Below are 72,089 nucleotides of genomic sequence, written 5' to 3'. Positions count from 1 at the left end.
TGTGTATTTTCCACTACCGGGATAACCGCACACACCCAACCGACTAATAAGAGTAATGTTTGGCCATAATTCTTTTTTTATGACATCGATGTTGAAAAGGAAGGGTTATTCGATTCTATTGTACATAAAAGACGAGCCCGATGGGAAACAAAATGACATCAATGAGCTCGCTGGAAAATACAACGATACATTGCCAAAAGCTGATATATAGCGAACAAAAATGGGGGGGGGGGTGTCACTTCAGAATGTAAGTGTATTATATAATAGGCTGACACTTATTTCCGTAAGAGCAAAAGGTAAAAAAATGTGGGGTCAATGGTGAGAGACTCACCGTTTGGACCTACACTGTTAGAACACGGGTTAAAAATTTTAAGCAACACGGATTGTGAACCACACAATCTTAAACTTTTTAACGCACGTTATCAGAAACTTATTGGTTAAAGTTTTAACCAACAATTGCGTGAAATTGTGATTAATTGTGTGGTTTACTATATACTTTACTTGTAATCCGTGTTGGTTAAAATTACAATCACGTCTTTAGTTCGAATTTGAAAAGCACGTCTTTAGTTTGAATTTGAAAAGCACGTCTTTAGCAGTAGACTTCGGTTGTATATATAAATGCGCTTTTATAAATGCGCACGTGACCAGATGGCCAGCGCCATATTTGCATTACATCACTGTCAATCACTGAAATGGCGATCATTGAAGGAGTGGCTACAGTTGTGACCTTGTTTCGTGGCTAGCACTGGCAAGGAACATTGGCTGGAGGTTCGATGCTATAAATTTGCAAGGATAAATCATGGATATCAAAGGATCATGATTATTGCACAGCACTCCCCATGTACAAACATAACTAATGTTTATTTATTTATTTTTATTTATTTATTTATTTATTTATTTATTTATTTATTTATTTATTTATTTATTTATTTATTTATTTATTTATTTATGCGACGAAAAACGAAAACCCTGTTCTATTTTGAACAAATTGGGAAACAAATTTTTCCTGTACAAATGAATGCCGACCCCAAATTTCGGAAATTTCAGGACAATTTTTTTTTGTATTTTCTCAAATTGAAATTTATTTACAGATTTTTGTGATTTTTTGGGTTATTAAAAATTTTAAAAAATACCAACCGACCGACCGACCCTACTTGAAAGGTCCGTTCGCCCGTAGAACAGGGTTTCTCTCTTTCTCGCCTTACTTATAATTTTATAAATATTATTTGTCCCCCTCCCCTTCCCCCAAAACCACCCCTCCCCCTTTTACACTCATAAATTAATTGTTTTTTGCTAACTTTCCCTTCCGTGTAAAGTAAAACTTTATAAGCCGGTTGAATCAAACTGAACAAAATTGACGTATACAATTACAATATAATACCATGACAATAATGTGTATGACGGATCTAACTTACTAGCTGAATAAACCTCAAACCATGCATCACATACGTGATTGTACGTCAAATTGTCATATAACGTATGAGCGTGATGTATAGACGAATCCAAATACACGCATCCCTACACCTGACTAGCAGCCTTTAGTTGGGTCCCCGTCGGCTACAATGCATCCAAAATGTGAAATGATTCGACCTTGGCGGAAATCTTAAACTGCATTCCATCACCCGTTTTACACCTTCCGCGAAAATACAGGTAGACAAAAGATTGATTTAAGTTTACAGCACAATACAGTTCCAACAGTTGTGCAAATAAAACCGCCTCACACCTAGATAAGGTCGAGGAGGGTTGATATAATAATACAATAGAGATAATTCCGCAGGTAATCCCGTCGCATGTATTCATAGATGTACAAATGGATGAACAAAAGGACTATGTATGAATAGATGCGACAGGATTACCTCTATTGTATATATCATTGTATTAACCCTCCTCGTCTTTGCATCTTCTCCAGTGTTAGGCGGCTTTTATTTGCACAATCGGACGCTCAATACCCCAGGTTGGTGCTAGCGGGAAACCAAAGATGGCCGACCAAATCCTGACCATGACTTGGCTCCTTGGATTCGTCTATAGTATACGAGTCTTCCAGCCGGGATGATTAGATCATGTACAGTCATCTACGTGTTTATACTCTAAATTGTACGTCAAAGGGTGACAAAGGGTGTACAGATTACCGATTTAGCATGGGGGACACAAAAGGTGCTTAAAAACACATTTTGAATTTGTTTTTTGTCCATTTGCGAGCGAATGAGTAAGTTAGAGTTGAGGAGGTCGGGCGGGGACATCTAGCCTATTAGTTTGAGAGGGTCATTATGCCGAAAAGGGCTTAAGTTATAGTTTCCTCAATTTACGTTATAATTAGAGTTAAAATTAGGGTCAGAGTTATGTTCATTGGCGGCACTACGGGGGGAATACTTATCTTGACTCCCAAATAAATAAATCCATGACCCCTTCCTTCCGAAGAAAATGACAGCCCCTAAGTTCCCTACGTGCAAACATTATCAAATAACATCATCGGCAGCTACCCAGTTCTGACCTTAATGCCAGTAAGAATCACATTTCGTCATCAATATGGCCAATTGCCACGCCCATTTAGCACGGAAATAATGAAATATAACTTTTTAAATCAGCTATATCTAGCTTTTTCGTCATAATTTTTTTTTTCCGTAATGGAAAATCCAAATAAAGAGTTTATGTTTCAGGTCAAATTATTTTGCCCTTTGCAATCAATGCCACTATTTTGCAAAGCCAATTTTCCTTGTAACCTGTCATTTTCGCCTATACTTTTGCGTGTGGAATTTGTGCACATCCGGGTACCTTACATCGTTGAACACGGTATGGCGACTTGTAGATGTCACGTGCGCATTTATATATGCCCATTTATATATATACCCGAAGTCCACTGTTTAGTCCGAATCTTAAAAGCACGTTTTTAGTCCGAATTTGAAAAGCACGTCTGTAGTCCGAAATTGAAAAGCACGTTTTTAGTCCGAACTTGAAAACAAAAAATAGAGATGTTGTCTTCACATATAAACATGGACCTAGCCGTTGCAATTCAGTGACCTTTAGTTTGACCCAATCTGTGAACACTCAATAAACGTATGCGGGATTGGCTTTTTAGCCCGTTAGCGTTGGGGGAACTTGCACGAGTAGGCTATTAATTAACGTATTAGCGCTAATAGCGATAGTAGCGCAATAATATCAACACAATATAAATTGTGTAATGTTAGTAAACGCTAATTAGCAACAGGCCCTTTATCACCGGTATTAGCGCTGGTAACGCCAATGAGCAATAAGTGCTATCGGTATAGCGTTAATCGCCAATTAGCGCTGATAAACGCTATATATCACCTTCAATACACTACTGATTTCAACAACATTTTCAATTTTCAATAACCAAACGTTAGTGTATTTGATTTTGAATACTTCATGTCAGCTATAGCTACGTTTTTCATTGCCGCACTCATAAGTTAATGTGAAGGATTCGTGCCAAAGTCAAAAGCTAATCTGTATCGAAACAGTTCATAACAATTGAAAACATTAATGTATATCGCGATGTTACCGTCACCATGGGTACGTGTAAAATGATTGGAAAATATTCCCTTTTATCTTCTCCTCTCATGTATTCGACTCTCGTAAATTTGAACAAAAGATTATATCTTTACTAATAAACACAGCCAAAATTAAAAGTCTCCACTAGTTCCATCCCCATTTAATCATCAGAGTCTGATGAGTTTATGGCAAAATAATTCATATGATAATTTGCTATACACTTTCCTTCGAAGGCTGATACCAAATTTGATATCAAAAGTTTAATCATCGTGAGCATAGGAAACGTTGTTTGGAAATTCGTGCAATATTCAACATGACATAGGGAATTGTATCACGTAGCGGAGCTAGCGTGAGTGCCAAGAATTACGTCGCCTGAATAGGCCGGCAGGTTAAAGGTTTACCTATGCATATCAAAATGCAAATCAAATACCCCGCTCTTTCAATTGTGCACAGGCAAGTGTACAATGATTCCTGTACGGGTTGCTTCAGGCCACATAATAAGCTGATACCATGCATTGGCTTTTGCGTGGTCAATTCGTAATTTGTCATTTTTAAAATTGCACGAATTTCCAAACAACGGCCTCTATCATGCTCACGATGATTAAACTTTTGACATCAAATTTGGTATCAACCTTCGAAGGAAAGTGTATAGAAAATTATTATATAAATTATTTTACCATAAACTCATCAGACTCTGATTAAATGGGGATAATAACAAGTGGAGACTTTTTAATTTGGCTGTGTTTATCATCTTTAACAGAATTCTTGATTCTAAAATTGAATGAAATAATGCTTGAGTGGCTATTCATTATTTCTATGTTCGAATACAGTATGTCTATCTAACCTAACTCTCTATTAATCTTCTCTCTCCCTCCCTCTTCCTCCTCCCCTCTCTCCCTCTATATCCCCCTCCCTCCCCCCTCTCTCTCTCTTACTTGACATCCAGGTTCCCGAGGAGCTGAAATGTTTGTGGGTTGAAGTTAGGCCATACCGATTACCAAGGGGGTGACACTAAATTCACGGTTGTTCTATTAGCAACGCAAAACCTATGAAAAATTCAGCTGGTTTACTAGCTAGAAAGTGAGGCCAGTTATCGATCCGTTATGAATAATTCATGTTCGACCCCTTGGATCATGTTAATTGATATTGGCAAATAACAACGTTGTTAGTTTTGTGAACTTTGCCTGTTCAATGAGAGTATAGTGCGCCCCCAATACATCTGGGCACAAACCAGGCGAAAACGATCCAGTTTAATGAAATGGCGGACGGGTATTCCCATCAGGCACCAGTGATATGTTTTTTCAAAGAAAGTCTACTAATTTGATATGAAATGACATTTTGCAATAGCAAAGTCAAAATTAGGACTTGCTGTCAATAATATGAAGGAAATATGTGACAGAGGCAAGGTGTGAAATACAAGTCAGTATTTAAGTTATAATAACCTTTGATACCCGACCTGACCTTCCATCATGGCGCCTTATTCGTCTTATGTATCTTCTATTATGCTCTCAAGTAAAATAAAATACCAATCTGCACGAAGCAGACAGGATGTTACTTGGCTCCCAGCATGAATTATTGATTTTATACGGAGGTAAAGAAATACACAGTTGCCTGCAAGCCGTGCACTATACTCCAAATACTTACGATAAATCTGCACCCATAGTGGGTAGGAGAACATGAAAACTAATATGAGATACTGTATTAGGATCACATATTAAGTATCATGTGAGAGTATACTCTTGTACTCCAGAAGACAGGATCACATATTAAATATTTGACACCATAGAATATAAAAACTAGTAATTTGATAAGTTAAATAAGATTTTTAACGGAATAAATCTAAATGATATGATTATTAGATTATGCAGTTTATTCCGTTAAATATTTACCCCATAATTTCCCTCATTCTTCAGGCCCTGCCCTCTATCGGGTGCTAATTTAAAGTTTAAGCTTGATTGCTATTGTTTCTTTGTAAGCCTGCGGCGCAACCTTGAACAATATTGTCTCTTTGTAAGCCTGCGGCGCAACCTTGAACAATATTGTCCTTGAGATAATTTTTTGTTATAACCAACTGGTACACGAAATATACTAGCTTATTACCTATACAGAAAGGTGATTCTCAGCTTTCACTCAGTAAATTGACATGCCCGGCATATGCAGCCATTCTCCGTCTGGATAACATGACTGTCGCCCTCAATACGTCTGGGCACAAATTTAAATAACAATACGCTATTTACATATCAATGCGGCCTCATGCTAATTAAAGCTGCCCCATCCAGGAGTTCATCTATGCGATTACCAAGAGGAGTATCTGCTATAACTTTCTGTTGTGTTTACATAGTAACTGGTTATAATAAGAACCCCCTTTTTTCAATTTCGCGGACATTTGTGCGATAAAACACCCCTATTTTTCCAATTTCACAGACAATTTTGTCCGCGGACAAGCCCTAAAAATGACCCCTTTTTCCCGCGATTTTGGTAACGATCGTGCGGTCAGTATTGCAAGTTGAGTGACCCCACTGGGGCTATAACCCGTGGTAATGATCTTAATCAGATAATTACATTTCCTACTCGATGCCAGGCAACCCTGGATCTCATTCTAACTAATATCCAAACCCATTATATACCACCATCTGCTCTCTTATCAATTGGTAAAATTGATCATGCGTGTGTTCTATGGAAGCTTAAAAACACCACTGCTGAGAACACAGTTAAATCCAGGATTACCCGGCCTTTTCGTGATGATAATATCAAAGCATTTGGTAGATGGATTCAGGATCAGAATTGGATTGTGGTCCACGGATGCAATGGTACTCAAAATAAAACGGATGCTATATATTCTGTGTTAAACAAAGGTATGGAACTTTACTTTCCTACTAAACTACTCAAAATCCATCAGATTGATAAACCGTGGATCACTTCACGTATAAAGAAACTCATATCAAAACGCCAAGCAGCATTTGAAGCTCATGAAACCTCAAAATGGCGCCAGTTGCGTAATGAGGTGAAAAGAGAAATTGAGAAGGCTAACGTGAATTATAATGCGGACAGAGTGAGAAACTTGCAAAAGACTGAACCACGTAAATGGTATTAACAAATCAAGTGTAAGCTTAATTCCAGCAATTCTGATCTTGACATGCACATCCCAGGAGTGGGTAGGGTTAACTACAAGGCAATGGCTAATGCCATTAATTCCAAGTTTGTGAGCGTATCCTCCCATGTTAATCCCTTGGATCATTCTGAGCTTCCAACCTTTTTGCCCGCTGTGAAACCTCCCCCGGTTTTTTTTATCCATGGGATGTGTATAGAGAGCTTAAGATAGTTAAAACTTCAAAATCAAGTGGCCCGGATGGAATTCCTCCCAAAATCATAAAGGAATTTGCTTATGAACTGAGTGGCCCTTAAACAGATGTGTTGAATTGTTCGAGGGAATTGTGCCACACCAGTGGAAATCTGGTATTGTTGTCCCCATTCCAAAGCAACACCTGCCCAGCATTGATAAAGTGAGGCCTATATCACTTACTGATATTTTTGCTAAGGTTGCTGAAGGGTTTGTGACAAAATGGATTGTGTATGATATTGAACCATACATAGATATTAATCAATTTGGGGTCAGTGGTATATCAACATCTCATTACCTAATCAATCTTGTGCACACACTTTTCCAAGGCTCAGGCAAACGCAACAATGTAGGAACGGTAGTCCTCACGGACTTCTCCAAGGCATTTGACCTGGTAAATCACAATATAGCTGTTGAAAAGTTGATTGCTTTGGAGGTCGGGGGAGGGGGGCTATCGTTCCTTGGGTTTGTAGTTTCCTCAATAATCGCACTCAGTGTGTGAAATATAACCAAACCACGTCTGATTATGCCCCCTTGTGTGCTAGTGTCCCTCAGGGTACCAAATTTGGTCCCATCACTTTCCAGGCTGTCATCAACGACGCTGCTCAAGTTTGCAGTTCTCACTACTGGAAATATGTAGACGATCTTACATTCGTTGAGAACCGTGCGTGTAGTGAGAAATGCAACCTTCAGTCTGATCTTGATGACTTCCTGGACTGGTCTGTAAGTAACCACCTAAAACTCAACCCTGACAAATGTCAAGCCATTCAAATCTGTTTCATGAGAGAAATTCACCTTCTCATCCCATTCTGAAGATTTCATTGCTTTCTTTTGCTTCATCTGCCAAAGTCCTAGGCATCTTCATATAGCAAGATCTTAAATGGGATGCCCAGGTGGATCACATGTGCAAGTGTGCTAACAAACGCCTCTTCGTGCTCCGTTCTCCGAAACGTTTTGGTTTCAACGTTTCTGAGCTGACCACAGTTTACATTGGTTACATACGTCCCCTTTTGGAATACTCTGATGCCATTTAGCATTCATCGCTGACTGTTAAGCAATCCAGTACACTTTCAAGAGCGTGTCCAAAAAAGGGCCTGCAGAATCATTTTGGGGTCTAATTATATTTCTTGTCCATGGAAGTCAGCTGAGAAATGCAGCCCATTTGCGTGCGCGCACAAGCAGATTTGCCGAAAGCCCCATTCCCTACTACATTATTTATTTATTTATTTTATTATTAGAACAAACGCTTTTATATCAGCGGCACACGTCTACCTGATGGTGCGTTCACAAAATTACAAAGTAAAACAAGAAAACATAATCTGTTGAATAAACAACAGTTGCTTGCGTGCTGGTGGCTTCCCTTTGTGCCCTTTTGCATCTCTCTGCTGTCCTCCATGCCAAATTGCCTGTTTTAATATTTTTGCTTTATATGTGTATTTTACTTCTTTCTTGTATAATGCAATTCGGCCGTTTGGCCACGATGTTGTGCAGGTTAATAAAATCATATCATATCAAATCATACCAAGAGTTCGAAACCGCGCTAATTATGCTAACGCGAATGTATTGGCACCATACTGTTTTCGAGAGACCGCAATTAGCGTTAATTAGCGCTTACTCGCTACAATTAATCACTTATTTGCACTATTAGCACAATAAATATGTGTGTTTTTTTTTGTAGCTGCGTTAATCTATTAAAGAATTAAGAACAATATAAGTACGAGGATGTTTGTAGCGAGAAAAAAGTCAGTAAATTACATGAATGCAGCGTTTTCGGCCTGACAACGTTTCGAGCTAAAATAGCGCATTTTATTTTTGGACTGACGACGTTTCGGGCTGATGCGGGCACTCCAATTTTACACACAGTGATTGCATTCTGTCCTATCGCGGCGTTCGCCATTCCCACACTTTCACGAAAACCGCACAATGTCATAAGGAGACAGACCAACCGGGAAACACAACATGGACCAAATTATTTACTTTATGAGGGGAATGGAGCATTTGTATTTGTGTTGCATCTACTAAAATTTGCGGCAGTTAACTGCTCATGACTAGAATTATAGACCCTAATTAATTGATACCGGGAGCCATCTAAATCATGCTTCATGGAACGAAAATATAAGTGAAGCCATTAACTAATACATTTGGACAGTATTATGGTGTTCATTTGGACAATATAATATAATTATGGCGTTCATTAAATTCTACAAGCTGACATTTTAATGTTGCAAACATGTTAAAATATCACATTGTGTGACTGACTACATACATACCAGCTGGTTAAATACTATACCGTGGTTACATGTAGAACCTGACAATTATGTTGACAAAATGTCGGGAAATGAGTTATATCGTTCGTGCCAAGTAACCAAAAATGATCAATTTTAGTGGTGACATTGAAACTCATAGATTGATTTAATCTTAAGAGTGCTGTTCTGAGTGGTGAGATGAAATTTGAAAGATGAATTTATACTCGATGATCGCTTTGCAGAAAAGCGACTTGCGCGCATACAAGACTACAAAAACGGCGCAATTTTTGCACACTGAGCATGCGTGCGATTTGATTTTCTGCAAAAGCGATTATTTAGATTTACATAATGGGTAATTTTACTTTATTAAGTGTTTCAGATATGTCTCTTGAAGCTCACTAATCTCTTGTCACAAATTATTTCACGGAAACTGAATTTCTCTAATATTGAGCTAGTTTAGTAAATTAAAGTACGACCTTGAATATTACTTGCATAACTCTTCGCGCGGCATAATTGTACGACTTTGACTATGTTGATGTAATTGATAGTCACTCTTCAAAATATCAATAGTTTGTACAACAAATAGGCCTATGTTATATACTGTATCGATCGATTCACAAATTTCACGTTAAACTATAACAGAAGTTCCCAATATCGGAATTCAGCGTATTTATATAGTCTGTACAGAAAATTACATGAGCGTAATCATGGTAACAGATGTAGATGATTATCACACTCAATTCATTGGCTAATTTTAATAATCAGACTAGTCGATATGTTATAAAGAACAATTAAAAGAACACATATTACCCAGGGTATTAAACTGTGAAGAAGTGAGTCGCGGTAGATAGCTGGTGGGGCATATTTACAGGACAGGCAAGTGTAGCAAACAATTGGGCTTTAATTTTCATGATCGGAACCGACTGTAACAGCTGCTACTTAATAACCACATTGATATATTTGTTTTTACTTATTAGCTTAGGCTTAATACCGAAAATTACATTATTGTACCAAATGCAGCTGATTATCATAATTATTTCCTTTTCTGGCTTTAATAATTAATCGATATGTAACAAAGCAATTAGTAGAACATATTGCAGGAGTATTAAACTGTGAAATGGAATCAATGAAATCATGAAATAAACACATAATTACACATTGATGTTAAATTTGGTTACTAAAACAACATGACCGATGCAAACGTGTCTTTTACAAAATATAATCAATTTTCGCTTTAGTATTAAAAGATATGAGAAGGGAAAGATAATAAGAAAAATGGAAAAGAAAAAGGAAATATAGGAGAAAATGATTAAATACAAACGTTTGTAGTGTGAAATAAAGAATGAAGATTACGCTACACTGGTTCATTTTTTGCATTCATTGACACAAATAGACATTGGCATCCTATACTGTGTATACGATGATTAATAGCTCACTTGATATATTCATTAACGATGTATATGACAGGAGCACACGTGAGTTTACTCAAGAGTACACCGGACACTAGCCAGTAGGTGAGGAAATAGTTGAGGACTTTGACCCACATCACTCACGCCACATCACTCACGCTTCATCACTCATTATTCTTGTTTCAACTCTCTAATTGGCTAGGAATTCTCGAATCTAGCGCAATATTTGGTAAAGAATTTTATTGATTTATGTAACTTCTTATATTCAAGAATTTGAAACAAGGCCAATCACTTTCCTTTTCCTTTCAGCAAATCATAGCATTTCTGACCACACCTTTTTTCTTTGACGGGCGAACCGACGTTGCGACTGAAACCTTCAGTCTTCAGCTGGGTTGTGATGCAAATGACCTTGAGTACCTAAAACAAACCCTCCCGGTATTGATGACAATCAGCGAGGAATGGAAGTTTCCGGTACTCAAGGTCATTTGCATCACAACCCAGCTGAAGACTGAAGGTTTCAGTCGCAACGTCGGTTCATCTGTCAAATATACTATAAGGTATGTCTGGTTGAACAGATTTAAATTAAATCTTAATCACTATAATTAGACTCTAGATATATAGACACATCATAAAATCATGAAAATACACGTTTCCGCTACCAACAATTAACCGGACTATTTTAAAAGTATTACTTAACTTTATGGTGATTTGGAGTTCGAGATTTGTATGTCTAATTGGGAACATTTTACATGTTTTAGATCTTCACAAATTTTTGTTTTGAATAATAATTAATATATCAACAGATGACTGTTAAAATAAATCACGGATTGAAGATTGACTTTTAAATGCATTTTATTTTTGGATAGTCTTCTTTTGGCTCTTACCCAACATGCCCAAGGAAGTTACACGAGTAGAGATGATTTAAAGGTGGTTTTAAAAATCGTGAAATCCACCCTGGCACGGGCATGTTCACTTCATAAATTGTGCTTTATCGTGATATGTTTAATGTAAACTGAAAGGTAGTTATGTGTTAACATTATGATTTATTCACATCATGATGGTAATTGATTATCTCAAAATGTACTCGAACATGAGCATGTTCATAACGCAAACGAAGTTAGCCTAATCGGTCATTTTCAAAATATTAATATAGAACCATCTATCGATAGTCCGTGCTTTATAGCAATCTTGCAACTTTACTCTAAGAACGTTTCGAATCATTAATAAATTGGAAATCGCTGCATTTCACGACGCATGAATCAAATTATATTTATTCTCACAGGGCGCATTTCATGAACGATTACGGTTTTATAAGACTAATGTAAGTGTCATTATTCACGCCCCCTAAATTATTGCATGGGAGACTTCCCCCTAAAAATCCTAATAAAAAAAAAAACCCAGTAAACCGTGCATCAATAATTGTCTGTATTATGTTTAATGTCTTGATTGATGTTTAAATATTGTACTGTATAGTTTTTAAATATTAACAAACAAGCAAACACACATAACTTGTATAATTATATAATGCCTATGTATTTTGAACTTTACTTTTGTTGGATCTTGCAGCCTTGCATGCTGGGCTAGTTTGATGTTTTTATTTTTTGCCAAGTGCCAAAGTTTTTTTTTAAATTTACAAATTCTATAACCAACGCTTATGCATTACTCAATCTTAAAGAAGAAGTAAGCAACCCATATTGCCTCATTTGTTATTGGTCCGGTTATTGTTTTTTTTTTACGAAGACGTTGTAATTTGCCGCTACCACGCCAAGACGCGATTTGTAACCAAGATATCAGAAATGTAATAATCCAAGTTGCATTCAATACGTCTTTGTGATATTTTCGACGTTTATATCACCAAGTTGAGAAGTAAATCAAATTTGTTAAAATTATTCGCTAAAAAGCGTTTTGAGTCACGGTCATTAGTGTCGATTCACAGGTCCATTAAAATATAGAGTAGGTCAAAATGTACAAGAAACTTCGTCGATACAGAAGTCTTTTAAACACGATGTATGAAATATGTTTATTTGATATAACAAATTTATATTTTTTGCATTGATTTTCCTCGCGTAACAGTGTGAATAAGTGTGTATAAAATATTCCATTTCGATACTTTAAGGGACACAGCTGTTACCATGGTTATGATGGAATTTCATCTACAAGCATTATGTCTCTAAATGAGTGGTTTTTGACGAAGGAGACGAAAGGCAGACACCGTGCACAAAAACATACAATAGATTGGTCTTACAATAACACATGTTTGTACAGCCGCTTGTATGTATCAGTAATATAGTTGCTTAAACTACAAATAATGTTTTTGTGGATGGTGTGTACCTTTCGTCTCTTTCTTCTTCAGAAATTTGCCACTGTTAACTTTTTCAATTCAAACATCCAGCTCAATACTTTGATATACATTTCTTGTCAAATAAATAAATAATTACACCAAAAAAATGGCGTCAAATGGACATTTGTGGTAGAAAATGATAAAAATCCCGAAAAAACACGTTTTAACTCAAATTCCGCCTCAATATGGTATGATGGAATATTTTTGTGCGCATTATTAAAATATTCATATGCCCTCTATTATTTAGAGCAAAAAATTAAGGTTGTAGTCAATTTTCTTTTGAAGTTTTAGCTACTTTAATATTTGACATTTTTTGGTCGAAATTGAAAAAAAAGTCACAAAAAACACATTTTTCAACCAAAATATCTCAGTCCACGTCACTTTCAGAATTGTCAACTGGTTTAAACAGATAGGTGAGACTCTAACAATTAATTCTAATCCGACTGGCACCTTTTGTCCTAAACTGATGCACGGGACCATATGTAGCCAAAAGTGGACTCTCTACTAATTAAAATAAAGTTAGAAAAAAAATATTGACATATCGCGTATGCAGACATTGACGAAACAAGTGCATGAAACAAAAGAAAACCCAAGACAAAATTGAAAAAGCAAAACAAATAAATATGTATAATAATTTGGTTGTTAAAACAACCAGAATGGGGAAAAATAGTGAGAAAAAATTGCCGTAATCACATTCGGTTTGTAAAATATACATCTTTCCACTTCAAACACAAGCGGATAATTTGTGTGTCTATAGACGAATCCAAATACACGCATTCCTACACCTGACTAGCAGCCTTTAGTTGGGTCCCCGTCGGCTACAATGCATCCAAAATGTGAAATGATTCGGCCTTGGCGGAAATTTTAAACTGCATTCCTTCACCCGTTTTACACCTTCCGCGAAAACACAGTAGACAAAAGAATGTTTAAATTTTACAACACAATACGCTGGCGAAGTTACGTAATAATCGGATTAACTACCATAGCAATAGGTGAAAACAATTTTTGAATATACCGCGCTGCACTGATACTTTCACGCGGTACCTCTGCATTGTTCCATATCGTGCTGATCATTTGCACCTGTAAGATTAGTATCTTTGAAAAGACCAGTATTGTGTTCAATCTATGATTGCAGACATACACAGGTGACTAGTTCAATCAACTTGTAGTGCAGCGCGATATGTTCAAAATTGTTTTCACCTATTGCTATGGTAGTTAATCCGATTTATTACGTAACTTCGCCAGCGTATACAGTTCCAACAGTTGTGCAAATAAAAGCCGCCTTACACCTAGTTCCAGTAACTGTAACTCGTCATACCTAGAGTTACAGTGCACTCTATAGCTATCTTTTCCACAAATAAGAAACATCACAATGTGTGGGCTCATTTTGGGCTCTAAGGATGTAGCTGAGGAACTCTCTCAAGGACAGTTTGGGCATGCACCGATGATTTTAATCCCATTGTACCAGGGTTTGGGCGTGCCTGGATGATTTTAATCCCACTGTACTAGTCTATACATGTACTCACAAAGTTGAGGTAATTGATCTACATTGATCTCATCTTTTGGGTGGGTTCAAAATTCCCTGAGTTGGAAAAACCTGCAATCTTCATGGGAGTAATTTATACTTAGTGCAAAAGTGGTCAAAATATTGCTCTGCAAAATGTCTTGATTTTCATGATTTGGATTTATAATATTGAGCAGCATTCTACTTGTGATGTTTCTACACTGTGTAGAGAGGGTCTACATCATCTCTGAGGTAAAACTGACAAATACAAGGTATATTTCTTGATGCTTGAAGTTTGGATTTCTTAAACGTACAGTGCATCCCTATGTACTGCTGCAAGACTTCAGGTCCGTAGATGTCATTATGTTTATGATAAAGACTGAAGTCTTGCTGGCAGGACTACCTTACACCTAGAGAAGGTCGAGGAGGGTTAATAGAATAATACAATAGAGATAATTCCGCAGGTAATCCCGTCGCATCTATTCATAGATGTACAAATGGATGAACAAAAGGACTATGTATGAATAGATGCGACAGGATTACCTCTATTGTATATATTATTCTATTAACCCTCCTCGTCTTTGCATCTTCTCTAGGTGTTAGGTGGCTTTTATTTGCACAATCGGGCGCTCAAAACATCAGGTTGGTGCTAGCGGGAAACCAAAGATGGCCGACCAAATCATGACCATGACTTGGCTCGTTGGATTCGTCTATAGTATATTATCATGATTATTGGTGCTACCAGCTGAAAATGTTATGATCGCAAACTTGGTTGCTTTGCTTCAGAGTTTGTAGGATATTTTGTGTTTTTTTTACAAAATCACAACGTAAAGCTTTTCTGGTTACTTTCCAGATTTCATGTACACAAAGCAGCCCTTTTAACGCACGACGTCAGCAATACCAAACTTATCTCATTGAAGTTTGAAATCAATATTCAAAAGCTTCATAATCATAATGAAGGTTGAAACTGGCAAATTTGAAACCTGGCTGACCATAATAGCGCATTCAACCGGTGCTAACGATTTTGAGGCCGAGTTTTGAAGCGATTCTAACTTAATTAGAACGAATCAATACGATATACGTAATATTAACTATATTGACCCATATTCTAGAAGACTTTATTTACACTAAAAAAAATATCCAGGGTTGTTTAGGTGCTCTGCTTAAACAACATTCCGAGGTTTCAGAACCAGAAAGACGTAACTCACTATGACCAGCTCTCACGAAATGAGCATTTAAAAGTTGGCTCTTTGTTTTCGTAGGGGATCTTGGAATTTCATTATCTGGACATCTGTAAGGGGTACAGGGCTCAAACTTGGTGACAACAACCCTCATGACCAGGGGAACATTTTGCAGGGGTCAGGTAAAAGTTCATCTGGGGATAAATCTTAGAATTGCCTTATTTGGACATCTGTAAGAGGTACGGGGTTCAAACTCGGTGACAAAAAACTCATTACCAGATGGACATTATGGAACACCTTGCAGGGGTCGGGCCAGAGGTCATCGGGTCAAATCTTAGAATTATATTATCTGCACATCTGTTAAGAGTACAGAGCTGAAACTCGGTGACAACAAACATCATGACTAGGAGAAAATTTTGGAACATTTTGCAGGGGCCAGGTCAAAGGTCATCTGAGGTCAAATATTAGAATTGCATTTTCTAAACATCTGTAATGAGTATATACGGGGCTCAAACTCGGTGACAACAAACCTCATGACCAGGGAAACATTTGTGGATCATTTTGCAGGGGCCAGAGACCTTCAAAACGTCTCAGCTAGGTTTGTGGTCTATGACCACGATTTGGGACTAGTATTCAGTCAAACAACTCGATTTTTGAACGACTTTTTAAACAGCGTTATTGCAGTGTACTATTTATTGAGGTCAATTCAGCGCTTCATGAAGGAATCCAATGAAAACGACAAATGACGTTGTTCTAATTGAAAAGTAAGGATTACAGATCGAATGGATAAATATAGTGGTCTTTGGATGACAGCTAGAGCATACCGTTATGAATTCGGCAGAGTGACGGATCCATAATTTTGAGCAAGTTGAGTTCTGACTATGTTTTAGGTGATCTTTCATTTCCATCAACAACAAAAAAAGAAAAATGTTATTCCCTGACGTATAATATCGAAATTTGGATTTGGACGAATCGCACCTACGGGTGTTAAAAAGGGGTCTTAACAGCCGTATAGGCCTACATACGCGTCACCTCCAACTAGAGTCTATTGTGTGGAAGCTGGTGGAAGCCCGGGGTGGAAGCCCTTCCCCCGGGTGTTTGGTCTTAGTTATGACATAATGATACTTGTATTATATGGCATCATATTAACATGAGAAACAGTCAATATTTTTATTTTTTAGTTGAAGTTTCAATCTTTGTTTTGGGCGATGCTTGGTGCCAACCTTGTTGGCATTTTTCTTTCTTAATATTAAATGTGCAAGTATTAATTTTAGAAGCAAAACATTACACGCGTACCAATCCAAATATTTAGTGGTACGTTTTGTTTTTTGCTGTTGCAGTGTTGTATTGAAACTTAATAAGGCTAGGGGGTGCTTGATACTAGGCCATCTCCTGATCTGGGCTTGTGTTTGTTGTTTTGCTGTTGTATTTTGATAATTAATGAAATGAAGATGAATGAATGAATGAATGAATGAATGAATGAATGAATGAACGAACGAACGAACGAACGAACGAACGAATGAATCAATGAATGAATGAATGAATGAGTGAATGAATGAATGAATGAGTGAATGAATGAATGAATGAATATCCAAATACTTTGTATCAAAATAAGATTTGAAGTCAGTTGAGAATATGCAGTATAGCCTACATAATAAAAAGTTGGCATTTATAACTGTGAATCCGATCCCCGTATGGTAGGCCTATAAGGTTAAGTTGGGATTGACAAGAGCGCCCGCGGGCGATCGGGGTTTGTAAACAAAATCTGTAGATAACGTAAGAGCTCATAAGGGGGTTGTCATTTTCTTCGGGATGGGGGTGTCATGAATATAACGGGTTACGGGAGTCATAGAATTTTAGACCCAAAACAGGGGGGGTCATTTTAACACCCAAAATAGGGGGATTATAGAATTATAAGGGCTGGTAACTCAAAACTTTCGCGCGCTGCTCGCGCATTCTTTAACTTCACAATCAACATATACCTGTGCGCTCAATCTTTAGGCCTATATATAGTGCAAAATTTTTCGACCCAAGATGGGGGGGGTGGTATTAAAATGTTTGCACACGATAGAGGAGTCATAAAAATTGACCCTGGTCACCGACATTCCCCTAAATCTGTAGATATCTGCAATAGGCCTACCCCCTAATTTTCGCGAAATTTCCGACGAGCACGATATATACCCGCGTGTTGGCCTACAGAGTGCCAGAACCGGGAAAGATGGGACGCAGGCAACGACTTGTCTAACTCAACCAGACTGTTTGAAATTGTAAGCTATTGTACATGGCTACATTATCTACATTATAGACATTACCTAAGTTCACGTACTTATTCCACTTAAGGGTAATCATGTTTTGGTAAGTGCAATAAGCAAACTGGTATAGTTTTTGTGGATTTGACTTTTTGACCCGGCCTTAGTTGCCGTTTAGTATATTTCCCTGGTTCGAGTCAGGCCTGATAAGCGTGCATGTAATTCTAAAACTCATCAAGTTGTTTTACGTCGTGTACCAACTAAAAATGGAACATCTATAGTGTGGGATCCATACATTGAATATATACACGAAGTGCGTGTTTTTCTCTGAGGAATGTTTTATGGGTCAGGTAAGTTTTGCCAAATCCAATCACTCAACGTATTGTGGATTGTACACGCAGTATTGGGTATTGGTACTACAAAAATAGCTGAAACATACTCACGTTAAGGTTAGCAACTATTTTGAACTGTAGCGAATAGGTAGGTACAACACCGGGACAACATCTTGCGAATGGTACAATGTAGTGAGCTTTGGCAAAAATTGCATTGATCAATCATCAATTCATAGCGAGTCACAGATACTTTTGTAGGTCATGTGGTTCTTGAGTTATGTTGTAATGAGGACCGAAACAACAACACTTTTGTAAAACCATGGACTGTAGAGATTTATTTCTACAGTCCATGGTAAAACGTTCATAACCCGGGTACATAACTCATTAACAACAATAAATTAAGCAAGTTTTCAAAGTATGATTTGTAGAATGAACTTTTGCAAAACGTCGAAGTGTTCTTTTTTTAATAATATATTGATTTAGATAATGAAAAATATTTTTGGCTGCTTCGACTAACCAGAGAAGATGAGAAGAAACATCTGACGTTTCTAGTACCATTCACATGTGTGCAAAATATCTTTAAATCATCCTTGAACATGTTAAAACGTTCATGGTTATGTTTTGTTGAGTTCCGGTGAGAGGTCACTACACAATTCCAAAAGTTAAATGCGATTATTTCAATCTGAGAAGAACACATTCAATGAGTCATATGTATACTGTGCAATGCTTGTACATGTATATGGTCGAATCCAACCAAAAGTGTATACGGGTCCTTTTTAAAGTCCAAAATAGAAATGCCTCCACATTTTTTTCAGCATGTTGGCCTTATAGGAACTAAAAGTGCCATTACTAATCTTGAAAAATAAATAATAGTTAATGAGACAATCACATCATAACCCAATGTTATCTAGTGCCTTGAAAAATTGTTTTTGTAGGTAACGTAAAAAATGCCACTCGAATAATTATCACAAAAAATCCACAACTATGTATAAATAATGAAAAATTGAACAGGCAATCTTTGAATACACACCTTTTGGGAAATCAATACAGAATCAATCCAACAACTGCTTTTCATATTTTTTTTTGTATGTTTTTTCAACTGAAAAATTAATATACTAAGAAATATTTTTCAAAAATGGGTCAAAATGGCATGTTTTTGGGTCCATGTGTCCAAGTTTTTCACAGAAGGGGTCTTATTAGGTATGGCGCGAAGCATATGACCGAGACGAATAAACACAATAAAAAACCAAAAAAACAACAACCGAAAGCGGAGTGTTAATATGAGTTATGGCCCTAAACCCGGGGGGGGGGGGGCACTCCAACTTTGGAGGTGACGCGTATAGACCCCCTTTTTCAGCATCGCTGTCACCCAAAGACCCCATATTTTTTTTACGTACACATGCTCTGTCACCCGAAGACCCCTATTTCTCTATTTCATCTGTCACCGTAAGACCCTTAGAAGTTCAATTTGAACAGCAACTTTCATTTATCACTGATTTTGTTACTTATTTTGAAAAACAAAGAAATTTGAAGCCATTTAAAACTAGAAATTCGATTTTCGAGGTTTCTGTGGCGCTGTTTCGGTTCTCACCCAAAGGAAAAAAAAAGTTATGTTCTCACCCATGACCCCATATTTTTTACATTTTGCTCTCACCGAATGCTAAAAATCATGCTCTCACCCAATGACCACATATTGTTTACATTTTGCTCTCACCGAATGCCCCATAGTGCGAAAGTGCCAGCCCTACACCTATATCCATTTCAAATTGAAGTGCCCCCCGGGCCCTAAACAAGCCGTGTACACTTTTTGTTGGATTCGACCATTTATGAGCTTTTATGCCCGAATCATTCCTGTAATGTTGTGATGCGTGTGATTTAGGCTATTATGAATCTTTTTCACAATATATGACAGAACCCTTAACGTTTCCTTTTTATTTTTTGATATCTTGTATATAGGTTTTCTTGTCGTCTAGAAAACCCCACTCACGCATAATGTGACATTATGTGTTGAGGGTATTCATCATGCAGGTATACAGCCATTGGCAGAGGGATATAATGTGGCGACCACTTGCAATCGGAACTCTCGTGCTTGTATTGTTACAAGTAGTTGTGGGTAAGTACAGAGACGAATAATAATACACTTTACTTTAAACTTTAAATCCACGTTATACTTTAAAAGTGCATTATAATAAGCGGATACTAAAATTTAATACAACATAATAAAAATACATAGTATAAATAAAATACGAAATGAAAATAAAAGTTTGGAATGCAGAATAAATCACAGAAAATAGATAGAATAAAGCTTAATGTGTGGAATTGCGTTATATTCAATATTGTCATTATTCACTTAAGGTCAAATTAAAACATGAAGTTATCAATATTTTTTCTGACCAACAAGGTCGTAAATGTCTTACAATTGTAAGTTGTCCATTCAGTGGTAAAATTAGATTCAAAATATCCTGATTGGTAGGTGTTACCAACAGATGTAACCCTTGGTTTTCCACTTCTTGGGATCGGTTTGGTCACAGAAAAATGTTTTTCATGTTTCAATATGGAATTAAGTACTATACTTATAGTATTTTTTTTATTGATTATCACATGTTTTTACCTCCTCCAAATTCACGAAACAAAAAGAATGATCCAAATAAATGAAAGCCGAACACATTTCCTTCCATGGATACTGGATACAAGGAAATAGGGATTTGCTGATGTGCACAACTTTAATTCTTTTTCTTTTTTATTCCCTGTACTTATGACTGGTGGGGGAAAAGACATACGGCAGAGATATAAGCCACGCAAAAACTCATGAAAAAATGAAATTGATGGTAAAATTACAACAACAAAAAAACAAAAAAACAAAAAAACCAAAAAAACCTAAACCCTTGAAATTTCCGGAAAACTTACTTACATCTCTGGTACAAAGATAATAACCACCAGCACCTACTCTTAATCAACTACTGTTCACACAATCAAATCCAATGTTGTCACTAGTTTTGCCAAACGTTAAATCAATATTGTTATTCAATGAATGCAATTTTCCACAGTCTATGGACGTAGACCATAAGAAAGGTTAATTAGTTGGCAAGAAATCCGGACTTAGCCATTTACAAAATCAATTTAATGGCCTCGAACGGTATTGCACTTTCATTATGATAGCCATTTTGTTCTAAATGCAATTTACTTTAATGATCAATATAATCCGTGTTTTTTTCGCTAAAGTAAAATTTTAAATCTCTGGTATACCAATGTATGACAAAGATGATAACCCCAGCCCCATCAAAATAATGAAGAGGAATCATTATTTTATAAGAAAACAACACATAATCGTACACAGTAGTTGTAACTTTAATTCTTGGGTTTAAAGGATTGGCTGGCATATTGAGACCATTCCAATACTGAAGTACAAAGGCATATGATAACCCATTTGGGAATAATTGTCATTTATTAAGGGTATACTATGTATTGTTGGTCGAAGCAGCAACAAAAAATGTAGTTCACAGCATCTTGCGAATGGTAGTGAGCTTTAGCAAAAATTGCATTGCTCAATTCATAGCGAGCGTATAGAAGAATTCAAATATCACAGATATACTTTTGTATATGTGGTTCTTGAGTTATGTTGTAAAGAGGGCTGAAACAACAACACTTTTGTAAAACGTACATAACTCATTAACAACAATAAATTAAGCAGGTTTTCAAAGTATATGATTTGCAGAATGAACGTTTGCAAAACACCAAAGTGTTATTTTTCAATAATATGTTGATTCAGATAATGAAAGGTTATACGAGGTATCTTTGGTCGAAGCAGTCATATCTATCAACATATTAATCAACATATTTGAAAAATTCTACAAATCATATACTTTGAGCAAACTTTTATTTTTGTTAATACATTACCACAAACATATCTCAAGAACCACAGGACCTAAAAGTATACTGTTATATTTGAACTACATTCAGAATTTCTGCTGCTCGACCAACAATACTGTATACCTGCTGCTAAGAAATAATTACTTTTGTGGTGTGTTTATATTAGGTTAACGCACATGACTCGTGGTATAGTATATTCTTCTTTAAAAGTTCAAGTTCATTGTGATGCTGAGTAGATCAAAATATGCGCCAACGAAATACACCATGCCCCTGGACCATGGTAACACATTTTAATACTTCCTGAGAACTTTAGATAGATATTAAAATATCTATCTAAAGTTCTCAGGAAGTATTTCCAAACATTTCCTTTCTAATATACAACAAAAAGTTTATTCACCGGAGAAGGCACTTCAATATGAATACAGACTTCACTGACTTTTTTCACGAAGTGCCAAGAAAAGTTTGAAGGGGATCTGCATGAACCACACGGACTAAATATTAATTGGGGTGTGTCGGGAGATGATTTCAAATATTTTTTTGATAGAAATTGTGCTTTACATAATGAGTTGTAGTGAATTTGCCTAAAATGGCGGATTTAAGGAGGCTGAATTTGAGTTTTGTAGGAGCAAAATGTTTACGCCGGACAGGCGGGTATATCCTTATTAATAATATTTTAATAACATTCAAAAAACATTTTTGAAAACTTGGTACAAAACATTCTAACATAATTTAAGTGTTGACTAAATATTTTGTGAAAATGATTGCCAAATAATGTCTTACAATAACATTTATCGTGTTTTCTATATCTATTTCATGACCAATATAAAATCCGATATTTAAATGTTAGTAAAACGTTATAAACAAAATCCATGACGTTTTAAAAACATGTTTGTGTTTGCTGGGTTCTTCCCCTTGTGGTCTGTGTCTACTACGTTGTTTTGTGAGAAGCAATGCACCTGTCTAGACTATTTTGAGTTAAAGATAAGATAGTGGGTAGAAATATTGTAACGACACAGTTAGATTACAATACTAACTTATTAATTATACCCATGTTCATGTCACAAAGTTTGAAACATCACAGTTGGTAAATTTTCTAAATCTCTCTGAAATAATATATGTTTTATTTTGAAGTAACCGGGTGGGGGTTGTTGAATCGAGGAATTTTGAATTCATGCGTAATGATTATTTGCCATTTGCAGTACACCTATTTTTGCATAACTTGACTACAAATTTGTCTCAAGGATGAACTATAAAAGAATATATAACTGTCAGGTCTGTATCGTTAATGTGCATTTTTGTATGCCCTATTTACCAAATGGAATAATTACCACATGATTAGGTTTACTGAACGTGCTATTAATGCATGCAGGTATTGGATAACATCCATCATTGTCCACTAATATGAATAAATTAATAATACTTTAAAATGAACATGAAATGTTCAATTTTTCAACTTATTATTACTTAAAGTTTGAGATATTTGCATCTTTTTAAAAAGGACGTGAAATAAGTGTAACAAAGGTTCTTGTTAATGTTTTTATAAAGACCTGACGATAACATTGAAACCAACATGGGAGTAAATTTGATTATTTATGACTAAACTGTCGATTATGTATAAAAGCATGATAAGTAACTAAATAGGAAATCACTGGTGTGGATGGAATAGGAGGAGAAAGTATTACGTGCAGTATTGTGAGTCGTTGATAATTAGATAGCTCGAAATATTTCAATAATTAGAGCGGAAAATGAAATTTCAGACTTCATATAAAACAGTTAGTTTCTGCGATCCTTCCGCACTCACGCACACCTTATAGGGGCGCGGCGGCAGACAGACAAAATCCCCCCACATTAATACTTTGGGGTTGGGGGCACGTACCCTGGGCGCCACCTTAGGGGGCGTCGAATTGATCAATTCAGCATCGATTAAGCGCTCCATCAAGCGATGAAAGTCACAATTTTTGCTCGCATTTCATCACAATTAGTCATTTGAATGATCAGTTTAAGACCAAAATTCAACTTCATCATAACCAAAATTAATTAGTCGTATTTTTTCCAATTTGTTTTCTACAAGAATTGGAGGGGCACCATTATGTATCCTTGGCCCGGGCGCCACATCCCCTGGTTATACGCCACCGAAATAGGCCTAAATAAATAAATAAATATATAATACAGAATGCGGTTAGTATTAATAAGTGCAAAATTCCAAACATTCTATTATAATTTTCTGCTATACACGCAAAGGATCTGTACCTTTAATATGTCCGCGCCTAATCAATAATGAGTCTTTCACCATGCTCACACACCATGTGAAACTACTGTATCCATGTAGTATTATCTACTGACCAGGTCCTAACAACTCAATGAAATGGATGCTATAACGTACCCAATCAAGTGAACATATCAAGGTCATATCAGGGCGTTATACAAAGAATGGTCAAAGGTCAACGTTTCCAAAGAAGTATAGTAATAGATGTTGACGCAAGCCAGGGATCGATACAAAGGGATGGGCATCCTAGTATTACGTAACAAACCGGAAGATGTAGTTTAAGTCTAGACAATAGGCGGATTAGCGGCCATTTTGTCTTCGACATGATTTTATTCACGTGTCCTTATACTTTAGTACACACATATATAAGTTAACATGTTTACAATATTAAAATTATATTTTGAATAATCAATTATATTCTGTAGTAAATCGATCAAATGACGGTGATTGTTTAGGTATTATATGCTTGATAAAATTAAACTGTCTGACCAGCTAGTATTCTCCTCCGCCGTCAGTGTGATTCCAGACATTCCACGTACCATGTTGAGAAGGTGGAGGAGACTAAAGCTGTATTAACGAACACGCATGTTGGTCAAAAATTATCACATTTTCCAAAAATGATGCTTTCAAAGAAAAGTTGCACTTTTCAACATCCTATACATGTAATGTACAAACACGTTCTCGATATCAACGTGATCAATGTTTTGAATGATTTAATTGTTAGTTTATTTTCTTAAGTTTTATGTATCTAATTACTCAGTCACCCATGCAATCATCTTTCAGTATAAAACAATGATTCATTGACATGAATTTTGACATGAATGGGATTTTCAGTCGGTGTTTCAAATTGGTAAAATCACTATAGGAGTAGGAATAAGGTTTGTAGTGTGATGCTTATTTCTTTCGTTGGCTAGAAGAGATGAAAATTTTATTTGCAAATGGTAGACTGAAACAATTGCAAAGATCTATAGCAACGGCTCTCTTGAATAAAGGCGTACATGAAAAGAAGAAATGGCCAACAGAGATTGGAGGTTGAAAGTCAGCATCCAGCCAATTAACTGCATGCAGCCAATATCTTGTGGCCACATCATGACTGTTACACATTTATCCAAGAAAGCCATTATTTTAAATCAAAATGCAAGATGCTTCAACCGACCCAATACAGGTAAATGTTCACGATTTTGGTCAAATGTATGCGTGGAGAGCTCATTTCTCTTTCCTAGTGATTTTACCATTTTTGAAACAACAAACTTCAAAGAAAATCTTATTTTACGTCAAAATTAAGTTCAACAAATCTTTGTTTTGCACTGAATTATGGTTGCATGGGTGCCTGAAGGTTCATAGACAGAAAGGTGAAGGAACAAACCAAGAATTAAATCAACCTTAACATTAATATCGAGAACGTTTTGCACATAATATCGTAAAGTGCAACTTTTTCTGAAAGCATCATTTTTGGAAAATGTGATTATTTTTGACCAAAAATATTGTTTTTGCAAATGAAACAACTTTGGGAGGGTTGCAGAACGATTCCTCTATTCACAGCTTTTTGAATTTTTCAAATCAACAAAATGTAGGTCAAGTTATGCAAAGAAATGTTTGGTAATTTTAGGGGGGGGGGGGAGTTATTTCTTTTGAACCCTTTATTAGTAAATCGCCCAAGCGAATGTTAACGTAGGTATGTGGAAAAGAACTGCAATAACAATAACAAACTATGTGCCCAAATTAAGAGTTGTCTTTGGCATATCGCTTTTTTGAAATATCCCCAAAAATATCAAATTTGGGAAAAACGCCCCAAAATTTAAAACAAACACGAACCTTCCAAAATAAATATTATATTAGCACTTGGCGGCCCAGTCACTACCTGCCGATGTGATTTGGGGTAACTCGTTGCTTCCCCTCTCCAGATACCTGTACTTCAAGTTCGCCCATACCCCATGCCTTAAGTCTGACATATTGTTTACAAGATAAGGCAACTTTCATGGCGTATTGTAATCAGCTTGCCAAACCTTGTTATTTATGCCCGGGATTTATGCCGAGAGGGGCTCAAATACAACATATTCGTTTCGATACCTGTACATTTTACCATCGATTTAAGTAGAATATGCTTGTACGTGCGTAATGATTCAGGGTAAATTACATTTAGATGCAACTATATCACGTATAACCCTTGTGCATAACTATGTTATATATACGGCACGTGTAATGAAGTGTCTGTTTCGTGTAGTGTTAAAAATAGTGCACATTGATGTCCAACTTCTTTTCTGTCATGTAGGAGAATGGGATTGTGTCGACACAGAAAGGAAGAAGTACAGTGGAACTGTGGCAGAGGCTTGCCCAAAGCAAACCTACGATATCGGCGGCTGTATACCATGCAACAGATGGGAAGATAATGGCAAAATAATCAATCCAATCAGTTACCCCGATGCAGGTTTGTTTATTTCATTGGTTATTCCGTAAAGACACAAAAGTAATCAAGCAAAACTATAGAGAACTATTTCTCTACATGGCATTCTCTGTGAACTTTTTTGTTGACATTCAATCTTACTTGGAACAATTTTGATCACATTGCAAAAGAAGAACTACCAAAAAAGAATTCAAGCAAATAGACCAATGCAATAAGATAAAAGATTGATATCAACCAACCTTTCTTTAGCACTGAATAGTAGAAAAATTGAGTAGCATGTATAGTCTATTGCATTACATCTGGAAAATGAAGTTGTTAAAATTATTGGAATGCGTACAAAACACGTCTACAAAATAATAATAAAAAAAACCAAACTGAAATACAAAAATGGCAAAGTGATATAGTAATCACAAGATGATGTAGGGAAGATAAGTAGGGCTCTCCAGATATGCATTAATTTAAATAATTATATACAGGAGGACCATTCCACTTGGACGGCTTTGCAATAAAAGTATACCGTAAAACCTCGTCTACAAGCATATAGAATGTTTTTGATGAAAGATCAATTAATACGAAACAACCGCAAATATGCCAATGCAAAAGATTAGTCTTGCAATAACACTTGTTTGTATATATCCTTGTATCGGTAATTTATTTGCTCAAACTTCACAATGTTTTGATTTTGTCGATAGATATGGCGCCTGGATTAATTTAGCTTTCATCAGTATAATTCTTTATTAGTATAGTAGTAATCGTCTTCTTTTCAGATTTGGTCGAGAATTATTGCCGTGTCGCAAGTCTCAAAAATGGGCCCAGATGTTATTATCAAGATGCGAACAATGTTACCAAGCTTACCTTCTGCCGAATACCCCCGTGTCAAGGTACATATAGTATATATCGGAATGTGATTCATTATACAGATCACATGCAAAAGACACAGAAGTAGACAATTTTACAAGTAGACGTACAACTTAAGCATCTTATACTTTTATCAGCTCGTAATCGGCGGGCCTTATAACATCGCGGATTAATATCAAAATATTTTATTTTGAGAATTTTCTTGTGATATCTCACCAGAACCATCACGAATTATTAATTCAAGTCCGATACTTTCTCTACTTTTTTAACACACAAAATGTAGACCAGACAGGTCAACTATAGCACTCTTAACGTGTATATATTTTTCGGCGTAGTGGTAAAAGCCTAACATTTCCCGCCTATTACAAGCTGATCAAACTATAAGTACAAGTTAAATCGTGATTTTTGTATACTGCCGAAAACCTTCCATATATATAACCCATGAACTACGCGATTCGCCAAGAGCTGGTAGCGACCTAGCCTTAGTAGCGACCATGACATTGGCTTTGATCGTAACATCGCCCTCTGTAGTCATATAATACAAGGGGTGTGGTTGCTGACGGGTTATAGTTGGACGCTATTCGTCATTATGCAGTGATCACAACGAGATGATTGAAAATAAAATCAATACGATTATGGAATCTGTCAAGGAAGAAGCCGACAGTTTTCGATAACTGTTTTATTTATAACCATTTATTGTTCAAAATATATGCCGTCGGTTTCAAATAATAGTATCTAAAATTTTTCAAATAATGATTCTATTTTGTTGCAGCCCATACTGGTTGCATGGTTGGCAATGGCTTCGATTATCGCGATGCCGCCATGTTTACTGAGAGTGGTTATAGCTGTCAGGCATGGCAAGATATGACGGACCAACCAGTTAACCCAAACACATATCCCAATGCTGGTAAGTAAGATATCATGGACTAGCCTATTAACCCAAACACATATCATGATGCAGGTAAAGATATGATGGACCAGCCTGTTAATCCAAACACATATCCCAATGCAGGTAAGTAATGTGATGTGCCCGGAGCAATTATTAATTTTTGTTTACAAAATTAAGAGATATTTCATGAGACATTTGGGGAAATCCCTTCTCATTCATTAAGTTGATCAAAACAAATTGAATCATTTCTAATTTTGAATATTTGGGAATTCCCTTTTCCAGAACGTTCACTGTGCATTGTACCATCAGGGGAATCCCTGTTAATATAAAGTGGATATATGACATGGAGAATACCCACAGGATGTGCTGTAATGTGACAAAATTGTCTATTTATAGATCATGGGTTTTTTAGAAGTATAAAAAGGTGGACGCTTTAGTTTGCTCTTTACAGAATATCATGGGAGTAAGTAAATTTTCTATGTGTTGGTCATCCTTCAAAAAGAGGTACATTTGAACCTATACATAGCCAATAATGTGCTATTTTAATACAGCAACAGAGGAGATTTTGAGTACACGAATGTGCTCCTCCTCATCAAAGGATTAAAGTTCTTCTGTCGACCCGGACTGGCGACTTGCTGGAATCTGGGTTTTAAAACAACACATCTGTCAATAAAGTGGAGCAGTGCAGAAAGAAGTGATTGGTGAAAGAAACACCATTTTTTGGAGATTGTCATCTGCGCAAGGAATTAAGTGTTTGGAGAGCTGCGCAAGGAGTTAAGTGTTTGGAGAAAGCGGTACCATTTCTGTGCAAGGATTTTATACGCAAGGATATATAAATGCAAATGTACAATGGACTCCGCTGAACTGTGATTTTCGCAGGATAAACAAACGAGGAGATATACATCAGCTATCCGGAACATTGCAATAGAACTATATGATCACCAAGAAGAGGACTGCTGGTTTAGTTCTGATTAGTTAAAATTGTGATTGTATGATTATATTGTATGTGCAATTGTTGTCATCTACCAATCATATTTTACTTTCAATTAAAGACTTAGATTTTGTTGACTTAATCAAACAGTGTATTTGTGTTGTGCATTCGTGTGAATTTGGGTAAAAGCTGATATTGGCCTTGAATCATTACGGCTCATAACAGTAAGAGCTAGTATGATATGATGGACCGGCCAGTTAATCCAAATACATATCTCAATGCAGGTAAGTAAGATATGACGAATCAGCCAGTTAATCCAAACACATATCCCGATGCAGGTAAAGATATGATGGACCAGCCTGTTAATTCATACACATGTATATCACGAAGCAGGTAAGTATGATATGACTGACTTCTAATACAACTAGTACCACCATATAATAGGCTATACACATGTTACTACACCCCTTGTCAAAAATGTTGGAACACACCAGTTCTGAATGTTTATTGATGTCGGATTGATGTATCATTGGAAACGCTTGAAATGATCAACAAGCATGACAGGATGTTTATGTAATGTTGGCATATGAACTTTGACATTGACTGTGGCGGTACTGGACCAGTGCCGTAGATTTCTTTTTGATTTTGGGGACCGGATGGGTTTGGAAAAATGTTTTTAGAAGTATTGTGATCCAGTACCTTTTGGCGACAGAATAAGTTTATGGTACAAAAACATTTGCCATATTGAAGCTAAAATGGTGAAATATGGTGCAAAAGTGTAACAAATTTTGCGCGAAGAACGTAAAAATTGACACTTTTCAGGCTAAAATGCTCAAATAAAAGGTGAGGTTAATTAGGTCAGAAGCCCACATTTTGAGTTTTTGAGCATTTTGGATCTATCCGTCAAAATGACCGTGAAAAAGGTGGATAAGACAATGAAACTGTTTTTGAAAAAAGATACTGATGTACATCAAGGCCATACAATATGTAAGCTTTACCTAAACAAAAGTAAATCTTCAATATAAATATACATGTACTTCTTTGCTGTGTAATTAATAATACGTGTCGTTTCCCAATAATGATCTTAAAATTGCTAAACGTTTTTGCACAGATTTGGAGCAAAATTTTTGCCGCAATCCGAACAATGAAACCAAACCGTGGTGTTACTATGAGAACAGAAATGGCACAATTGATTGGGATTATTGTCCAATCAAACCATGTAAGTTTACATCCGTTTTGAAATATTAATTTTCTATTGGAAGGTATAAATCTCAAACTTGGGTGATTCAATACGAATGGTGCCAATATAATTGCATTGTGATTTGAAACAATTTACAACAACCAAACGGATTATTGTTTACAGTCAGAGGGAGGCTAGGAGTAGCAAAGGTCGCTGCCCTGTTGGCTCCTTTCACAGGAAACACGATATATTTCCTGAATTAGAATCATTGCATCGTCTTTTCCACAGTAAACAAGCCTTCTCGCATCGATCCGGATATCCGACCATTCTATTTACAGTTTCTGATTCTTTCAAATTTATTTGTTTGATTTTCAGCATTTATATTAATTTTTCATTGTAAATTTTAATTATCATTATTTTGCGACGGCTAAGAACTAAGAAATCTTGAAATTATTAATTTATTATTTATTATATATTATTAATTAATAATTATTTATTACAATTACAAATAATTTCGAGGGGTTAATGCCAGAAGACTATATCCGCAATAGCTGCCCTACAGACATTTGGTAATATCTGCAATCTATATTGTACACATACGAATATGGCAGCTATTTCAGATGGGGCTTCTTGCACTTATCCGTACCTCAATTCATGTGATACATTTCAGGTAAATCTGACGCTCTTTCCAAATTTACTCGAAATCTGTGGACTTACATAGCATCTCATAACAAGAAATACCACAGAGACCCTGATATAACAGCAGAGGACTGTGCCAATTACTGCCTAGCCGAAACATCATTTGTATGTCGTTCATTTGAGTTCAGAGAGGAGTACTACTATGATGACAGGAAGTGTATTCTTACTGATCAGAGTTTGTATACTTTGGATTTGTATAGAGATCCAGCACGAGGCGTTGAAATCGATCTCTTCACCAGAATTGACACAGGTTTGTTATATTACTTATTTCATTTAATTATATAGATTATATGCGCACTTGAATTCCTTGAACCTCTTACTTAGGCCACTATTACCATTAGGAAATGAATTTGGAGAAAACCTTCTGATAATAAAATACTATGCTGAGCCATCAGCCTGGGTGGCTCGCGCTCCAGTAATTTCAGATGATTGACCTCAGTAATACATCAAAGAATGTCTTCCAATTCATGAAAACAAATAGATAATCATCTTATCGGACTAAAAGCTGCTCAGCGAGTGTTTGTAATTATCATCAGGTTTCTCAATGCAATGTTTTTCGTTTGAAAGTTAGAGGTATTTCCTCAATTGATACTGTACTCTGTGCTGATGCAATGTATCTCCTAATTGAACAGACAGTAATATCAAGTCGGTATCAAGTTTTCCACGTCCTCACTTTTTAATCATTCTGATAGGATCGACATCTATGTCTAATGTATCTCTTGTCCAAGCCACATTCATTGTGTGATGCGATCAAATAAATTGAATTATAATCAATGTCTATTATTGTCTACCACCTATTATGACTTTTTTACAAACCTATGTTTCTTATAAAATTGATTCAATAAAGAACAAAATAAACTGGATGTTGCATCCTCATTTTAACGTTTAACTGTATCTCGACTTTCCTGGCATCGATGATTTGATGTTAGAGTGGAACGGTACAATGGCGATTAACGTTGTTCTCAATTTTATCTAAAAATTATAGTGGATGGCGACCTTGTCCTATTTGATTTCCCGTTTCCTTTTTGTTGTTGCACAATTTCCGCTTTTATCTTATTTATTATTTCAGCAGTCTGCGACGCTTTCCAAGCCACTAAGTTACCTGGTAAGTCATGGTGTTTGCATGGAGGATTCTACTCTTGGTAGCACACTTGGTTGCACTTCCCAGGAAAAATATTGCACATATTATTTTGAAGTTGTTAAAATGTTTGTGTTAACCCCGATTTTTCCTTTTCTGTATCTTCTTTTAATATTTCACCACAGAGTTTGGTAAAGTTATTACTATTCTATACCCAGAAAACTCAAAAATGTTCTTAAAACGTTATGAATTAATACGGTTTGATTTTATTCAAAGCGTTTTAATGAAAATTTAAATGTCGGGTTATATAAAGGCACTGAGCAACATTTTACAAATTTTAGTTTAAAATATTTCGTCAACACGTAAATACCATTATGTTGGAATGTTTCGCTTCAAGTCAATTTTTTATTATTATTAAAACGTTTTATACCCTTTATACAACCCAACAATTAAACGTTTTCTGTAAAATGTTTTGTGGTTACTGGGTAGCTTCAATTTTACTATTTCACATAGGGTTTGTCCAAGCTATTCCTCCTCGTACACTTACTATTCTTGTTGTTACTTTGAGGTAAGCTAGTGTGGTATTTAGATTGTGTAATTACCCTGTAAATTTGCCAATTAGCATTGCATTATTGCATATTGTAGTATTACGCAATCAAATGACCCTGAATTCTAATCATGAACCATTACACAGAATGTCGATAAATACCCGAGGCTATTAAAATATTGTGAGCATGTTAATGGCAACAGGTGAAACATCAGATATAAATTATTATTATTATTATTATTATTATTATTATTATTATTATTATTATTATTATTATTATTATTATTGTATTATTATTATTATTTAGATAGGGGATTGTGTCGGATTTTTTATACTTCGCACGTTAATTACAAAAAATGGAAATTGTTTTGATATGAATTACACTAGCGTCTACCACCATGAAAATAATAATATAGATCCCCTGACATTTTTCAACACTAAATAACAGGTTGTTGTTATGTAATTCTCAGGCCTGCTAATTCTCGCGATTCATAACACGATGCGCCGCCAGCGGTTGTTCTTGTCAATCCAATTTTTGACCTCCAACCGTTTTAGCCACCATTGGTTCACGCGAGTGTGATAATAATAATGTTTAAATCAGCTCCATTAAGGATTTTGTGTAATCAATTGATATGAAATGGATCTACTATTATTGTAAATTGCTATTTTAATGTGCTTTCACGTTTAAGGTGGTACTACACACCTTGATAATTTCTCAAAAAATAACTACACACTGGTAACAAAAGTTATGTATATTATAGGGCAAGGAATCCAATTACTTCACTGAAATTTCAGTGATTCAAGACAAGTGGTTCATTATATATGTTAAGAAATGAGGTACATTCTAGCGGTACCTCCTTTCTTATCATAAATAACGTACCGCTTGTCTTGAGTCATTCCAGTGTAGTAACTGGATTCCTTGCCCTATGATATACATAACTTTTGTTACCAGTTTTATACTATTTTTTGAGAAAAATGCCAAAATAGTCACAAATTTATCAAGGGGTGTAGTACCACCTTCACATCATTATATTGCCATTTGAACAGACAATTGACGACGTTGACGTAATAATGTTTCTGTTGTATTCGAATTACGTGGGCTTTGGATGCACTGCGTATTTTGGCTTCTCCCCAGCAGCCGCTGAGGGCGTATCGTATTGTGAATCGACCCCTGGAATCGACCGCATTATCCAAATATTACATTTCACTCTTTTGGAGTGAAATCCACTCTTTTGGAGTGAAAATGTCACTCTATTGGTCTGATTGTCACTCTTTTTGGAGTGCATAGATACTTTCGGACCACTCTATTACATTTTGAGAGGTAGTTGAACAGAGACGGTTGGCAAGATTTCCCCCAAAAAATATACCACCGTGTTTTAGTAGCAAAACTATCAAAGCTTGGAAGCGACAGCTGGTCATTGCCTGATAATGCTGAGTTTTGACATTGTCATTTAAAACTCATCGTTGTATATATATCTTGGGTTTAATTCTTTCTTACTTCTATCAATTTTGTTGTGCAAAAATGTATTTTTATTTGTGCATGTGTGTGGATTCAAATCTTTGAATGAGTGTTATAATTATGTCTGAATGGTATTAACAAGGAATGACTATTTGGTGCTAGATGACTGCCCCCTTACACTGGGTATGGAAGATAACCGTATACCACCAAGTGACGTGACAGCTTCGAGCGAAGCAGACGACACCCACACTGCTCATCATGGACGACTTAATTCTGACTCTTATTGGAAACCCGCCAACAACGACACCGGAGAATGGATGCAAGTCTGTTTTCCTCAGAGGATGTTGATCACGGGAGTGATAACTCAAGGTGGCGGCACAGATGATGATGTGGGATGGATTGAATACTTTAAAATACATTATCGAACAAACCAAGCCAACTGGTGGGTGTATAAAGATTATGCGCCCGCGGATCCGCAGGAAGTGGTAAGTTGGGTTGCAGATATATCAAAAAGTAAAGTATTTGTAAATTATATCAGGCTACCAAGACACCCGGTAAGTGTACAAAGATAATTTATCAAAATATATCATGAGTTCTAAATTATCAGACAACCAATACAACCGGTGAGTGTACAAATATGACAAAGATTGTGCGCAAGCGGAACCCAGGAAGTGGTAGGCCTAATTTGGTGTTAATCGATAAATTGTGGCTATCAAAACGTTTTTGAAATTTGTGAACTGCTACCACAAAGTGAGCATAAAGTCACAAGTTGCTAGTTTCGTGACCTCCTGGCTGCTGAGTTGATGTTCCATATTTGATACAATTTGATTTTAACACCATTTTTCTTGTAGGTATTTCGTGCAAATGGAGAGACTACGTGCGCAAAACCCATTATATTTACGTCACCAATCCGTGCAGAATGCATTCGAATTATACCAATCACGTGGTTTAATCATATTCATCTGCGATTTGAACTTATTGGTTGCCATGATAACGGTAAGTTTATTTTGTGCGTATAAGTAAAAACCCTGGTGATATAAAAACATTAACTGTTATCTCCTTCAAGTGATGGACGGATCATTCGAATAGAGAATGGTTTCCACTTTCCCTTGAAAAAAAAAAAAAAGAGGTAAACACTACAACCATTGCTTTGTAAGGCTTCTTTCTTTTGCGCCTTAAACGGATTTTGTTTGAGCTTGGTCCCATTCGGACAAATCCACACGTAGTGACCGTACAAACAAACTTGCTTGAAGCGACGCTCTCCGTTATTCGATACACCATGTCCGACGCGGTCAATTCTAACCTAACCCAACTTTATAACCTGTACTGCATGCCCTAACCCTAACCCTGTTGAAAGTCATAAGCAGGAGCGTAGCAAGCAGGTGGACAGGATGCAGTCCAGGGGCCGGAGGATTCAGAGTTAAGACCATCCTTAAAAAGGGCCCTACAGGCCCGCACTGCTCCTTGTCCATGGGCCACGAGCCTCTTGGTACACCTCTGGTCATAAGTTATCCAGTCTTTGTTTGGATTGTGTATCGAAAAAGCCGATTGTCGAACAAAATGAAGAAATGCAGCTACATGCATTGTGTTATTGCTATTGTATATTTCTTCTATTAATTTCTTTGCATTTCACCCATCCTTTAGATTGTGATCATGCTGCTGGCGTTTCCCTACACAATGTATGGGATGAGCATTTTCATGTCACTGCATCTAGTGCAATAGACGATGTCAATAGTCCGCAGTCAGCTCGGCTTAGTTCTTTTGGAAGAGCTGGTACTGGATGGATTCCCAAATTTTTTGATCAACATCAATGGATACAGGTTTGTTATAGCCGCTACTATGCAACTGTTGGTTTTCAACAACATGCATGTTTTATTTTTAAATATATTAATCAAAGGGATTTTATTGACTCAAATTTTGTTATTTATTTTGTATGTTAGATGTGTTCCGCAAAGTAGTAGCAGCAATTATGTTACACCAAATACTCCTTTTTACAATAAGTGCGTTTTCGTAACTAAAGATTTGATTTTTGGTTTGAACTCTATATTAGTCCCAGTATTAGTCTGTTAGTCAAGTCCGTTTTTCAGCTATGACGAATGTAGAGACACAGAGCTTGGACCATAAATAAATCGGTTTTGGTGGGCATTTCTTACTCCGTGGTTGATCCTGGTGATCGCATAATATTTTAATTTGTGTGGTTGATGAATAACAAAGGCGAGTGGGATGGCAGGTGGCATATCTTTCCACTTTTAGCCATTTAACTAAAAAGGATACTATTGGTTAAGACCAATACTTTGTGTTTCTGAGTTTCAATTTGGATATTTATCCTTGCTAGTAAAGCCAAGGATCTCAAACCAGCTCTGGTACCCAATCTTTCAGAAACAGCCAGAAATATTACTTTGTTTTACACGGTTGTTTTTCTTCATTCATTTTGCCATAAAGGTTGACTTGGAAGTACAGTATTCAATTCACACGGTGGCAACACAGGGTTGCAGTAACGTTGATTATTGGGTAACATCTTTCACTCTGTCCTATGCTAACGATGCACTTGATGAAGAAGATGTCACTACACCATACCAGAATCAGGAAGGCCTTATAAAGGTAATGAGTACATTGCATAATAAGTGTTTTGTTCTGAAGCGTAACCTACCTCGCATCGGAACGAGGACTCATTCAGTTAAAGCCATATTATAACATTTTCATACAAAATAGATTAGCATTTCGTTGCCATAAAATGTTAGTTGTTACTGTTAGATATATCCCCTTTTATTTTTGAGCCGAACAACTACGGCAAAGCAAAGAAAATTGGAATTTACTACCAGCGCATATGTCGACAATACGTACCACTCCTTCGGTCATGTTATGGTACGACCCTTTGTTGTGTAGATCACCGTCCCGCACGCCGTGTACGTACTGTGTGTTATGAACATCGTGTATGCGTTCGACTAATAATTCCATTGTAATAATAAAACGCCGGTTCCATCCAAAACTACAGCACCTAGAGTCTTGATTTTTGCAGGGTATATTGGTTTAATAAAGTACAATATAATCGTGTAAAAAATGAATTTTAAAAAATCAGTGAGGGCGTCCTCCTCAGCAAATGTTATAATATGGCTTTAAGTAGAATACACGAGAAACTGCTGATTCGTAGAAACGAATCCACGAGGCGCTAACGGAGGGGATTCATATCTAGGAATCAATACTTTCTCGTGTATATTATCTGACTTAAACCATTGTATTATACTACCAACTACTTTCTAAAATTATGGATATGTACACTTGAATTAAAATGTTTGTTCTGAGGTCTCAATGATATACGGTAGACTAGAGCTGCCAGACGCAACACACCTTTTACTTGTAACTAGAAGGTTACATTTCTACGATAAGCCGTGTAAGTCTATTTTAATGTTGTACAGTTAAGTAACAATATTTCAATATTTCTTCCCCATTTATTGACTACAGGTCTTTGATGCCAATAAAAACCGCGAGTCTGTGATACGAAATTCATTTCACTCTGCGATTAAAGTTCGTTTGTTGAGATTGCAACCTGTTACATGGCATAATGGAATATGTATGCGTTTTGAATTCATAGGATGCGTTTTCAAATGTAAGTGTTGGTTACCTCATAGTTTTCGCCGAAATCACTGATTTCCTTGGTATTCGCGTAACAAACTCCTCAACACAAGTTTGGAAAGTTTTTCAAGCATCTATATTTCAAATTATTTCTGACATGTTCATATCGTCATGATCGTGTTGCATATCAATGGACATCTAATCTATTCATCTTTCTTTACAATGACACCACATTTGAAAAATCACCTTTTTCACGGCTGAGTACACGTCATGTGGGGTCTCAAACAGAATGTGCCAAATTGACCACTATCCTGTGCTTGAACAACACTGGTCACTGACCTCAATAGCGGGTGGAAAACCATACTCAGCCACAACAGTCAGGTACCTCCTCATGCTGCTCACCAGCCTGGACATACGTTGCTGTGGGATGGCATTTCATTCTTCAACCATGATTCGTCGCAGGTCATGTAATGTGGTTCCATTGGCTACTCTGGCATTAACAACAAGCTGGTCCCACGAGTGTTCAATCTGGTTGAGGTATATGCTGATGACAGGCCATTCCGTTATATTCTGTAGGCAGTCGTTGATTACCCTGGCTCTGTGGGAGCGAGCGTTGTCATCTTGGAGGATTGCAGTAGGTCCCAGATTGCGAAGATTATGGGATTGCAGCTTGCTGCACAGAATAATGGTCAATTTGACACATTCTGTTTGAGACCCCACCACATTCACAAGACGTGTACTCAGCCGTGAAAAGGGTGATTATTTAAAAAGTGGTGTCATTGTAAAGGGGAATACATTGGCCATGTTAGCTGTTTATTGGTATGCAACACGATATGAACATGTTACAAACAATCTGAGGTATAGATGCTTAAAAACCTTTCCTAACCTTTGTTGAGGAGTTTAGTATGTATGCCAATTGACCTTGAGGGTTGGACCCCTATTATACGTGACGCCAAAGCGTACATCGTTGGCGAACAGTGAGCATCGATGCGGTCCATCGTCGTAAAGGCTTATGGGATTTACCAAAAGAGTCAATCACTTTAATACAGGATCTGGATCAAGAAAGAGCAAGAGAAGAGGCAAGAGGACCGTTTTTGTAATGCTATAACTGTGGGTTGATGTAAGTCTATATCTTTCTTTTCAGCGTGTGCACGTCGTCTCGGAATGGAATCGGGAGAAATTACCGACGAACAAATGTCAGCATCGAGTAACTTCAACACTATGCCTCCTCAAAACGGCCGTCTTCATTTCGAAAGTGACGTCAGCAATCGAAAATCTTGTTGGGGCCCGCGACAAGAGCTCGGTCAAGAAGAATGGCTTCAGATAGATTTGAAAAATCTGCATACTATTACAGGCATCATTACGCAGGGAGATGGTGATAATTGGCGATATCATTGGGTTACAACATATAGGATACATTATGCTAGTATGAAGGATGGCAGTAATGAATGGCTATCATATAGGGAATTAGATGGCACTATAAAGGTATAGTAACCAAACTGTAAACCTTAGTTTATATATTCTAATGTGATAAACGATTTATGGCTTACAGATTGGAATAAGGCATTGGCAAACTTAGACCGAACGTGCCTAATCAAATGTTTAAGTCTATGTTTATGTCGAAGTAAGTTTGTTGATTATTTTCTGGTTTTTGTTTTTAATATTAGGTGTTTGAGGGAAATACCGACTTAACAACAGAAGTTCGCCAATACTTAGATCGTCCAATCATCACTAGCAAAATACGAATAAGTCCTCGTAGTTGGCACAACGTAACCGCTTGTTTAAGGGTAGAACTTGTAGGCTGTCCACTAAAAGGTAATATCAACAGTTCTATCGCACATCACACATACACCCCTACGTACATCCCACCTCCACACCCACCCCCTACACCAACGTACAATACACCAGCGTCCATGCACAGTTGCTCAATTTGCCAAAATCAAGGGTATATATTTTATATAAAGATACCAACACATATAGACTGACCATTTGTTAGATGTTTAGTGTAAGGCAACGCCGTCAAATGGAACGTGTACTTTAATGATCACACAAATTACCATATCACACCATCTCTTTCTTTTTCTCTCTCTTTTTCTAGACACACAAGACTCATCCTCTCCCCACAAACCTCACCCACCCACACCACACCACACCACACACCCACCCTACCCCCTACACACCATATAGGCCTAAGTTTATTATTGAAAGCTCAGCTTACTGATAAGGACTTCTTCTTGTTTTATTTTTGGTTGATTAATAATTATTAGTTTTTGTTAGGTATAACATAATAAAATTGCAATTGAAGTCGGTAACTCTTGTACTTTGAAGGTACTGGGATCGTGTGCGGTCTTGGCCATAGTGTTCAACACGAAGGATATTGCTATGGAACTGTGGATAGCAACACAGAAACTGCGTGTCATACAATCTTTGGAGAGGGAAGTAAATTGGCCATTATCAATTCAGCAACAACTCAAGATTATATCAAGGAAAGCATGAGTACATTAAAGCTGGAATACAGACATCAATATATCATTGGATTGGTGTACAATGCTTCTGTTGGGAATAGTGAATTTATGTGGCATGATGGTACACCTTTGACCTACAGTAATTTCCGGTGGCCACCGGAAGTGATCGATTTATCTGCAGATTATTGTGTGTCGATGGACTATGAAGATTCAATGCTTTGGCGGGAATATCAATGTGATGAGGTTAAAGTACAGCGAGCCAGTACGTGCCAAATTGGTAAGTAAAACTTTTCTTGGTAAGTAAAATACCTTTCTTTTCAACAGAATTGCAACAAATACTATTATAGGGTCCACAACTACTTTTTAAAATAAATCGAAAAATATTTGACGAAATGCAAACCAGTAAAAAGATATGGGTAGCCTTATTTGTTTTACACATGTGGACCAAATTTCAGCGTCACACGTCATTGCGTTCAGTCACAATGGCTCATTATGTAAAAAAGAGGCAGTTTTAAACAGCGTTAAAAGTTGCATCTGCATCTGTACAATATTTTTTTCCAATTTAGAGGTGGGGCCAAGCTGAAAGCTCACTTGAGTTTAATGGCCTCTCCTCCATATTCCATAACCTTTTACCCGATTTATTTGGTTATACATACTTATACAAGTTTTATTTCCATTACAAACACATGGACAGGCCTAACATACTGTATTGTTTGACAATTGACTCTTATGGACTCAGGTGCAACTTTTAAAACTCCCTCTTTTTTACATAATGAACCATTGTGACCAAACGCAACGATGTGTGACACTACAAATTGGCCCAGATTTGCAAAACAAATAAGGTTACTCATAACCTTTTACAATTTTACATTTCGTTAAATAATTTTCGATTTATTTTAAAAAGCATTAGGGGGAACTTATAAGTTGTGCACCCTATAGTTCAATCATTGCGTACCAGGCCTGACAGCCCATATATATAACAAAATCTGAATATAAGTAATGATGGAATTGAGGTAGACGAGGTATTGTTGGTCGAAGCAACCTAAAAATCGATTTTCATTATCTAGATCAATATATTATTGAACATTAACACCTTGAAAAGTGCATTCTACAAATCATATACTTTGCAAACTTGCTTAATTTATTGTTGTTAATGAGTTATGTACGTTTTACAAAAGTGTTGTTGTTTCAGCCCTCTTTACAACGTAACTCAAGAACCGCAGCACCTATAAAAGTATATCTGTGATATTTTAATTCTTCTACACGCTCGCTATGAATTGAGCAATGCAGTTTTTGCCAAAGCTCACTACCATTCGTAAGATGCTGTGAACTACCAAATCACAACAGTTTAGAATAATTAATAACCTTAACGAGCTAAAAAAGACAAAATAATATAAAAGCAAGACAAATCAAACGTTTGAATTATTTATAGGACCCTTACGATGAATTCATTATTTCTTTGCTTCAGATTTGGATGAGTGCCTCACTGATCACCATCAGTGCTCACATACATGTCACAATACTCCTGGCAGCTATTATTGTGAGTGCCCACCGGGATACAGATTAGATCAAAACCAGCCTGGCCATTGTGTTGGTAAGATACATCTTTCATATTGGTCACTATAATTGTGAGGGTCCTCTCGAGTGAACATCATCTAGCAAGGGTACTATCAGAGAAGATGTAAGAAAGCTTCTCTGGTACTATGAACACTTCTGATTCGGTACAGAGATGCTCTTGACTACGTAATTCTGATATCTCTCCTCATGCAGTATAGCAGTGACAGGCAGATTGTTTTTAGATAATAGCATCGGGTCGTTAAAAATTAGTTCATACATGCAGGTGGCAAGTCTGATTAAAATATAGGATACATGTAAATCACTTCAATTCATAACGTTACGGCTTGGCAAAATGCTAAATATCGATGAATCTGTTTCTTAGCTTTACGTTATACATGAATTAGCGAACAGGGTATTAACCGCACGGTACGACACCGTTAACTAATCCGGTATGCCGCCTTCGATCACCCACTTATCATGCTGCATCACCGTTAAATGATTGATATGACGCCCTCTGTCTCTAAAGCGTTGACCCCATTTCGCCGGTTCCAGAGAATACATGTTAAAATACATGAATTTAACAAAAACGAATCGATATTCAGCAGTATGACAAATTCAAAACAATCTGATGTATAATATCCCCATCAGAACAATTCACCAGTCAAGTTTAATTTGTTTTATTAATTTTTACATACATGTGTTGCATTTCCTTCTTTGTACAGATTTTTGTGACAATTCCGAGCAGACCATTGGATCACCGTCCACCTGGTTTCGTAAAGATGCAGCGTGTGTCTATATTACTACAGATGAATTCAATCAAACACAGTCTCATATACATTGCAGTGAAGAACCTAATATGATGACACCTCGAAATTATACCGACCTGTTGGTCATGCTACTTCAGGTTTGATTTCAATTTGAGAGTACCTATTGTTTGTCTATTTCATTGGCGCATCTTAATCAATTTTTTTTTATCCTGAAACAAGGTCACGCTACTGCGCATATTTTGAGCATTTTTGTTGGCGCGTGGCTTTGATGACGTACAGTTCGAAATACTTCAAAGCTTATAAAGTTACAAAAGCGGCCGTTCTTGTAGAAGCGTTCATCACTACCCTACTGACCTGTTTTGGGTTTTTCTTTTGCATTTTTATAACCCGTGTATTACTTGAGTTCTGTATTTTGTTGATCTTTAATAATTATTGTTTTTTCCTACATGTAGAGCGACTCGATTGCAAGCAACGTAACACTCTGGATTCCAGGATGGAGTATTGATTTTATGAAGGATGTACGCAGTGGTCAGATAATGTCACCAGGACGATCTAGGTTACGTGATGATCCTAACGAAGACAATGAATGCACTGCACTTAATTATTACAATGGAACCTTCACATTGCAGCCCATAGATTGTGCCACATACCTTCCATTCATGTGTGTCAGGGGTAAGATTACAACTCTTTACAAATTTTGTTAGTAGACAGACGCTGTCTATTCTACTATAACAGTTATTGTACATTTCTCTATTGTTTGCATGCTGCTTTATTTTTGATCCTTTTTGTCCTTGTCTTGTTCTTTACATCATGTTGGCATACCTGATAAGGTGTAATTTGTACTTTATATGTAACGTATTCTCACAAACAATTTTAGACCATCTCACCTCATCGCACCTCACCTAGGCTGTTTCATCCTCTGTAGTATGAAGCCCTCTTCAAGAATCTTCCATTTCTGTCAGTCTTGCGCACCCCTTGTCTAAATGCTGCCTCTATCTCGCCATCTTTCCCGTTTTTGGTTGCTACTTGGTGACTCATTTTGTCCATCTATTGTCGTTTTTTCTTGCCAGCTTGCCACATGTCCTGCCCTTCCCCATTTCGCTTTACCAATCCTTTGCATCCTGTTTTACTTCTTTTGTCACTGTTCTGACTCTATCTCGTAAAGATATGTTTAGCATGCGGCTTTCCATGGCTCGCTGTGTCGTGATGAGTTTTTGTTTCAGATCTTTAGTTGTCGACCAGGTTTCAGCAGTAATGTCATGGTAGGTAACACACATTGATTGTACATACTCCTCCTTAATGTCATTAGTGGTAGATTTATATCGCAAATGATGTCTTTGTACCTACCAACACAACATCAGCCGGCCTCTGATTCGCAGTAAGACTTCCTCTCTTGTGTTATATTCCATCTTACTGTCTTGCCCAGACACTAGTCTTGTAACTATCTACTTTCTCTATCAGTTCATAGTCAATTTCAACGGACTCTCTAGTGTCAAAGTTAGGTCATGTATTTCGTTTGCTTTATATTTTCAGTCCAAGTTTCTTGCTCTCAGTATTCAAACTATTAAGCTGAACTTCCAAGTCTTTAACTGATTGTGATGTAAGGGCAATGTCATCTGCAAACCTCAGGTCGGTTAACCATTCTCAGTCGATGTCAATACCTCTTTCTAGTCGTTTGAAAATATGTTCCATGGCAGAGATTGAAAAGATTTTTGGAGAGATTGTGTCCCCTTGCCGTTCTCCCTTACTTAGGTAGATTGTAGCGGTTGCGTTGCAAATAAGTCACTATGTTCCACCGTATCAAAGGCTTATTCGTAATCTATGTCACGTATGTAGTCTTTACAAAGCTCAGCCGATACTTTTTTAATCAGTTGGTTCACAGCAAGCATGCAGATGATCAGTTGTTCTGGGATGATTCGTGTGATAATTTTATATGTATGTGATAGCAGACTAATTGGCCGGTAGTTTCTGATATCCTTTTTATCTCCTTTCTTATGACATGACTGTATGAAGAAGTGTAAGCTTAGGTTCCTCCCAGACTGCTGGTATCTTCTCTTCTGTCAATATTTATTTGTAAAGTCTCGTTAATTGAGTGTTAATTTCTGTACCTCCTCTTTTATACACGTCACTGGATATACCATCAGTGCCAGGTGCTTTGTTGTCTTTCATTTGTTTTACTGCTGTCTCTACTTCTTTAACAGTTACATTTGGTATTGGTATGTTTGTTTGATCTGGAGACAAGAAATGTGGTTTGCTTTGGTTTAGAATGAGACCTATATAGGTCTTTGGTAGAACTCTGCAAAGATGTTGAGTATTTCTTCTCTACTAGATGTAGGAATACCATTTTGGTTTTTCATCTGGCTGATTCTAGCTTTCTTACTGTTCCTTTTGGAGATCTGTGTTGGTCTTTTGCCACTTTCTAAGATGGGCTCAAATTGTTCTCTTGTTTTCTTCTATTTCTCTGACGCCTCTTCTTTCGTACTGCCTTCACAGTTTCCTTGTTCTACTTTCTGAGTAGTAGTTTTGTCTATGATTTCTCTGAGTATCTTTCGTTTCATATCTAGCTCCTCAATCTCAATATCTTCCTTGGTTTTTTGTTTCCTTGTTCTGTACTTTCTTGTGGTGCTATTTCTTCAGCAGCCTCTGTTACTATGCTAGATATAAGTACAGATCTCGAGTCTATATCCATATCTTCCATATGCTATGAATCGATTCTTGAGCGCGAGTGAGTTGAAATTCTTCCCTCCTTTCTTTCAGCCGCATTATATTAATTTTGTTCTTTTTTGAATTCGTGATTAATTGGACCAAGTATCTTTGTTCAAATATTAGTTTCCGGCTGTATGTGAGAAAAAAGAGCACTGTTAAAATGTACACAACAATATTTTGCTGTCTTCACTAATGCTGGAAAGACTCAATGCTGGTATTTTGTTGTTTCTGCAGCATCAGCTAATATAAATTGTCCGACACTTTGGGAAGCAAATCAGACCATCGTGAGCATCACAGAAACTCATGGATATTTACAAAGTCTCAGCTATGCGCCATGGTATCATTCAGGGTCAACGTGTGAAATCATTATTCAAGTGCAGTATCCTCTCTTTATAAGGTATGGAAATTCAAGATGAGCAATTGCATTTACAAAATAAGGTGAACGGATCATCATCCAGAAGCAGAATGTTACCAATCTGTGATAATCAATATCACGGCAATGAACAGTTTAAATATTTGCTACGAATCGGAATTAAAGGCATAATGGTATCAATGTTCTCATACGTAAAATTATGTACCTCATCATTTAGATATCATCATCATCATCATCATCATCATCATCATCATCATCATCATCATCATCATCATCATCATCATCATCATCATTATAATCATCTTATAAAATTAGCGACATTGTTTATATCGTTACGTCACGAGCTGCATCAAAATAGTATTGTGAAATTATTATTTTGTCTTTTGTTGCACATAGGTTTACATTCTCCAAACTAGATTTACGACAACAAAATATGTATGCCTCTCGTTGTCTGGATCATCTAGACATATATGACTTCCTAAATGAAGACGGCGAGGTACTTAGAGGATCATACTGTGGTACAAGATCCGGCTTGGAGGTGATTACACGATCAAACAATGTTACCATTAGATTAATGATTGGAGAATTGAGCGCCGATATGCCAGACGAGTTAGGATTCGTGGCAGAATATGAAACAATTGGTAAGTATATTAGCTTATATTGGAAAATGCAATTGCAATTTCGCTCAATATTTTACAAGTTTCTATTTCTTATTTTACAAGTTTCTATTTATTTGGTAATATACAATGTACTCTGATACATATTCAAAACTAGTGCAACAACACATCAACGAAACACTGTTTTTTGTGTGGTGGTGGATACCAGAGCCAGGCCATAGTCCGAAACAGTAAGTCGTGCTGTAACTATACATGTATTTTCATATTCATATTCCTAATTTGCGTACTATGCCTACATTAGATAGACACGGTCCTGATCTATGATTTGTGGCGTATGTGGCTGGGGCTTATATGCCCCTTTCGAAAGACTGGCAATCGTTATTATAAATTTGCTCAGAACAACCGTTTTACTCCTTTGAATCATATTGTGTTTCAGATTGTTTGGTAGAGGAATGTGATTCAAGTTGTGGGGTAACAGGCATTCTGACAAATCCGTCGGGCTTCTTCTCTACAAAAGACTATCCATCTCAATTACCGCCATTTAGTGCTTGCCAATGGACGATCACAGTTGCCAGTGGACGTTTCATCCGTCTAGAATTTAAAGATTTTCACGTTTTACGAGATGATTTCACTGATGAATGCAGTGACTACGTGCTCTTACAAGAACAAGGCCAGGACATAGCAGAAAGTGAAAGACGGATTTGCGGCACTCCGCCGCCATTTTTTCTCTCGGCCACATCACAGTTAGTAGTTGTTTATAAAACAGGATTAGATGTTATGTCGTCAGGATTTGTTGCCGCCTATGAAACATCTGGTGAGGCTCTTTATATATACTAAGATAAGAAATTACTAAACTAATATGTTCAGTGTAGCACTACTTGACTATTAAAACTTTAGCACTCCTTGACTAAACTTTGATGAAAATGTATTTTGTTTGTATTTTCAGACGTTGGAGGATGTGGGTTGGGGTCATACACATGTTCTGGAATACAGCATTGTTGGATAAGTCACGCTATCATCACATCAGTTAACTTTCCATACAAATACAATCCAAACAGTCGATGTAAATGGCATATTCAAACAGAGCCAGCCACTTATATAAGTTTAACCTTTCACGATTTTGACATCCCGTCAATGGAACTTTGTATAGATGATGGTGTACGTGTATATGATGGTGGATCTACAGATGATAACGAGTTACTAGGGATATTTTGTAATACAAACCGTCCTACTTTTGACGTTCTTGCCAGTTTCAATGAAATGACTATAACCTTTGACACAGATGATACCAATGAAGGAATCGGATTCCAAGCACAGTACCATGCAAGAAAATTTACTTCAAAATTTGTGGCACATTCAAGCGATGGTAAATAGTCGTAAACCATTTGAAAAGCATAGATTTTGAATACAAATAAATCTTTTGACACCTAATTAATAGCGTTCATCCTTGACAATTAAAGCTTTTGTGGCTCGAGCTACCTCTAAGTCGGTAACGCTGTGGAATCTAATTCATATTATTACTTTCTGATTGTAAAATCTCTCAATTTTTGTTTCAGAGTATGAATGTCCCAAAGGATGGGTAATGTACAGTGGATTTTGCTATAGTTTCCATGTAGGAAATGAAAGCTTGCGTTGGACGGAGGCAGAAAACATGTGTCACAGTCTAGACGGCCACCTGACGAGTATCAAAGATTATAAAGAAATGAACTTTCTACAATACAAGTTAACGTCTGAATGGTTTACTGGCGATCTCAAAACTTACATTGGTAATGCAAGTAGAGTGTACTATATTTTTTTATGAATATCCACTCGTATAAATCTTTTAATAACTTGGAAAATAGAACTAATATATCATTACCGAAGTAACATGACAACGAACAAGTCAATAACAAAAGTAAAAAACCGGACGATTTTGTAGTGTTTTCTCATTTGCCTTCATTACAACTTTAGTAATTTGATATACTTAAAACCACTGATTCACGTGTTAAAAGTGCCTTCTGCCTCGTAATGTCCATCAAATACATTGTAAAATAAGCATAATCTTTATTTTAAAGCTATACCATTATTAACCTGCCATTACCTTTGCTATAGGATTGAATGATATCGTAACTGAAGGGGTTTACCGATGGGTAGATGCTACTCCAATGAGCTACTCTGATTGGTCAGTTCCACGAAGGTATGCCATCGCCCGCATATACTGCATTATCTTTCCTGTTTTCTAGATTTTATACCGTAATTTTCATTTCTATTCCGGAAATACTAAGGCAAACTAGATAGATGGTCGTTGGTAAATCAGTAGCAATATCGTTTGTTAAATAGTTACATGTAAAATAGTATATGCTATGTTCTTCTGTTAAGATACACGGATTTGCTAAGACCGCAACCAGATGGCGATTTATTGGAAGGTTGTTCAGTTATAAAGCTTACCAGTCTGCATTCAACTAATCATTGGCACGATGTCTCCTGTGCGTCTATGGAAGCGAAACAGTATATATGCAAGAAAAGAGCTCGACAAATTGGTGAGACATCTTTGAATTTTAGGAGGATCGTTTATCATGTAGAATATTATTTTTTCTTGTAACACATGTGTTATATAATCTGATCTGTCAATTTATTCAAACTATTTCTATGTTGCAGATGTTCAACATTTTACAAGTGTTACACATCTATCAAATACCATTTTAGATTCTTATTTAGTTGCTGTCGGTTATTTCAAGTAAACCAATTTCTCCCTAATGTTACGGGTAGGAAAGGTCCAAGGCCAAATTCACCTCTTCCAAGTTCGTAAATATACACAACAAACAGTGATATATAATTCACAACAAATGAATTATGTAATGAAAAGTATAATATGATTTGTCAATGCTTAAACTGGTAATCATTGTCTTAGGATCTTACTACAAGAGGTTATGACAATCTCTATACAACCAAAAGTCTTGTTGTTGTTGCTGATTAGTTTCTCGGCTGTATTAGTCAATACTGTCAAACTTACGTCACATGGAGTGGCATAATACTTGCATACAAATCCTTGCACAATTTCCAAAGCGGTGTTGCTCTCACCACTCGCTCACTTTCTTTGGGAAAAGTATATTGACAGACGTGTTGTTTCATAAACCAGCCTTTAGCACGTCACCAGGAGAGTAAGCCTATATTCCCTTTTTGGGAATGATGTATACTTTTGGCGTACTCCAAATCTCCTTCATTCTAGCTGGATTAGTAGCACATTGGCTACGCAAAACTATGTCTGGTTTGCAAGTAGCCTACTATTCTTTGTGGGCACGGTTGCAATCCCATTAACCCAATACAACACGTCCATAAATCTTCCACGAAAATATCATGCTTCTAGCTTTTATACCAAACCCTACATCTGGGAATTCCCTGTCTCTAATAATAGACATTGCCATTTTAAATTGCAACACATACTTATATCTGGGGATTTCCCCCAATATATAAATATAAATCTGACCGATTATTTTCTTGTACAGAATATAGGGAATTTGTCTCTCTTGCCTAATTACGGGTTCCCCCTATTGTATGCTTGTAAGGGTACACATCACACTAATAAGACCAAAACTTACGTTATAAAATGTGAATGCATACCCTAATCCTTCATACTTTGTTCATTATACAGATGGCAAACAATATATACCAACAACCGAACTTGGATCCATGAAAGAACGAGGTGCGTATAGAATACGAAGATGGCAGTAGCAGGTACACCATACTAAACCTTTTTCTTTTAAATTTCAATCTTACCTATACTGTGTCATAATATTGTAGGTTGCAAAGATGGCTCTTTAATGGCTGGCGGTTGGTGTCTTACCCTTCATTATCACCACTACTCCGCCAATAATTCTAGACTAAGCGATCAATCAGGAATGTCAACAACATGTCAACAACAGGGCACCGGCAATCTGGATCTGACAAACACCATGTTGATGAACATTAAATACTTCGTGGAATTTTTATGGAAGATCCCGGCAGATGAGGGATATAGAGTGTTGCTGGGAATTGAGAACGCTGATGGTAGCTCAGGATTTACAGAAAATGAGCTGATTTGTCACTTTTTGGAATACTCTGGTGGGAATTGGACGTCCCAAGATGAAATTTGCAAAGAGGATATTAGGGTTCCGGCCACAATCTGCTTCGATCAACCCACTGGTATGTTATTCCTGTGATATGCCGAGATCCAATTGGGAAAAGAGCCTAAAAAATTAAATGACAACGAACATTATGCTTTCGATAATTACTGTTAACTGCTCCCACAAAGTGGGCGTAAAGTCGTGAGTTAGTAGTTTCAAGATCTCTCCTGGCTGCTGAGTTAATGTTCTTTGTTTGACGTGCACATGTACATACAATTCATAGTTTGTCCTTTGTGAATGCCCTATGCATGTTGTGTCCCATTCACAAATAACATACTACTGGCTTATAGAATGCCCCATTCGCAAAGACGTGTTATTATCCTGTAGGTGGAAAATACTCCGCATGCAGCAAGCATTGGATCTCGCAACTACCAACGCGAGTTTGCATAATTTCAGTTTCTTTATGCTTCAATCATTAAATGTTATGCCAGCATAATGTATATGTTGACTTTTTGTTGTTATTGTCATATTGCTGCCGTTCACTAAACCATATGTGGGGTGTGCGTGTTAGGGGTGCGTGGGGTGTATTTGCGCCTTTTCATTTATACATAAATCCTTGATTTTGTTTATTCAGCATATTTCCTGCAGTGTCCACATGGAATGTTCACATGTGGTTCTGGTGAATGTATACAACCTATATTTATGTGTGATGGTCAACGGGATTGTAGGGACGGCAAAGATGAACACAACTGCCCTCAAAGTAAGTTAGTTCTGTCATTAACATGTACACTGACAGGAATGAAAATATTCCTGTCTCAAACTTGATTCTTGTCCACCAAGATAAAGGATGTATGACCAAAATTATGTTTTTTTAATGCAAAATGCATTTCAGGGTTCGATAAATCTAGCTTGGTTAAGACTGAGAAATACGACAAACTGGCTTCTTTGGCTAAATTAGTTTCCTTAACAAGTCCGTTATATATTGTTTATCATCAATAGGTTTTTAAAATCTAAAAATGCCACCTTTATATTTGACAAAATGCTTCTCTTCATTGATTCTTCAGACGAATGTGGGAGGAACAGTTTTGAATGCAAGGGAGGAAGTTGTATATCTGCATCATTTTATTGTGATTTTATCCCTCATTGTGCCACAGCCTCCGATGAGAGCCAATGTGGTAAGTTAATCTTATAATACATGATTTACTTATCCCGTCGACTGTCGGGCATCAATGAAGGCTTAGAATACATGGTTTAGAAAAAGTAATCGTCTTGCTATATACTAAAGCAATCGGGTTAGAGTTTGTTAATGTTGCAATTCTTGGATATCAATCTGTATTACTGTCTGTTCAATTAGCTTAGATTCTTGAATTTTTAAGATATTTGAAAAAATAAAAAATTGTGGTCAAAGTCATCAAAGAAAAGTGTTAGCACAGCCTTAGACCTAACGTGATTTATACTTTTCAAATTCTAAAGTTCAATTTAAAACCCCATTTCTTTTCAATTTTGGTCTTTTCCGCGATATTTTTATAAACAGCCGTAGAACGTCGGGTACCATAAACTTTTTGGAATCAATCCATTTAGAGCAATGGGGACGAATGTCACAATTCAGATACAATGCGCAGAGATGGTATTTATTCGACCATCCGCATCAGGAAGTATTGTCCAGCAAAATATTTGCCAGTATGCCTAATTTGTGTTGAAACCCTACTGTCGAAACATTACGTTATTATTTATGGGAACTAAGGTTTTCTAAAATAGGCCAGCTTATATAAATACATTCCTTGTGTATTTATTTATTTATTTATTTATTTATTTATTTATTTATTTATTTATTTATTTATTTATTTATTTATTTATTTATTTATTTATTTCTTTCTTTCTTTATTGTGCGAATGGGTCTGAGAATGGGTCTGAGAAGGTGTAGGCCTATTATAAAACTACACATTTATTTTCAATTAATTTGTTATTTCGTTTTGTTTGTTGAATACAAACTGTGAAACAAAAGAACTTTTATACAAGAAAATATTATTTAAAACAATTAGGTTACAGAAAACATTTCTTGTAAAGTTACTGTATCTGAAAATGTCAAGCGAATGCTGATATTCTTGGGAAGGAATGGTGGTATTAAACAAAACTCTATTTACATTGTAAACCAGTTGAAATGAGAATGAAATCCATAATTATAATGTCCTTGTTTAGGAAAAAATAATGCTCAGAATAATGTTATGCATAAAACGTACTCGCGCCATATAATTTCGTGTAACAAAAACCGATGGACCATCATCACCTATAGAACCTATCCAATAACCGTAACGGTATAACAATTGAAATGGCAGGACAGATTGGTGGACAGATTGTTTTGCCCTAAGTTGAGAATGGACCGTCCCATTCGATTTGTAAAAAGGTCGCGAACCCTTTCGGTGGACCAAAGTAACTGCCTAAAATGAGACAAAATTGAAAAGAAATGGGGTTTTAAATTGAACTTGGGAATTTGAAAAGTATAAATCACGTTAGGTCTAAGGCTGTGCTAACACTTTTCTTTGATGACTTTGGCCACAAGTTTTTATTTTTTCAAATATCTTAAAAATTCAAGAATCTAAGCCAATTGAACAGACAGTAGTGTGTTATTGTCAGTGTTGACTGGTGAGGTCATTTATTCAAGACCTTCCCGTGTGACATGTTTTGTATTGTAAATAAAGTTAAAATTATAAAATTTGTTGTTGCACAGAGTATCCTGCATGTAGTGACGACGAGTTTACCTGTGACAACGGTCAGTGTGTAAGCTTAGACAAACGATGTGATCTCATCACAGATTGTGCTGATACGTCCGATGAAACACTATGTGGTACGTTATAATTAGAGGATAAACGTGTTGTTTTTAGCCGCCGTAGTGCATTTTTCGTCTCATATAACACGGGAGCCATCAGTATTTTAGATAGAGCAACGAGGTGCAACCGAGTTGATTTACGCCAAAAATACTTATGTCTCCCGTGTTTATGAGACGATAGATGTACGACACCGGCTAAACACAATACCTTTATTCTCATTCTTAAAAACTTCAAAAAATATTTCCAAATTTCAATCAAAATAATTCCTACATTTTACTAGGGCTTAAAATTGATCAGTCCCGTTGTTGCCACGAGCCTCAGATTTGTTCAAATATCGCACCCGCTGAACCGTGTTATATCGCATCATATAACACGTTTAAGAACCAATAAGATAACACGTCTAAGAACAAAAAAGATTTTTCTCAAATGTTAAGGAATAACCAATTCAACCATGTTTTTAGGCTAAATGATACTGCTTGAAACATATCTGTATCTAATTTCAAGCAAAGTCACTGTCAAAATGTATGTTCAAAAGAATAATTTTCTTATACATTGTATAAACCATATGGTATTTGAAGAACTTTGCGCATGATTTATCGAGTTTGAAGTGCCATCTTTAACATCCCCACTTTCATATAATTTAGAATTTATATTTTTGTACACGTATTAACCAGCTTACTGATGTGATTTCCAGATCATTGTCGTGGAGGATTCCAATGTCATAATGGTAGATGTCTGCCACCAAATGCTGTATGTGATGCTACTAAAGATTGTCCTGGAAATAGCTGGGAGGATGAACCTCTCTCATGCCGTATGTATTTGAATTAATCTTCTTTTTATGCGTTGTTTTACCATTATTTGAACATTAAGATGGACTTTACGTATTATATTGAATTCATATTATATTAGAGAACGTCGTAAGCAGTTAGTGGCCCTGAAATGTTAAGAAATGTAATACAGGCCCCATAAGATTCCGGTGAGTGTAGGGCAATAGCCTACTATTAAAGAAATCAATTTGCAACACGGGACCCACGGGATTATCTAATCTGCAATTGAATTTAAACGTAACATTTTTAAACTGTAAATTCTGGCAATTTCTGGTAGATCCAAAGTTGCAAAACGTGTACTATTAACCGACATTGCAGATGAAATTTGAGAAATGATCTTAAGTGTCAAAAGAAAGCAAACACAACTTTGGTTTCACATCAGGAATACCATGAACGATGTAAACCCAACAATTCTTTCATAATCCAATCTCACTGCCATAGAGGTTGTGAAATAATTCTCCTGAAATGCAATTATCATGGTTAAGTAAGTAAGAAAGTGTGGATGCATTTTTCGTATGATTCCAAAATCATGTAAATGTTTTTTTTTATGGTTAATACAGCATATAATCAGCCTGGTTTCACCTGTAATGACGATGAGATCCAGTGCAACAACGGCGCATGTGCTGACAGTAAATATCTGTGTTTATACGATTTTGACGAGTTTGGACTTCAACGTGGTTGTCGGGATGTCACTCATTTAAGATATTGCGGTGAGATAGAAGCTAACAGAAAGCAAAAAAACATATTTATTAGTAGTCATATTCATATTATAGTAACAGTACTCGTAATTTGTGCCGTTATTGTACTCGTACTTATGGCAAAGTACTTGTACTCATAACCAAGTGCTCATAAAAAAGTAATCACACTACAAGTCCCGTATTAACACCCCCAATCTAGCCATATAATAATATATTTTAAAAACGCAAACCCACATAAAAAAAAAAGAGTTTTATAGTTACCTAGTAGTATTTTGTAGTATATTATTATATAGTCCTATATTCCTAGTAGCAAACAGTGAGTGTATGTAGGAATAATGTAAGAGGGCGCAGTACTGAAAACGATATGAATGTTTTTTAAACCTGTTGCGCGTTTTGCCTCATTCATTTATTTCAGAACATTTTTCTTGTGGAGCCTTTACGTTTAAATGTCCTGGATCGTATTGTATACCACTACGTAGACGATGTGATGGTGTCAATGATTGTCCTGATGCACAGGATGAATATGGATGTGGTAAGCAGTTGTACACGCTTACAGCCTTAATTCCCGATATGAAAGGCAATAGAGCGTTTCATATTAAATATATCTCAAACCCTTAAATGTGAATACGGAAGATATTTTTGCAAGAACCTATAAGCACCTAGGCACTATAAAAGACAACCACAAGGGCCAATGAGTGGTTCACAGCAGCTTAGGGACAACAAGAGTGTATGGGTACAGTGAAACATCAAGACACAAGAAATAAGATACTTATGCACTTTGCTCTTGAAGGATGTTGCGTTGTTGTTAGATATGTCTCCGACTACTATATCTGGCTATTCCAAACTGCTAGTAGATATGGTTCTTGAAACTGGTAGGCAGCAAACAAGATACAATGTAAGCAAAAGCCGAAATGCAATCTAACAGACCTTCACGAAGATCATGGATTATGAAATACATATATTGTGCGCATACAAAGCAGTGTTTTAAATATCCAATGGGTTGAGTTAATTGTTTCATCTTTTTCATTCAAAGAATTGCCATGGCAACGATATTGAGGTTATTGATACAAATGGGCTATCTAGATATACAGAACATAATTGGTCTTGTTATTGTTGTTACACAAAATGAGGTGTTTACTTTTGGTGATGTCTTTCTGAAAAAGGTGTCATATACCAAAATCATTCAATATGCACATCTGGGGAATATAATATCATAACTCTTGCGATTATTCTGTTGGGGATTTTTCTTTTTTAGGTAATTTCAGCTGTGATAGTGCATATCGATGTCATGGAGCCAGTTATTGCATTACCACAAACCAGCTGTGTGATGGTGCCAAAGACTGCCCTCATGGAGATGATGAGTTTTTCTGTAGTAAGTAGTCTTGTAGGGAACGAGTTTATTATAAATTTTCAAACAGTGTATTTGAAGTAAATACTTCAAAGTAAACAGTGGGTATGGAATTAGGCGAAAGCACATTTGAAATGGATCATGATAGTCTATATAGGAAAAGCAACTGATTTAGGAAAGTAAACTTAAATGATACGGATGATCGATGATAGGTTTGGATGTTGAGGATATTGTCAAACCTATGGTAACATAATTGTCTCTATATTCATTATTGTTCTTGCAGAAATTCAATGTCCATCATCTTGCAACTGCACAGGGTTGACATTTAATTGCAAAGGCGAGGGGTGGAATCCAACTGCAGCAGCAAAGATTCCCGCCAAAATCAGAATGCTGTAAGGTGCCATTAAATAATGATAATTTATAGGAAATTTATTGGAACTTCTTTTTTTGGATTACATGTATACCGTATTAGCTTTGCTGCACTTTTAAAAGATTACTTTATGCCTTAATATTTTTCAAGAAAGTCATGCAAGGATATATCATTCATATTATATAACCAATTGAAGATAATAGGTAACCAAAACGTTAATTCATACGTAAATGTAAACATAACCAATCATAGGGGTTGGGATTCATATAAATTTTCTTCATCTTTGATTTCAGTTCTATTAACGGAATTTCTAAAACCAGATATCGACGAAATGTGAATAATATGACGACGATAGAAATGGTGTTACATATAGATCTTCAAGCGTTTCCATTGATACTTACATTGTGAGTAGATTGTGTATTATAATGATTTAGGTATATAATATGAATTTCTTTTTGCTAAAAATATTATAAATAGGTCATCGTGCTAGAAATAAATCAAATTTAACTAATTGTTAATGTGTAATGTAGTTATTAACAGTGGATTTTAAAACTTTTGACATTTTTGCATTATGATAGTAAATAAGACTGTGCCATTTGAGCGTACTAGTTTGTTTTTGCTGTGCAAAGTCTGATAAGACAACAAAAAGAAAACCCGATTTGTCGCATGGACAGATAGATACACTTTGCGTGGTTAGATATGTTCCATAATGCAAGTGGAATATTAGGGCTGTGCAATAATTATGAGCCGGGGGGGGGTAAAATTTCCAAACGGCTCCCCCCAATCTTACCCTCCTTCCAGGGCTCATAATTATTGCACAGTCCTTTACTCATTTAAGATATTTTTAAAGACACCGTAGTTGATTGATTCTTTGTTTCTTCTTTGTTTTAAAGAGATATAGCTAACAATGGTATTTCGAGCCTTACGCCGGGGATGTTTGACAACCTACTCAACCTGCAGAAATTGTAAGATATTATTAAATAAGCAGCTGTTGATGGTGAAAAATGAACCAAGAGTAGAAACAAGCCTGATGAAATAACGATTTGATAAATGTTGAAGATGAGTTTCACTTTGTTATGAAGTGTTCTTTTTACAATGACTTGCGGATAAGATTGCGTGATAAATTTAGAAGCATCTATGACTTTGATAGAGATATCTTTATACTTATTATGAGTGTACAGGACTATGATACTATTCATCAGGTTATTCAGTTTGTAAACTCATCTTTTGATAAACGTATTATAAATGATAATTAATCATTTTGTTGTAGTTTAACCATTGTTTACTTTTACTTATTTGTATCCGTTATTTGATCATATCTTATTGTAAGATGAATATTAAATAAATAAATCTTAACAATCTGACGAAATACTCAACGAAGTTGCATAAAAGCATTACTTTTATTTTAATGTTAAAACAGTCTTTATAATTAGCGAATTACCTTTAATCTTAACCACAACGGATATCGACTTAACCATATCAGAAAACTCGGTCAATATTTAAGTTACCTAAATGCTAAATAAGGCTATTCATAAACCGAACTTTTACTTGTTTAACCAGTCGGTCCGGCAGAAACATGCTTGGGTCCTGATTGGACCAGGCTCAAACAAAGTCAAGCCAAGCTGCAAAGCTTATAATAATTATGCTGTCCTATGAAGAATAATATTAAGCGATGACATATTGTTTCTTATTTCAGAGATCTTTCCTATAACGAAATTGAAGTTCTCAGAAGTGATACTTTCAGGGGATTAGATAGATTGCGCCAGTTGTGAGTATCATATAATATGAATTTAAACTAAAAAAAATCGCTGATTAATCAGTGTTTGGGTATCAAAACGTCCTTCACCCAATGGAATTTGGGGAGCTGCACAGATAATTTGGTGGATGTTACAATCTTTGTGCGGATAGGTTTGCCCCAGTCTGGCTGCACAATGCCTAGTTGATGCGATCTGATTGTGATATTACAGCGCTTTGAACACTATATACGAGATCTGCGATAAGGCGCTATTATAAATATCGAAATTATTTTAACTATTATTTAAACTACTGACAAAGAATAATAATATTATCACGCAAAACAATATTTTGTTTTTGATAGATAAATTTTTTAGATAGATAGATTTATTATTATCTTTCACTCATTACATGATACAAGAATAATACATAAGAGTAATACATTATAAAGATATAAAGAATAATACGCAGTTAAGAAACTATGGAAATGCATAATACAACGATGAGTGAAGGAATTACAGTTGAGGCCCAGAGGCCTGTAGCTCTGTAACCCCTTGATATAAGTATATGGCATTTATTTGACAGTTCAGCAGGTTGATAAACAACAAAAAACATGTACATGTAATGTAATGCTTTTATTTTTCTTTAAATTTCAGAAATCTTCATGGCAACCCAATTGTTTCACTAGATCCGGGGACCTTCAAGCATCTGTCATTACTACCAAAGTTGTAAGATTATTATGTTTCATTTTCTTTATGATTTATGTGCTTAGGCAACTGAACACCAATAACCAATTTGACTGATTTGAGTTGATATATCCGCTGTGGTTAGGATTGATGGTGATGGTGATATGGTTGATGGTGATCGTGCCAATGATGATGATGACGATGGTGATGTGTCATCACCATCATGCCGTCATTATGGTGGTGATGATGATGATCATAACAAGTAGTCATTTCTTTTCCACAACAGAAACCTCAGTAATCTGCATATTGAAGAATTAAAGGAGCATACTTTCCTCGGCATGTCCGCCCTGACATACCTGTAAGTTATTTATAAATATAATCTCTGAATATTTAGTAAGACACAAACAAAATAAAAGCAAAGTCTGCTTTATCATTTGTATGACTTGAAAACAAGTCGCAAGTGGTCTTTGGGAACAATATTGGGTTATTGACACAGATGATATTTCAGCTAGAAATGTGCATGTACTAAAACGGCGCGGGGATAGGTCCGCTTGTTATGGGCTTGCTTATAATAATTGCAGTACATGTGTAATGCTTGAACACTAGAGATCCTATAGTGTTAATTATTACACCGACTGCGCGATTTGAACGAATCCATGAAATCCTGGCGAACCCCCAATCACTTGAAATCACAGCATACTGTACCGATGTTAAACTTTTGAAGAAATGTATTTTATTGTAATCCTGATTCCTGAAATGTACTTGAAGTGGTGATTCTACTTTTATACCCCAAAGAAAATCATCACTTGGATGTACTTCAAAACGGCATGATTCCCAAATGCTACGTACTGTAAAATATATAAATTTGCTTATACAAAAGTGGTTTAATTATATTGTGAACATATAGAGTCATTGTATTTCCTAACATTTTTCTTCATTACAGGGACATCCGTAACAATAGAATTTCAAGTATTGAATCTCGAACGTTTGAAGGATTGAATGCAACAGAGATATTGTAAGTATTCAAACTAGAGGGTTCATTCACTGAACTGATTATTTTATTGATATTTTTCATTAAAATATACAAGCAAATTACAATTCACAAATTGCCATTTTCAGCATTTTATCTAAATTGCCGTGTTACTATTTTTTTGTTAACAATGTTCTTTTTCAGAGACTTGAGGGAGAATGACATAAGTACATTCGATGAAAAAATGTTTGCTGGTTTGAATTCATTGAAGTCTTTGTAAGTAGCATTAAGTAAATAAGAGTAAACACAATGAATTATGAGTTTAGACGTTTTCATTTTTTTACATAGTATATTGTATACATGTGCAATTCTACCTTATTATCTGTATTTCATATTTAATTTTAATGTATGTGTTTTTAAAAGATTTTGTTTGACCCCAGGGCACCCCTGAAAAACAGTGCTTGCACTGATGGGGTTTCCCCAGGCAAAATAAGAACTAATTAATAAATAAATATTATAAAATATAACCTAATAGTCTCTTACTCAATTGTAAATGAGCACAGTATGGGTGTGCTTCAGATTAGATATGAATTCAACCGCATAAGTAAAATAAATTGGTTAATTTCGTCATCACCATTTGTGTTTATCGGAGTATAATTTAAGTAGCAAAAGGCTATGAAATAATGATTTGCATTTGCATTTTCTAGCTAAACAGTATAGTACTATACCATGATACGATGAAATGGTCATACCGTTTAGATGAGCTCGACATTTATAATTATATAACATGAAAAATGTGCTGTATCGTTAAGAAAGATTCCATAACAATGTTCCATTTTGCTTATTGCCTCCAAAGGAGCACCGATGAATACCTGTTTTGCTGTGTCGTGGGCGATATCAAACACTGTGAACCGGAACCAGACCAATTTTCTTCGTGTTCCGATCTTATCCGTAACCCTGTTCTTCGTGCCTTCATGTGGATCCTTGGCATGAGTGCCTTCGTTGGCAACATCTTTGTCATTATCTGGCGGCTTAAAACAAAGGAACGGTTTAGAGTTCAAGCTTCATTAATTTTAAACCTTGCTATATCTGACTGCCTTATGGGAATATACATGATTATCATAGCAGGTGCTGATGTTTATTTTCGTGAAGTTTACATTTATCACGCCGAACAATGGAAAAACGGAGTAACATGTGGTTTTGCTGGTTTCCTTTCAGTTTTATCGAGTGAAGCGTCTGTGTATACTTTAACTGTTATCAGCGTGGATCGCTTTATTTGTATTATGTTTCCATTTAGCCAAAAGAAAATCACAACAAAATCAGTTCGGATAATTATTGCCATTGGATGGATTCTATCTATTTTACTTAGTTTGATTCCAGCCATGCCTTTCCTGAGTTACTTTGGAGAAGGATTCTACGGTCGTTCAAGTGTATGTCTTGCATTACCTTTGACACCAGAAAGAACTCCAGGTTGGGAATACTCTGTAGCTGTGTTCTTAGCTCTCAACTTTCTTAGTTTCGTCATTATTTCAATATGTTATATTTGTATATATATTGTAGCAAAGCGTTCATCAGCTAAAGTACGCAATTCGAATCGAGGACTAGGGAAAGAAATCAAACTAGCAACAAAAACCATGTTGATCGTGGCGACTGATATGTTTTGCTGGCTGCCTATTGTACTTATGGGCATTCTTTCATTAACTGGCGCAGCGGTGATACCACCCACAGTTTATGCATGGATTGCTGTTTTTGTATTGCCAATTAATTCATCCCTCAACCCATATTTATACACCATATCATCGCTGGACCTGAAAGACAAGATTTCAGAATTATCATATAGTGGCAACAAATCCTGTCCACATTGTAAGCATAGGAACAGCAGCAAAAGTGAGAACTACTCCATGGACACATATAAAGCTGCAGTAGTTACTAACACTACGCAGACAAGTACACCCAGTAAGTATCTCATAATTTTCTTGTTTAACTATTTTATTCTTTACTTGCATTGAATAGATTCATCAGGTTTGTTTATCTTATCAAATATAAATTTTGGAATTTGTGCTTGTCAAAACCAAGTGACTTTTATTCACTACAATATTCCGTACTTCTGATAGTGTCTTATGATCCACTCTCCCGGAAAATGCCCTCCTCTTTGTTTAGAGTCTGGGTCCGTCTTATGTCCATGGCGGTAGTAATAACATCCAAAAAGTATATTTATGTAGCCAAAGGTTTCCAGTGATATAAAAATCTCAACTTTTTTTGAGAAAAGTAAGGGGATGATGCTGTGGATCACGAAATGCACTTTTAAATGAGTGATTATTACAGTCGGTTATTTTAAATATGCTTGCAAGTAAATTTCATCTTATGATGTCTATAGTGCAATATCACTGTTTTATATATCATTGTTGTGTATACAAATTTTATGCCTAGCTGGTCTAGTTCTTATTGTATTCCTAATTTTGTTAAATTGTGCTATCTGATATATACTTTTATAATGTATTTTAATATGTATTGTTTATTTTTTGATGTTTTAAGTTTGACCCCTGGGCCAAACTGAAAAACAGTGTTTACACTGAGTTTTGTTACCCAGGCAAAAGAAGTTTTAATAAATAAATAATAAATACATAAATTTGCAGTTTATGACATATTATCCTATTAGGGAGGGCAAATATAGATGAGTGTGCGTTGCCATCATTTGATAAATTTGGTTATAATTGTTAAAGATTAATTAAACAGACGCGTACTCCTTTAACATAACCTCAATGGAACCAAGTTTGAAAAATGGTAAAAAGACATTGAGGAAAGTATTTTTCAACTTTGGCGCCTGTTTTACGTTTTGAAACGTGTTTTGTTAGATTACTAAAAGATATTAGTAAAAACTAATGTCATATGAACCAGATTATAGTACATAATATTATTGGGGTCTAGACCAATATGGGGAGGGGGGATGAGACTACCATGGTTTGTTCATACCTTGAAGGAAATATATCAAGTATATAGTTTACTGCGGTTTATATTATGAGAAAAAAACATACTGAAGTGTCTTTAGATGACAAACTCTCTATTTTGATTGGGTAAAGTACCATTCAGGTATTTTTGCTTCCTTTCCTGAGATCCTTTCACGTCTTGTTTCTCTATGTAGTGTTATCATCAGACACTACGGATCTTTCATCACTGCCCTCACATGGACGCTTCATTTTGTCTCAATTGAAACCAGTCACGAACAACGTGTTACTAACCATGGCCGATGTAGAATGCATAGAAACGGATCTCAAACATACCCTCGCTAGACTGCATGAAACTGGTATTTACCATGGCAATATAACAGAGGAATTTATCATTATTGAAAAACAGGTAGACATTTATTTTGTGTTGGATTACAGATTTTTCATAGATTTTTCAACCGAGCACAGATTTTTGTCACCTAGTAATTGTTAAAATTGATTTTCCCTTACCAAGAACACACAAAAACTAATGTTGTTGAAATCAAGGCCGAGTTCATCACAAGGCCATGGGTTCGGACCAAAGCTCAAACGTTCCCTCGAAACCCTATGTGTAATTATAATTTTAAATGAAACACTTGAACAGGTGGATTAAATGTGGAAATGACAACCACGATCATGTTTCAAGTATTATCATGTTGTTACATTTCTTAAAAAGAATTATATTGTGTATGATGACAAATGACCTATTTACAATAGTTGAATTAAGATAATTGGCAATAAGATACAATTCGCGCGTTAAAGAAATGAAAGAGAAACTAATTATTAAGATATAATGAAATTATCCCTGAGCATTTATGAGCAACATGCAGTTGTCATTCATTAAATGCATGGAAGAATGTGTTTAGAACGGTAACACAAACAGAAGGATATATTGTTTTCAGTAGTATATATCAACAGGGTGACAGTATTATGTGATAAATATTTGGTTGCCTTAAAAATGAACACAGTATGAGTGAATCATCAAGTAGTTGTAAACAGTAAATGTTAAGAATCTTTCTGGAACCTATTTTTTGTCAGTGTGAATCCCCCAGACTTACTGACCTGCTGAATTGTTGTATGTACAACATATATGATATGTACATACCTACCTGGATCACGTAGATTGTGTTTATTATTTCACTTCACAGAAAGTATGTGATCAATGGCATGGCTTTCTCATTTTGCCTCACAAATCAGTTGATGACATCGAACCAGAAGACGGTGGCATAACAGAAAATCTGGACATGATGATATTAGAAGACATCCAACAACTACGCAGGGTATTGGACATGCTAATTGCCTTGACGGGTGATTGTGAAATTTTTATCAACAATCAAGCTGGTTTTAATGTTAATGATAACGGACCAACTAAATTATAAAATGAGAGGATTCTTATATTCAGCCCTACATTAGCCCTAATTTTGGTAAGGGTGTAAGCTTACTTCATTTACATCTTATTTCCTTTTATCTTTGGTCAATTATTTTTCATATGGTAAAAGAAGGTAACTTGTACAGACAATGATAGGACGAGCTTTCTTTTGCTCAGGTGCATGTAATACATGGACAGTGCCATACAGCTAACGGGACAGCTAAAGTGCCATACAGCTAACGGGACAGCTAATGGCAATTATTGTTATCTCTATGTATGGTACAACCTTTTAGGCATAGTGGAGGTACACAACCATTGACAATCTTATTCCTTGGGACCAGAGGACCAGGAGGATATTTTATAACTTGATTAACGTATTTCAAAATGTAATTCCCTTGTGTGACTTTTGACATCAATAACTCAATTTGTCAAGAGTGCCCTCATGGCTCCCAACAGAATGTAAAACTACATACCCTCCTCTATTACCTGAAGCAACGAAAACTGCATTAGTACGCAACTTCAAGGTCATACTGTGTCGTCAATGATCTTTAAATTAATTATTCGTAATGTAAATACTTTTACCATGGTCTTTCAATGTACAATGGCCTTTTCTGTTACTATCTCGGGTGGGTTATTAATGGGTTCGCAAGTTCTAGATTCCCACTAGTATACATTTTAAAATCAATCGAGTGACATGAAAGAAATTACCAAAGAGACTTGTAATCTAACTTGTGTTACACACCGGGCCAATTGACAATGTCGTTGTGTTTGGCCACAATAGCTATTATGTAAGAAAAGATTTTGAAAGTTGCACTTTGGTCCATTCAACCCTCAAATAACACAGTAGGCCTGACCTGTACTGTATCTGCACGCTTTGTGAACATTACACGTTTTTAATTTGTCAAAACCAATCGAAGAAACTTACTTTTTTTCTTGCTGACAGTTTTGTCAGTGAACCAATGACTTCTTTCAAAGCTGGTTATTGTTGAGATGATCCACAGCTGATGACTGCCGAGAAGTTATGTCACTTCCTGTGCCAATGTTAGAGTTGATTTTAATCTCCAACAGTGAACGTATATTTTAGAAGCTTGTAGATTTATTGGTAACTCCATCAAACTCATGATAAAAAAAAAAAAAAACCCACACAGACCTGGATTTGCCTAAATTCACAAAGTGTTTCAATTAAACAAGACAACAAATAAACACAGATCCCGACCGGCACACAACCCAACCTGAAAAATAGCAAGGGAATGTGATGCTGGGGAAACGATTGAGCATCAGTATTGATCTCCTGTACGTTTGTACTTACGTAATATTTGTTTGTGTGTATTGTATACTTCAACTGCTCACATTAGACCCAGTTTTTACCACCGTTTATTAGTGGGAGCGGGTATAGCCTAATGAATAGAGCATCCGTCTAGAGATCGGAAAGTAGTGGGTTCGAATCCCATGCCGGCACATTCCCTTGCTTTTTTTCAAGTTCTGATATGTGCCGGTCGGGACTCGTGTTATTTGCTGTCTTGTTTAATTGTAACACTTTGGGTTGTTAAGCTGTTCTTTCGTTTCTATTAGTTATATTCAGTTTCCTCTTGTAGCAATCGTTCCCCATTGTGTTTATTTGTTCTTGTGCTAGATGCGCAGCCCCATTACCTACTTTATCTTCCCAAGCGTAGAATTTGGAAGCAAAATATAATGTAATATATTTCGGCATTTCTCTCCTTTTAGAATCACTGGAGCTCAATTAGATGGGTATCGATGAGGTATTTATTAATATATAAGGAAATGGTATATTTGATAAAAAATAAATATCTGATCAGAACTGGATACCAGATATTTCATCTAATTCAAGGCTCATCGTTTATAGATAGATCAAATTATACTGCGCCCAGAAAGTATCCTTACACTTGGAAAATAAATACTAATTTTAAAACTAAACCGCATTATGACACCCCATTGAATTCAATGTGACCTCCAGAAGTAAAGTTACAAGACGAAGGTCCTTGATTAGACGAAGGTCCAGTTTTAAAAGTGACAAACTGCCCTATACACGTCTGATCGAAGCATGCGACAACAATGTAAAGCCATTATGGACAATAATTGGTGGCCACACAAGATAATTGATGGTATCAAAAGAACTTAAACAAAAGGAATTAAAGAAAACTGAAACAAAATAACTGAAAAATGAAATAAAAGTTGTGAAAAGTACAGAGAGAAAAACAACAACAACTTACTGCTGTCAAATAAGCGTGACTGAAGAAACTGTGTTGTCTCTTTATTGCGCATGTTGGAATCTTTTCGCCTTGTATAGGCCAGTTTGTCACTTTTAAAACTGGACCCTCGTCCAATCAAATGCTTGCAATGTTACTTTTGGGGGTCACATTGGATTCAATGGGGTGTCATAATATGCAGGATTAGATAGTGCGTCTATAAAAAAAATGTATCCAAATATGGTTTAGTTTTAAAATTATAATTTTTTTTCAAGCGTAAGAATACTCTCTGGGCGCAGTATATTTTGATTTGTATTGTTGAACTGTATGTAAGATTACTCCAAATGGATAAGGGCAATAGCCCGGTTGAGACGGGAACTGGTAGGAGAGAAGGGCTTAAAGATTATGTTAGGTTTGTGACAGTGGTGAGGTTGAAGATGAAATGATGCATTTTCTTTCTTTTTGCGACACTGGATATCGAAAATTAAAAACACCCTGATGTAAATATAATAATATTTGCACCATGCAATTAATGTAAGAAATAACATTTGGAAAAATTAATCGTCTTTAAACAGTTCTTTTTGTACTTTCTCTGTAGTTGTTTGTATTTTAATATAATTGTATGTGATTGGCCAAAGGCCTTAAATTACACTTTAAATAAAACTTTCCATTTGGAGAGACTAATATGAACGGAACTGAAAGCAAAGTATAATGTATTATATTACCTCTACTAACTCAGTATTCAAAATCGCGCACTGTGATTTGTTGAAACGCGTCACGTGAAATTACAATAAAGTGACCAGGGGTCCATTTTACTTAACTTTACGAAGCTTCCTAAGTCTCGAAATCGTTCGTAACTTCCGAACTAAACTTACTTACGAACGGTATCCTTCGTAAGTAATGTGAATTTACGACAAGGACCCTGAACTATATCTTACCGAATATTTTCGACCAGCTTCTAGCGCCGCCACAGGCAGCAACTTCAGGAAAGAAGAAGACGCAAGGTTACCAGTCTGATGAAGTGCTGCGTAAAAGCATGAAACTATAACAAGGTATGTCACCAAAAATGGATTTGATAGTATGAATTTCCATCATTATTTCCAACATTATTTGGGTGTAAAGGATAATACATTGCCCAAAGATGTTTTGCTTTAGTAGAACTAGATATGGTGATGCGTATACTGATGCATGGCAGTAAAGGAATATTGACCAGAGTCTTATGAAGAGTGTCATCACCGATGGAGACCACTCAGAGAGTCATACCTTATTGAGTTTTCGAGATATGAAGGTCTTATGAAGAATGTCACCCCGGTGGGGTGGGAAAATTGTTTCTTTACTTTTTCATTTGACACCACTTGGCATTTCGAGATATGAAAAGGACCCAAAATTATTCTGAATATTGACCCAGGTCTAATGGGGAGTGTTACCCCTTGGTGGGGGAAATTATTTTATTATTATTCTTTACTTTGTTCTCTTTCATCTTTCATTTGACACCACTCGGGGGTTATACCTTCTTAGTACATGTATTTTGAGATATGTCCATTTCAGACCAAAAGATCAGTCAGTCTGTAAGTACCATTTCATGTTTCAGCAAAAACGGGTAAACAAGACGACCTTAGATTTTCAAATTCTGTATAATTCAACGTTCTCGGGTAATGATAGTCCCGTACCTGGTAGGACATTCAAAGTTTTAGTTAATTTTAACCCTGTGCCTGGAAAGACGACCTTAGATTTTGAAATTTGGTGTATAATAATCCAGTTAATGTTAACCCAGTGCCTTTCAAGACGACCTTAGATTTTGAGATTCTATATCATTCCAAGTTTTTAGTTAATGTTATTAACATTGGATTGCCAAAACCAAACCCAGTACCTGGTGCGACGACCTTATTTTTTGAGATTCTGTGTAATTTCAAGTTTTTAGTTAATAATGACCCAGTACCTATCGAGGTAACCTTAGATTTTAAATTTTTTAAATTCTAAGTTTCCAGTTTTGGAGCCAGCTTTTGCATTGCAACAAACAAGTTGTGTGATGGTACGAAAGCTGTGTAATGGCGCCACCATGCACATAATTATGTAGAAGGTGGCATTGCTGTATATTAAACGCGCCATCAAAAATAAAAACATTACCACTATTATATACATTGCACCTTGAGGGGGCAAGCAAAACATCATAAAGCATCATCCACCTGACAGATTCAGATGCGTAAACGCCGAAAGCAAATAATAAAGGAATGATAAATCCAATAAGATGTAGCCTATACTTACTAAAAGTGGGTTTATATAAATACTACAAGAACTATCCGAACTTGTTGAATTTATAGTCTAAAGGAAAGTAAAGGGAAAAGTATTGCATTGAAGCAGTGAAATATAAAACAGGTATATTGCTTAATCCAGTGCAAAATTGAAATCCATACAACCTCTATGGAAGACATGGCCTTAATCTTCCACACACGGAGTGAGAACTTTAAATTGAATTATTTGAATGGGTGACTCGATTTTAAATTCACACTACCTGGGTAGGCGATTGAGGTCATGTCTTCCATAGGGTGTATGGCTTTCAACTGGAATAGCTCGATGTGGTATAACAAGTAAATGAAAGTGCAGCGTAATAATGTTGGGCTTCTGCTGAACGCTAACATGGTGTACGCAGATTCCTCGGTCTCAATGAATGTATAAATGAAAAAATGATTGAATGAATGGATGAGGTTTTGTAGATGCTACCATTCACTCGGAAGAAGTGTCATCAAAACCACTTGCCTCAGTCGAAAGTAAAACCACAGTATCTTTTATCTTATTTGTACTTGTAGATACTACCATTTAGTACTTGGAAGAAGCATGATCAAAGCTACCTGTCTCAGTCGCAAGTAAAACCACAGTATCTTTTATGTTATTTGTACTTGTAGATGCTACCATTTACTTGGAAGAAGTGTGATCAAAACCACCTGCCTCAGTCGCAAGTAAAACCACAGTATCTTTTATGTTATTTGTACTTGTAGATGCTACCATTTACTTGGAAGAAGTGTGATCAAAACCACCTGCCTCAGTCGCAAGTAAACCACAGTATCTATTATGTTATTTGTACTTGTAGATGCTACCATTTACTTTGGAGAAGTGTGATCAAAACCACCTGCCTCAGTCGCAAGTAAAACCACAGTATCTATTATGTTATTTGTACTTGTAGATGCTACCATTTACTTGGAAGAAGTGTGATCAAAACCACCTACCTCAGTCGCAAGTAAAACCACAGTATCTATTGTGTTATTTGTACTTGTAGATGCTACCATTTACTTTGGAGAAGTGTGATCAAAACCACCTGCCTCAGTCGCAAGTAAACCACAGTATCTATTATGTTATTTGTACTTGTAGATACTACCATTTACTTTGGAGAAGTGTGATCAAAACCACCTGCCTCAGTCGCAAGTAAAACCACAGTATCTATATTATGTTATTTGTACTTGTAGATGCTACCATTTACTTGGAGAAGTGTGATCAAAACCACCTGCCTCAGTCGCAAGTAAAACCACAGTATCTATTATACTTGTAGATGCTACCATTTACTTTGGAGAAGTGTGATCAAAACCACCTGCCTCAGTCGCAAGTAAACCACAGTATCTATTATGTTATTTGTACTTGTAGATGCTACCATTTACTTTGGAGAAGTGTGATCAAAACCACCTGCCTCAGTCGCAAGTAAAACCACAGTATCTATTATGTTATTTGTACTTGTAGATGCTACCATTTACTTGGAAAAAGTGTGATCAAAACCACCTGCCTCAGTCGCAAGTAAAACCACAGTATCTATTATACTTGTAGATGCTACCATTTACTTTGGAGAAGTGTGATCAAAACCACCTGCCTCAGTCGCAAGTAAACCACAGTATCTATTACGTTATTTGTACTTGTAGATGCTACCATTTACTTTGGAGAAGTGTAATCAAAACCACCTGCCTCAGTCGCAAGTAGTAGTAAGGTATTATCTGTTATGCATTTTGATTCGGGAGGGTATTTGCGGCAAACCATTAACATTTACAAGATTCGTTTGTCGTTGTAGGTTCAATGTTCTGTTACACTACTTTCATAGTCGTACCATGTTAACAATGTCACTGATGTCTACCCTCGAATGCGGCTTTCACTTTAGATATTTTTGATTATGTACGTTTTAATGAAAAAGTTTGTCAATTTTCAGAATTTATGGTGTGAGATATTGTCGAACAGAACCGTACCACGTTTTCTGCTATGGAAACTTCTATCTCACAGGAACTTCGCGGTCGATAAAAATGCTTTTTTCAAGTCAGTCCTAGTTTTAATATTAAGTTAATAATAGATTTTGCTCCGATTTACCCGATATATCCTATACGTTGTATTCGGGAGTTGGTGCATTCTTCAGTGAGACTCTTTTTTTAAACTTCATCGACTATTTTCTCTCTGTTCATTTTAACGTGAAATGACGATTTTCGAATTTTTTAATTTCTCGGTCCAATTCCGATTTTCTGCATCATTTCGTGCAGATTTGCGTTTGTGAATTTAAAAAGTTCATTTCCAAAAAGGAGGCCGATATCAGACAAAATCGGTCCCTAGAATTAAATCTCAAGATTAAAGGATGTCTCCGGCAATCACAATATTATGCCTTACGTGTTAGATAATTAATTATCGAGCACAAATCGCGTAGTTTTATTTTAAACAAACTCATATTGACCGTAAAAACGAATTAATACAGCCGTCTCTCAACACGCGTTATTCAAAAATCCCGGGCGCCGAAATTGTTCAGTGCAATGACGTCCAAGTAATACAATGAAGGCTGACAACAATTGAGCATAAATAACCATGACGTCATTGCACTAGACAATTTCGGCGGCGGGAATTTTGAATATTGCGTGTTGAGAGCCGGCTGTTTTTATTCGTTTTTATGGTCAGTAAGGGTTTGTTTTAAATAAAACCATGTGATTCGTACTTAATAATTATGTTTCTAACATATAAGGCATAATGTTGTAATTGCCGGAGATATCCTTTAAGAAGCCGATTTTTGAATAAGTATATTTTGTTTATGTTGTCACAGTGTTTTTATTCGTCCCCCAATTTCCCAGCTCTTTGTTTTTCTAAAAATGTTTACATTTGTTTAAATTATCGTTCGTGGATTTCTGAGAGTACACAGCTGCCATGATTAATTTGTGATCACCATCGATGCATCGTACCTGTCAGTATAGGGGGATTTACTGTTCTCAAATTCGTCTATCATAATTATAACATGTTAAAATACATCCCTTGCATGCCTTGAATAATTGGTAATAAAAAATCAAGTGATTGGAAACCAATAAAGAATTGGATTCGTGAGGACATGATGTTTCCTCATAATGTAATATAATGTTTGTAGAACATGAGCTGATGTTCTAATAAAAGATGGTCGCCAGGAGCAAGATCGCTTTATGAGCGGGTGTTTGGATATGTCGAATATATCGGTTTTTCATGACTGTATGTACAAACTAAATGTTTGTCATTTTAAACCATGTTTGTGTAAGAGTAAGGAAACACAAAATAAATATTGTAAGCAATAGCTTATGCATGGTTGCAGAAAGGTCTAGCCCGGGGTCTAGCAAATATGTATCTAGAAAATATTCCAAATTAGAATATCTGTATGATG

General features: G+C 36.2%; 1 protein-coding gene across 1 annotated transcript; it reads left to right on the top strand.

Moving 5' to 3' along the window:
- Positions 1-17,781: 17,781 nt before the first annotated feature.
- On the top strand, positions 17,782-64,548 carry LOC140147554 (uncharacterized). Its single transcript, XM_072169335.1, has 46 exons — positions 17,782-17,883; positions 20,066-20,222; positions 26,518-26,673; positions 27,417-27,530; positions 28,280-28,414; positions 30,439-30,546; positions 31,178-31,456; positions 32,276-32,311; positions 34,453-34,775; positions 35,142-35,286; positions 35,935-36,110; positions 36,733-36,891; positions 37,753-37,897; positions 39,008-39,348; positions 39,531-39,678; positions 40,192-40,605; positions 41,797-41,922; positions 42,608-42,789; positions 43,105-43,324; positions 45,593-45,755; positions 46,128-46,372; positions 46,785-47,162; positions 47,295-47,714; positions 47,905-48,114; positions 48,440-48,524; positions 48,707-48,867; positions 49,980-50,030; positions 50,129-50,509; positions 51,065-51,190; positions 51,495-51,605; positions 53,159-53,275; positions 53,953-54,069; positions 54,646-54,795; positions 55,199-55,315; positions 56,039-56,155; positions 56,415-56,523; positions 56,795-56,905; positions 57,395-57,466; positions 58,198-58,269; positions 58,892-58,963; positions 59,208-59,279; positions 59,865-59,936; positions 60,096-60,167; positions 60,748-61,847; positions 63,034-63,245; positions 64,024-64,548. The coding sequence occupies exons 2-46, from the start codon at positions 20,132-20,134 to the stop codon at positions 64,252-64,254; spliced, it is 8,442 nt and encodes a 2,813-aa protein (XP_072025436.1). The 5' UTR covers positions 17,782-17,883; positions 20,066-20,131; the 3' UTR covers positions 64,255-64,548.
- The last annotated feature ends 7,541 nt before the right edge of the window (positions 64,549-72,089 follow it).

The sequence above is a fragment of the Amphiura filiformis genome, chromosome 3, assembly GCF_039555335.1.
Source record: "Amphiura filiformis chromosome 3, Afil_fr2py, whole genome shotgun sequence".
In the NCBI taxonomy this organism is placed as follows: Eukaryota; Metazoa; Echinodermata; class Ophiuroidea; order Amphilepidida; family Amphiuridae; genus Amphiura; species Amphiura filiformis.
This window is presented reverse-complemented; position numbering and strand designations above follow the sequence as displayed.

Coding starts and splice junctions, on each gene's coding strand:
- LOC140147554 (XM_072169335.1), top strand. CDS start 20,132: ATGCAGGTATACAGCCATTGGCAGAGGGATATAATGTGGCGACCACTT. Junction 27,531..28,279: donor CCGAATACCCCCGTGTCAAG/GTACATATAGTA, acceptor ATTTTGTTGCAG/CCCATACTGGTTGCATGGTT. Junction 48,868..49,979: donor GAAAAGAGCTCGACAAATTG/GTGAGACATCTT, acceptor TTCATTATACAG/ATGGCAAACAATATATACCA.